This window comes from Zootoca vivipara, chromosome 10 (genome assembly GCF_965207765.1).
Source record: "Zootoca vivipara chromosome 10, rZooViv2.hap1.1, whole genome shotgun sequence".
NCBI classification, from domain to species: domain Eukaryota; kingdom Metazoa; phylum Chordata; class Lepidosauria; order Squamata; family Lacertidae; genus Zootoca; species Zootoca vivipara.
In genome coordinates, this window is record NC_142593.1 from 29,488,348 (window position 1) to 29,560,436 (window position 72,089).

Sequence of the window (72,089 nt, forward strand, 5' to 3'; positions counted from 1 at the left end):
CTCCCGGGGCACAGGCGGTGGCGTGGCAACCGCCTCCTGCTCCTCGGGTTGCTGGGAGCGCAGCCAGAGGCAGCGGTGGACCGGCCAGCCGGCTGGGGAACAAGCAGCGCACTGCAGGACCCAGAATTCACCGCTCACACTTGTTTCCTCCGGTGCGGATGGCGGCTGCTGGGCCACGTGGCCTCCGGGCTGGGGAGGTGGCGGGAGCCGGGGAGCTGCCCGCGCCCTGGCTGGGGCGGAGAGGGGTCGGCGGTGTGACCTGGCAGCGGGACACCGCACAGCAGGTGAGGGGCGGCGGGAAGCCTGGGCTGGTGGTGCTGGGGACCCTGAGCCAGGGCGAGAGAGAGCAGCTTGGGGAAAGGGAGTGGGCGCCAGAGGGACCTTTACGCCACGGTGCTGGATTTACTTAAGACAGCACTCCCTCAGACCTGGATCTTTGATTATGACCATGGTTAACTGCAGCAAGGTAAGAAGGTAAAGAAGAAATGGAGGCAGTGAGAGATTTTACTTTCTTGGGTTCCATAATCACTGCAGATGGTGACAGCAGTCACAAAATTAAAAGACGCCTGCTTCTTGGGAGAAAAGCAATGACAAACCTAGACAGCATCTTAAAAAGCAGAGACATCACCTTGCCGACAAAGGTCTGTATAGTTAAAGCTATGGTTTTCCCAGTAGTGATGTATGGAAGTGAGAGCTGGACCATAAAGAAGGCTGATCGCCGAAGAATTGATGCTTTTGAATTATGGTGCTGGAGGAGACTCTTGAGAGTCCCATGGACTGCAAGAAGATCAAACCTATCCATTCTGAAGGAAATCAGCCCTGAGTGCTCCCTGGAAGGACAGATCGTGAAGCTGAGGCTCCAATACTTTGGCCACCTCATGAGAAGAGAAGACTCCCTGGAAAAGACCCTGATGTTGGGAAAGATGGAGGGCACAAGGAGAAGGGGACGACAGAGGACGAGATGGTTGGACAGTGTTCTCGAAGCCACCAACATGAGTCTGACCAAACTGCAGGAGGCAGTGGAAGACAGGAGCGTCTGGCGTGCTCTGGTCCATGGGGTCACGAAGAGTCAGACATGACTAAACGACTAAACAACAAGAAGAAGAAGGTAAAGGACCCCTGGATGATTAAGTCCAATCAAAGGCAACTATGAGGTTGCAGCGCTCATCTCGCTTTCAGGCCGAAGGAGCCGGCGTTGTCCACAGACAGCTTTCCAGGTTATGTGGCCAGCACGAATAAATGCTTCTGGTGCAACAAACACCGTGACAGAGCACACGGACTTTGATTTAGGCCTAGAAAGCCAACACAACTGGTGCAAATAAGTGCTGCCACATCTTTAGGTCTTCTGGCTCACATTAGGATCCTGCCCCTCCTCACTGGTTACCATTGGAGTTGCCTTAGAAAACACGTTGCCTTAGTCCAGTTTTCTCCCCCTCCCCCCGCACCCATCCAAACTGGCTGGAGAACCACCAGTTTGGAGGAAAAAGAGGGGAGGATGCTCCATGAGCTCAAGCACTTCTGCTTGCCTGATGAAATAATCTCCTAAGTATGACATTGAATCCCTCCCATAGCACCCTTCAGCCACCAAATGCCTATGCAAACTGGAATATCATCCTAGGATGCAGAATAGGCCAAGTGGTGGCTGCGCGTGCATGAAGGTTTGGTGTGTGACTGGGCTCCCACTGAAACAAGAGCTGTTGGAGCATCCATGCTGTAACTCCTTCCACCTCATGCTAGTCAGGATGCACACCTGTGGATCCATATATCCTAAAGACACCAAAGTCTCTACTGATTTCCATTCCCAGGAAACCGAACCTGGGTAAGTGCTGGAGCCTCTCGGAGATTGGGGTGAACGCAACATTGGAGTGAACAGCTCATTATTTTCATTTCGATTGTAAGCCACCTTGTCTATTTTTTTTATAGAAAGGTGGAACATAATGCTTAATTATCTTTATGTGGTGCAAGCAATTCTACTGAGGGGTGAGGGGCTTCCACATTTCTCTCGCGTCAAAGCAGCTACAAATGACACACACACACTCCTTTAGACTGAATATGTATGTATGTATGTATGTATGTATGTATGTATGTATGTATGTATGTATGTATGTATGTATGTATATTCGCGACTCGGCAACCAGAGATGAGCTCGTGCAATAATTTTGGTGTCCGCGTTAAGGAGCTGGGAGGCTCGCGGTTCTGCACGGGTGGAAGCAAAGCGCGCAGATGAGGCTCCTCGGGCGGGAAACAGGCTCCTCCTCCTCAGCGGCCTTAGAATAACGGCAAACGTAGCAGGCGGCATGCGCGAGCTGCCCCCAACCGCCTTTCGTCTCAGTAGCTCGCGCGAGACTCCTGACGCACCTTCCTCCGCTCCCCCTCCTTCCACGGCACGAGACATGCCAGCCAAAACTTCCGGGTGTACGCACTTTCTTACCAGGCGGCGGTTGGTTATAATGATGCGTGCGCACACAGCCGCCCTTGGCGCTTTTCAGGGCGGCGCATGCGCTAATTGAATGCGCCACTCCGCTAGTCAGTCTTCCCTCCCTCTCCCCTCATTGACTGTGTCTCTTATCTTGCTCTCGTTATTTGCCGATCTCTTCACACCGTTTTAAAAAGCCTAGCCTTTGCCAACTATCCTTGTGCTTAGCTACCTATGAGTAGCCGTCTTGCGGGGGATTGGGGGGTTGGATGAACAGCGACCTGCAATACACACACAGATAAGAATCACAAGCGAGAGGCGTTCCCGCTTCACCTCAGACTATTTTTCTCGGACAGCAGAAAGGGCGACTATGGTGACCTCCCATGTCACGTGACAGGGCTCCTGCCCTTGCTGCCCGGCATCGGGATGCCCTCTCTTGCGCCTGATAAAACAAATAATTCAAGAACAGCATGTTATGGGAGAAATGCATTCCCTTTCCACCTAGAGTCTCGGTGTGAAGCAATTGCCTCTCCACCGCGACTGGAAGAATGCGACGAAGCGGTGCGCCGCGAAACGAGAGGATCTTCCTTTCTCAGGCGGATCTTCTGGGCAGCCCTCCTCGGGGTCCTTGTTCACCTGGGTCCCGGCGTGACCTCTGCAGGCTTTGGGAGGCGTGAGCCGGGCATTAGAAACCGGCGTTAGCTGGCGAGAGGGGTTCCGAGCGGCACCGGAGCCTCCCCGCGAGCATTCTGCGCTTCTCGGCTCGCGCGGGGAGGATTTATGAGCTGGGTGTGGGGAGAGCCCGCGAGGCGGCGGCGGCGGAGGCTACTGGGGCAGCATGGTGAGTTTCTGGAGGGTGAGACCTCGGAGGGGAGAAGAGAGGCAGGAAGAGTTTGAAGTTCTACCTAGAGACAGTTGGCCCTTTTAGGGCTTTCGGGACAAATCTCTGTTCCGAAACGAAGGCCGGGCCTTCAGATGCTGCGGACTCCCATAATCCCTACCCTATGGACATCAGCCCATCTTCTGCCCGACTGCCTACTTAGGGATGTGGGGTTTCCTGTTTTCAAATATCCGTGTGCAACCTCACAGGAGGGTAGTGATGGCCAGCAACTGGGATCAATTTAAAAGAGGACCGAGCAAATTCGTGGAGAAGGGAGTTATCGATAGCTACTGATGGCTATGCCCTTACCTCCACAGGGAGAGGCAGCGAATGCTTTTGGGTGCCAGTTGCCGGCAAACACAGAGGTGAAGGTCCTGCTTGTGGGCTTCCCACAGGCAGCTGCTTGGCCACTGTGAACAAGATGCTGGGCCCAATGGGGGGCAACTGTGCTAATCTAGTAGGCTCTTCTTAGGTTAACTTGGGGAAGTGTGGCCACATGTGTTCTCCTTTTTCCAGTGTGGGTGGACTTTCTAGGTGGGGTGGGTGAGGCCTAGTTTCATCTGACCAGCTACTGGCCCCAGGCCTGCTGATAAGCCATTGTTCCTGTTGTTCCTGCTCTTCATTTGTGATTCAGGGACAGTCAATTGATCAAGCTCAATGGAATGCATAGAGTGTGTGTGTGTGTGCACTGAAAACAAAAGAAATCACCAAGTCAATGGTTATATTCAATCTGAAACTACAAATTTATCCAGCTATTCTAATATATACCATATAAAAATATAGTTGGGTTTTATTTGCTTGTTGAGAACTGCTTTGGCTGAGTCTAATCCCTTTAATATTGCTGTTCTTAAATATAAGCACAAGTTGTTAGGCTGGATAAGAAGGGCATATAAACCTGCTGAAATAGCAATTTCATCTCACCTGCTTCTGTGATGAAAGGTAGTTGTCTCCTTGTACCATACAGTACTTGATCATTTCACTTGGAAATATACATAAGTATGAGAATGAGCACTGGTGGTATTGGTACAATTTGCGGGGGTGGGTGGGTGGGTGTCTGCAGATGGCACCTGTGATAGTAGTAAGCATTCCAGATTTCAGTCATCCAACCACTGCTGAATTAGTGGTCAGACTATGTTGTTTCAGTGACCTGCAAGTCCTTCTGTAAAACTTCAAAGGAAAAAAAATCAACTTCATAAATGGTATGTGTTTCAAATCATCCTGAATTCCACTTACACTGCATTACCTAGATTTGCCACCAAGCATACACTTAAGTCATGGTGTCCAGGGAAATCTCTGCTCTTTCCCAACTGTATTTGTGTGATGTGCCATATATGTGTTTTGCAAACGTATTTGCCACATTTGCACCATGTAAGCTTTACATGTACATCTAAAAATATTAGTGGAAAATGAACCCAAGTGTATATGGGATAGATTGCCCCATTAAATACTATTTGTCATATAGTTAAGTGGAATTGCCATACCACTGAAACTGGATGCCTCAACTCTTGGGAGAGGACAGCTATCAACAACTTAAGCACATTGCTTGTGACCTTCCAAAAGTACCCGTTTATCTGCTGTGGGAAAAAGAATGCAGTATTGCTTCCAATCTAGTGATGAAAGTCATTATTTATTTATTTGTTATTTTTACAGTATGCTTAAAATTGTTCTACACCACTAAAAACAATAAAATTAAATAAATTGGGGGGGGGGGAATCCAAAACAAAAAATCAACATAGCAGCAGGATGTAAAACAAATAAAAACATGCATTATGCTCTAGAGTTCTTCATTGCAATTTCAGGTGTATTGTCCTATTGTCAACTTGAAAGTGAGAACTGAGACCTTAGTTATCCACTGAAAAGTATTTCTTTGGTACTTTTTGAGTAAAACTCTGCAATAAACTGGATTATCCTAATACTGTACTAGGCCAGCACTGGTGAATGTTTCCTGAAACACGGTATAGTGACCAGCTGAGTGGATGTCCACTGATGTAGATCTGGAAGGGAAGGGGTTCTCTTCTTATGTTAACCTTATGGCTTGAAAATCAGTGCTGCACATCTCTTTTCTAGTTTGCTGTTTAGACCAGGTCCTGTATTTCAACATGGCTCATTCTATGCTAGTATTGCCCTGTTGGGGAACTGGGGTGATCCTGGAAAAGGATGGAAAGGAGCAATATTTTCAACTCCTTTCACATGGCCCAAGGCTTCTGAAACCACAAAAGAGATGGTAAGGAGGAGTCAGGCTACAGAGAATCCCATGCTGTTGAGACTGTTGAAAAAGCTTTAGAATTCATACTACATATTATCTTTAGGGGCAAAACTTCTTAATGTAGGCATGATAAATGTTGCATGAGCTATATCGTACTTTAAGAACCCCTTAGCCAGTGGTGTTTGAGAAACTAGGTCACTAAGCAGCAGTCTTCTGAACTACTTATTATCTTCCATTGATTTAGACTGTGGGAAGCAACCTTGTACAACTTGAACCTAGTGAATCCTGCCAGGACCTGTTTAGTTTCTGTTTTCAGCCTAGACTTGAGGATCTGTTGCATTTCAGCAGAGCAAGGATGCAGCTCCCAGATTTCCAGCTCTACAGAGTGGCATTAGTTGCTATCCATACTATGAGTTAAATCTGTATACAATTTATATAATAGATTTTCATTTTTTACCTTTTGGAGGCAGTGGGAATGGGGTAGACTTGTCACGCTTCATCATTAGGAAGAGAAGCACAACATTCCTAAAGTTTAACACTGAATACTCCTGTTCACGCACCTTGACACACAAATATTTCCTGCAAATGCATATATGAGACCTAACTAAGTCATAATCACAGTAGATTCATTGAAATCAATAGATTCATTTAATTTCATTGATTTCAGTGGGTATATTCTGAGTATGGCTAATGTTGACTCTCGTCCTCTGTATCTTTGTGTTATATTCACAATCCTTGCAAAAGAGATGGATGGATCACGTGAATGGAAAATGAGTATATAGAGAGCTGATCTTTCTTGACCTTGTATGCACAGTGGGAATGTATGCAAGCCTGAGAATTGTTCTTGTGCTCTGCTTCATGTAGAGCAGTGGTAGCCAACGTGGTGCCCTCCAGATGTTGCTGAACTACTACTCCCATCATCCCATGACCATTGTCCATGCTGGCTGGAGCTGATGGAAATTGTAGTCCAAGAACATCTAAGGGGCACCATGTTGGCTACCCTTGATGAGGAAAAGCTGTGTGAATCAACCCTGAAATCTTAAACTCAAGAGTACTTAATATGCCTAAAGGATTGGTGCTTATAGTGAAGCTGTTGTTTTTGTTGGAGAAACTACTAATGCTGCATTGAAAACAGTTTTGAAACTGAGTTTCAAAAGCAGCGTCCCAAATCAGCCCTGTAGTCATGATATTTCTAAAAAGTAATACAGTGGTACCTCGGTTTATGAACACAATTGGTTCCGGAAGTCTGTTCATAAACTGAAGTGTTCATAAACTGAAGCGAACTTTCCCATTGACGACTGGGCGTATAAGACGACCCCCAACTTTTCCAGTTAAAATATAGAGTTTGGGATATACTCGCCGTATTAATAAAACGACCCGGCGTATAAGACGACTCCCGACTTTTGAAAAGATTTTCCTGGGTTAAAAAGTCGTCTTATACGCAGGAATATACTGTACTTAAACTGAAGCCTTCATAAACTGAAGCGAACTTTCCCATGGAAAGTGGATTAATTCGTTCCAGACGGGTCCGCGGAGTACTCAACCTGAAGCGTACTTAACCCGAAGCATGGGTGTAATTGGTTCAGGAAGTCTGTTCATAAACTGAAGCGTTCATAAACTGAAGCAAACTTTCCCATTGAAAGTAATGGAAAGTGAATCCGTTCCAGAGGGGTCCGCGGCGTTCGTAAACCGAAAATTCGTAAACCAAGGTGTTCATAAACCGAGGTTTCACTGTATAAAATCTGAGAAATAGTGCTGTGGTGCTCTGCGTTTCAGTTTACTGTATACATTTTTCTCTCTGTTAACCTTGTTTCCCCCCTAGATCACGTCTTCCATATTTAACATGTTTTTTCCATTGCTCTATGCTTACCACTTATCACAATGCCTTATCAGAATGTGGTTCCAAACTGTCTGACCTCTAGATATTGTTACAATGCAGCTGCTAAATTCTATTCAAAACAAAGTGCTGCAGCAAAAGTAAATATTAGGCATAATTGTGTGCAAACAATTTTCTTGCCCTTGAATAAGTTATTTCCTGGAGGTCTTTTATAATCTGACTGTATTATGGTCACTATTTCTCCATGAAATCTCAGACTATGATTTATCATAGCACTGGGATGAAAAGTGTATATGATAGATTTATGCAATAGTAATATGTTTGGTAAGTAATAAAGTGATGTTTAGCAATTGGTGAGCCTTGCTTTTTACCAATATTTTTGGGAAACATGGATTGCCGACTTGGGTATATAAGATGCTAAAAGCATATTGGGCAGTTTTCTCTCACTGTGAAGTAAAATGTTAGTCTGCTGCCTCTCAGATGGTGCACTATGCATGCCCAGCAGTTTTTTTATTCCAATATGCAGAAACCTGAAAATGGGTTCCAAATGCCACATTAAATTAATAATTTTTGACTGGTGTAGGTTGCCAAATAGATGCTTTTTTTTTGTGCTGCTGCATCACACTGTTGACTCATGTTAAGCTTGTAGTCCACCAAGACCCCTAGTTCCTTTTCACATGTACTGCTAGTAAGCCAGGTGTCTTCCATCCTATATGTGTGCATCTGGTTTTTCCTGCCTAAGTGCAGGAAGTATTTGGTTTGCTGTCTTTAGAATTGAGATGCAACTTTTATGTGGATGGGGTGGGGTGTGCATTCTCTGTCTTGCATTGGTAAATGGAGAACTGGAATGTGAACCTGATGTGTGATATGGGATGGTGCTTGGGGAACATTTTGTGTGTGTGCGCTTTCCTTTGTAACTGGAGAGCCTTTCTGACTCCACCCACTGTGGCCCCTGGAAGATGGCCATCTTTGAATTCAGCCCTTGGACCGAAAGAGTTTCCCCACCATATATTTAGTCTCTGGTTTTTTCTTTGTTTTACTTCTTATTCCATATCTTTACTTCTTATTCACCCAACATAGATTTCTAAAGGCTTATAGGTATAAGACTTTGTGATGGAAATTACCACATGTATTCTAATTATGCAAATTCATCACTACAGTGTTGCACAGACCACGTTGGAAAGTATTATACTCACAACCTCTTTATTTTAGGCTGCAGACTGGATATGCAGGTGTACAGTATGGTAGCATGTAACATTTCTTAATTTTTTTTAAAAAAATAGCTTTTATATACAAAATTGTTTTATTTATGAAATTGTCATTTTTATAATTCAATTGCTTGGAAATATTTTAGAGAAAGTGATTCATAAATGGTAATAAATACAGTAAACATGTGGGGAACAGAGTTGTCATGTGCCCAGGAGCAATGGTCAGTCACTCTCTTAAGTTTCCTGTAGTAGGCACAGGTGTATCTGGGCTTCTGCATGTATTATGAATCAGCTCTAAATCACCAGTTTTTAAAGATAAAAGAGAGAATGGACCCAAGTCTGGAAGTTGTGACTTGTTTCTGACAAGTGACTATTTGCAAGCTAGGCCCAGGCAGGGTAAGAATTTGAACTGAGCATTCTCTGTCCCCCTTTAAAACACATTTTTAAAAGTAATGGTGGTGGTTAGGTAATTGATTTGATCTTCAGAAATATTGTGCTACAATGGAAAAACAGCTAGATGTGTGCTTTCTTTGCTAGAAAGCCATATTTCTGAATCCTTTATCGATGCCTTTATGGACGGATTAGGACGAAAAGTCGTAAGTTCACAGTTACAAAAACAACTCTGCAGTATATAAAGGTTCATTTTAGAACTGTAGGCTTTGAAATATAAAAAAATGTTCCTGCATGTTAACATACGTTGGCTTATTCCTCCACAGGGTGTGATAGGTGTGCAGCTGGTGGTTACCATGGTGATGGCTAGTATTATACAGAAGATCATACCTCACTACTCTCTGGCGCGGTGGCTTCTCTGTAGTGGCAGGTAAGATAAGGGCAACAAATTGAACGTCTGACAAAGTGGGTTCTAGCCCATGAAAGCTTATACCATAATACCACTGATAAGACTGTAAGGTGTTGTTGTAATTGCCCAATTCTGTAATGCATTTGCGTTTACCTAGAAACAAATCATAGTGATGTGCAGATCTTGAAAGTTTGGCTTTCAGTAGAATAGTCACTTTCAATCTTTTAAAGTCATTTGGAGATTTATCACTGTACTGTAACTTCAGATGAAATTGAGTAATACGTGGTATGCTTAGTTATACTACTGTGTATCTTAATGAACATAACTCTTGGCAGGGTTCTTGTTGCAGACTATTCTGTTCCTCTTAATCCTGTGGCAACATATTTCTTCCTTAAGTGCCTGTAATAAAATACAGTTCCTCCTCTAGTTGAAATACAAAGTTGAAAATGAAGGAAAGAAGCGGGATAGTTTATTCACAAGACAAGCTGCTGTTAGGGGCAAGTATGCTATTTGTGATGCATTTCTTAGTGATCTGGATCACAATAGTTCAAGATTAGTCATAAATTTCCATTTGGATGTGTTCTTTTCCTTGCGGGTTGTCTTGTCAACAGATAGTTCTGAAAAAAGGGTGAAGTATTAGCAACATAATCCCCTAGCTTGCAAACTATTCTGATATAAATGTTCTGAAATTCCAGATTGCAAGAATTAATCTTTTTTTAAAAAAACATTCCCATAGTAAGAAATCAGTTAAAGATGTTGATTAAATAATTCCACACCTAGTTTAAACAAAATCATTTAAAAATGTGTGAGGCAGCTTGGAGTGCAGCAACTGAGGAAGGAGCAGAAGGGCTGCTGCCTCTTGGATCTGCCTCTTGGATCTGGGTGACCCATCTTTTTGACCTAGGGCAGCAAATCTCATACGTTTGTTAGGGGGGACCTAGGCCTCTTCCTCTTTCCCCCTTGACCTCAAGGTTTTCAAGATGGAGGTGGAGGGAACAACCATTGTCACCTGCAATTCCTGTGCAATGTTTGTTTTCTTGCCAAAGGATGTGGGTAGCTACACCTGCAACAATTGCAAGTTGGTTGCCCTACTGGAAAACAAGGTTGCCCTTCTGGAAGAGAAGGTGCAGCAGCTTCAGGGGCGTGTATCTACGCTCCAGAGAATTAAAGAGCTGGAGCTTTTCTTGGATGCAGCAGAGCACACTGTCTGCACCAAGGAGGAGACAGGGGATCTCCCTGAGGAGGAGGTCAGTTCCCCAACACAGCAGCCAGATGTATGGAGGAACGTGACTCATAGAAGTAGAAGGCCCAGGGATCGCTCTGAGTGCTTAGAATTACACAACCGTTTTGAAGTGCTCATGGAAGACGAGGAACAGACTCCACCTGAGGATCTCTCCCTCATCACAGTTGATGAGGAATATGAAGACGAGCAACCAAGTCAGTCCTCTGGAAATATGCAGGTAACCTTGGAAGGGACAGCACATAGAAGAATCCCAACCAAGCCTATGAAGAGGCGTGTAGTGGTGATTGGGGATTCCCTACTGAGGGGTACAGAAGCAGTGATCTGTGGGCCTGACAAGATGTCTCGAGAGGTGTGCTGTCTACCTGGGGCCAAGATCAAAGATGTAACAGAACGGCTGCAAGGAATCATAAAACCCACCGACAAATACCCCTTCCTTTTGGTGCATGTGGGAACCAATGACACTGCAAGCCATAGCTTACAGAAGATCAAAAATGATTATGAGGCTCTGGGCAGGAAGTTGAAGCAATTAGATGCACAAATTGTCATCTCTTCTGTCCTCCCAGTTGAACGACATGGCCCAGGGAGAGAGGGAAAAATAGGGGAAGTGAACAACTGGCTTCGCAAATGGTGCAAACAGGAACGGTTTGGATTCCTAGATCACGGTCTGCAGTTTCTTGAAGATGGACTTCTGGCAAGTGATGGACTGCACCTCACAAAAGTTGGGAGGAATGTTTTTGCCACAAAACTCAAAAACCTCATCAGGAGGGCTTTAAACTGACTTATGTGGGGGAGGGAGACAGTGGTCCTGAAGGTAGGAGTCTATCAAATGCTGAAGATGATCATCCAAATGTCAAGGACCAAATGGAGCAAGCAGCATGCAGACCTAGTGGTGGGACGAAAATATCCTTAAATAAGAGACATGGGGGAATGATCAACGGTCTTCAATGTCTGTATACTAATGCACAGAGCATGGGAAATAAACAAGATGAACTTGAGCTCTTGGTACAGCAAACTAAATATGACATAATAGGCATCACTGAAACCTGGTGGGATGAGTCTCATGACTGGAATGTAGTAATAGAGGGATACAATCTATTTAAGAGAAATAGACCAAACAGGAAAGGAGGAGGAGTAGCTTTATATGTTAGGGATATGTATACCTGTGAAGAGATCCAGGATTTAAAACTTCAAAGCCAAATTGAGAGTATCTGGGTCAAAATTAAGGGAGAGAAAAACAACAGTGATCTCATTGTGGGAGTTTACTATAGATCCCCAAGCCAAACTGAGGACACAGATGATGCCTTCCTGGAACAGATGGCCAAGCATTCCAAAGGAAGTGAGATAGTAGTAATGGGGGATTTCAACTATCCTGATATTTGTTGGATGTCAAACTCAGCCAAGAGCATAAGGTCGAACAGATTCCTCACTGGCCTTGCAGACAACTTCATTGTCCAGAAAGTGGGAGAAGCAACAAGAGGATCAGCCATTTTAGATCTGGTCCTAACCAATAGTGATGACTTGGTTAGTGGGGTAGAAGTGGCAGGATCATTAGGTGGGAGTGACCATGCTCTTCTGGAGTTTATTATCCAGCGGAAAGGAGCAACCAAGCATACTAAGGTCCAAATTCTAGACTTTAAGAAAGCCGACTTCAGAAAACTTAGGGAAACGCTGGGTGGAATCCCATGGACAGTAATACTAAAAGGGAAGGGAGTTCATGATGGTTGGGAGTTTGTTAAAAGGGAGATATTAAAAGCACAACTTCAGGCAATACCAATGAGACGGAAACATGGAAGGTGCCTAAAGAAGCCAGGCTGGCTATCTAAAGAACTTTTGACTGAGTTAAGATTTAAAAGGGATATGTACAAAAAATGGAAAAGGGGGGAAATCTCCAGAGAGGAATTCAAACATATAGCCAGCACGTGTAGAGACAAAGTCAGAAAAGCTAAAGCACAGAATGAACTCAGGCTCGCCAGAGAGGTTAAAAGCAACAAAAAGGGCTTTTATGGGTATGTCCGTAGCAAAAGGAAAAACAAGGAAACAGTGGGGTCACTCAGAGGAGAAGATGGTGAAATGCAAACAGGGGACAGAGAAAGGGCAGAACTCCTCAATGCCTTCTTTGCCTCTGTCTTCTCCAAGAAAGAAAACAACGCCCGACCTGAAGAATATGGAGCAGATGATTCAGCAGGGGAAACACAGCCCAGAATAAGTAAGGAGGTAGTACAAGAATACTTGGCTAGTTTAGATGTATTCAAGTCTCCAGGGCCAGATGAACTACATCCAAGAGTATTAAAAGAACTGGCAGAGGTGATTTCAGAACCACTGGCAATAATCTTTGAAAATTCCTGGAGAACAGGCGAAGTTCCAGCAGACTGGAGGAGGGCAAATGTTGTCCCTATTTTCAAAAAGGGGAAAAGAGAGGACCCAAACAATTACCGCCCAGTCAGCCTGACATCAATACCAGGAAAGATTCTAGAGCAGATCATTAAGCAAACAGTCTGTGAGCACCTAGAAAGAAACTCTGTGATCACTAAAAGTCAGCATGGGTTCCTGAAAAATAAGTCATGTCAGACTAATCTGATCTCATTTTTTGACAGAATTACAAGCCTGGTAGATGAAGGGAACGCTGTGGATGTAGCCTATCTTGATTTCAGCAAGGCCTTTGACAAGGTGCCCCATGATATTCTTGTAAAGAAGCTGGTAAAATGTGGGCTAGACAATGCTACCATTCAGTGGATTTGTAGCTGGATTACTGACCGAACCCAAAGGGTGCTCATCAATGGCTCCTCCTCATCCTGGAGAGTAGTGACTAGTGGGGTGCCACAGGGTTCTGTCTTGGGCCCAGTCTTGTTCAACATCTTTATCAATGACTTGGATGATGGGCTTGAGGGAATCCTGAGCAAGTTTGCAGATGACACCAAGTTGGGAGGGGTGGCTAACACCCCAGAGGACAGGATCACACTTCAGAATGACCTTAACAGATTAGACAACTGGGCCAAAGCAAACAAGATGAATTTTAACAAGGAGAAATGTAAAGTACTACATTTGGGCAAAAAAAATGAAAGGCACAAATACAGGATGGGAGACACCTGGCTTGAGAGCAGTACATGTGAAAAGGATCTAGGAGTTTTGGTTGACCACAAACTTGACATGAGTCAGCAGTGTGATGCAGCAGCTAAAAAAGCCAATGCAATTCTGGGCTGCATCAATAGGAGTATAGCATCTAGATCAAGGGAAGTAATAGTACCACTGTATTCTGCTCTGGTCAGACCTCACCTGGAGTATTGTGTCCAGTTCTGGGCACCACAGTTCAAGAAGGATACTGATAAGCTGGAACGTGTCCAGAAGAGGGCAACCAAAATGGTCAAAGGCCTGGAAACGATGCCTTATGAGGAACGGCTTAGGGAGCTGGGTATGTTTAGCCTGGAGAAGAGAAGGTTAAGGGGTGATATGATAACCATGTTCAAATATATAAAAGGATGTCATATAAAGGAGGGAGAAAGGTTGTTTTCTGCTGCTCCAGAGAAGCGGACACGGAGCAACGGATTCAAACTACAAGAAAGAAGATTCCACCTAAACATTAGGAAGAACTTCCTGACAGTAAGAGCTGTTCGGCAGTGGAATTTGCTGCCAAGGAGTGTGGTGGAGTCTCCTTCTTTGGAGGTCTTTAAGCAGAAGCTTGACAGCCATCTGTCAGGAATGCTTTGATGGTGTTTCCTGCTTGGCAGGGGGTTGGACTGGATGGCCCTTGTGGTCTCTTCCAACTCTATGATTCTATGATTCTATGATTCTATTCTATGATTCTAGGCCGAGGTGTTCAGCTGATTGGTTTTACAAGTAATAACTAATTATTTTCCCATTCACCTTAAATTATTTCTGTTCCAACAAGTGGTGAATTGATTATTCAAGTAAGGATTGTATGAGCCAGGTAGCTGGATGGGAAATGCAAGGAAGGATTGTGGGAGCTGGTACTCATCGTCAGTAGCTGCTTGTTTTAGACAATTGCTCAAACATCTCACTAGAGAGGACAGGTAGAAGCACAAATTAGGCAGGAGGGGGTGATATAGTTGCATAGAACCTTGCTTGATGTTAAAACAACAGCATTTTGTTGGACTCCTATACAGTGGTACCTCGGGTTAAGAATTTATAATGGTACCTCGGGTTGCAGACCCAATCCTTTCCGGGGTGCCATTCGCACCCTGAAAAGTCCGCAACCTAAGCGGCGCTTTTGTGCATGCGCGGAGCGCGTAGACCGCTTTTGCGCATGCGCGCGCGGTGGAACCCGGAAGTAAGCACTTCTGGGTCCGCTGTGTTCGTAACACAAAAAAACGCAACCCACAGCGGATGCAACGGTATGACTGTAATTCGTTCTGGATGTCCGTTCTTAATCTGAAACCGTTCTTAACCTGAGGTACCACTTTAGCTAATGGGGCCTCCCGCTGCTGCCGCCACACGATTACTGTTCTCATCCTGAAGCAAAGTTCTTAACCCAAGGTACTATTTCTGGGTTAGCGGAGTCTGTAACCTGAAGCGTCTAACCTGAAGCGTCTGTAACCCTGGGTATTCATTGGGACTGTCATGGAATATTGGAAGTCCTGACATTAATTTAGCTGCAGTAGTGAAAATATTGCATGCTACCAGTGGTTATTTTTGCATAGCAACATAACCCTTTTCTGTTTTGTTCTTAACTCTTATTAACCAAGTTACTTAGAATGTGGGTTTTTTGCTTTCAGAAGCTGTCTGAAAGGATAAAAATGTTGAAAATGTAGGCAAATGGCAAAAAGGTGGGGTTTGGGCAGAAATGAAGAGTGAGTGCTCTGCCCCCCACCTCCAGTCACCAGAGGCTCAACCTCATTAGCTGAGTTACAGCACTTTTAAACTGATATCTTTGCAGCTCCTTATGTGCGTTTCTGTAACATAGTAAGCTACTCTTTTGAAACCTCAATGTACAAAAGTGATACCAGCTTGGAAGCTCATTCTGATAACTGGGGCTATCTACTACAGGGCAACATTTATGTAAGGAAGTATGTGACACATGATAACATCAGCTTGAAATCAGGAATTTTGTGAATGGACAAGAAAGCAAATTCTTTGATATTTAGTCTGACAAACACCTGTATTTCTGTTGGTACCTGCTTCTTCAAAAATCTGGTAGCTTGCGATGGTATCTGCATCCCACAGAAGAAGAATTACGTATTCTTGCTGGGAAGCAACAAAAAGGAAAAAGCAAGAAAGATAGGTAAGTAAGCAATTTGAGCCCATCACTATTTTTCAACCTCTGTCTCCTAGCTAGAAAATGGGGTTGACTATTTGCTATTCCAATTAGTCTTTGAAAATGAAGAAAAATACTGTTCTACATATGGAAAACTGGATGGATGGATGTGCACATCTGCCCCCAATACACATAGAATAGTATAGAATAGAATATATAAGGTATTTGCCTTCTCTCTCCACCATTATTCCCATATTGAGTATGGCTTATAAACTTTGTTGGTTTGCTGTAGGAGTGGCTTACTCTCTGTTTGTGGCCCTGATCCAAACCTTTTTTCTCCCTCCCTCCTACCCCACCAACTTTGGCTGCACCAGATAAATCACATACATGCCATCATCAGATTGATCATTTGGCGAGTGGAACATGGCAGTAGGTCCCACTCTTCAGCTCAACCAGAAGGAGTGGTGGTGGTCGTGTGTGTGTGTGTGCATGCACACACAGAAATTCTCTCTATCTCAGAGAGAGAGAGAAGGAGAGGGAGACCTGGTAACTTTGATGGCACTCAGCATATGGAACGGTTTTTATGATGTGTCTTTCTTTACAGGAAATATAATGGTCATATTGAAAACAAACCGCTAACCATTCCTAAAGACATTGATCTTCATCTGGAAACAAAGTCTATTACTGAAATAGATGCATTAAGTAAGTGTCTGAGACCATTATAAGTTGCATGGTGTCACAATTGTGTATTCTTTAATCCTAAATGTATGGTGTTGTCCAAAGAGAGCTACATAATTCTCAATTCCAGGTTTGTTCAGGTACTTTCTTGCAGAACAAGCATTTCCAATGGTGCAAATTAGCCTTTTTTGAATTTCAAATCTGGCCCCTGTTTTAAAAGCACTTGGGAGGTGAAGGGTAAGTTCCTTATAGCTGTCACTAACTTTGCATAGTAAATTGTGTAAGTTGAGAAATTAATTCCATGTAACACCCAATATTTGTTTTACAGTTTCTAATAGATCATGAAGGGAGGCAGCTATTTTAAGTTTTACATTGGAAAGATTTACTTCACTTTGAGCATCAGTGCATTTTGGAGGAGGACTTTCTGATGGCATACAGAAAGGGCTCCAATCAGCATCATTTTAGAGAGAGAAGACCCACTATACATTGTAGGCTAAGCTTAAAGCTTTTAAGCTGTCCCAAGATGATACTGATATCAAACTAGTCATGGTAGTTCTCATAGAGTTATGTATTTGATGGCAGGTAGAACACACACTTTGCAGGGATGCAATCCTGATCAATCCATGGCATCGTCAGATAAAACACCTGTGGTAGCAGAGCTGGGGAACATCCCTGTTTGTAATCCTGGCAAGCCATTGCTATTCAGAGTGGACTGTATGATACTGGATGGACCAGTAGTATAGCTAGGTATAATAAAGCAGTGAATCCATTTGAACTGGATTCAAGGAGCAATATCCTCCTTGCCAGAAAGCTTGTGCCTTCTATTTGGTGTACAGTATTTGGATATTCTAGCTATTTTCCGCATTTTGTGATTGGTCTTGTAGTAATCTAATTATAGTTGAAAGTTGTTGTTGGTTTTTAATTTTTTAATTTTTAAGAAAACAACAATGAAAGGTTGATAACTGCAGTTCATGTATGGACATCTTGGGTGTATTTGAAACTCTAGGAACCACAGATACTAAAATTGTTTTCTGCTTGTATTTTAGTTACTAAGTAGCCGTTTATATTTCAGCCTTGCATTATTTTCCTGAATATCAGTGGCTGGTGGACTTCACAGTTGCGGCTACAGTGGTATATTTGGTTACTGAAGCCTACTACTGCTGGGTGAAGCCCTCACAAGAAATGAATATCAGTATAGTCTGGTGTCTGCTTGTTCTGGCTTTTGCAATGTATCCTTTTATGGTGTCACAACTGTTCTGTATGACTTCTTAAAAGAAGATCTAATGTTCTGTGAAACACGCAGGATATAATTTGTTGCTTTTAATTGAATCATAGGAAGTCTTATGGTAGTGTTCATATAAAGCGTGCATAATTCATTATTACATAGTGCATTATTCTGTATGAAAGAATTTTTCTTTGTCCAGAAGCATAGCCAACATCTACAAGACATGCACAGTACGGTACAGTAATGCTTAGCTTCCGCTTGCTGGTCTTGGCAATGGTGACTGGATAGTACCAAAGAGGTGTTTAAAGAATGCTGAAACAGTTTTGCACAGTCTTCCTATATTTTCAGAGACAGAGTAAGTTGCAAATAAGTTGTTGAGCCTCATGCCAAGCCTCCCCCTTCCATCCTGTTCCGGATATTTTTGGCTTTAAAAATGACTTTGTATGTTTTAGGTGTACACAGCATTCTTTGTCAGGCTGGCTTCCATTCACAGTGATAAGATTTGTACCGGTAAGAAGATTGAGTAAATACCCTTGCTTTCTAATGTCCCCCCCCCCCCGTCTAGTGCTAGTGATTGACATTGCTGCTCAGGTATTGATAAATAGCCTTTTATGATTTGTTTGCTGACATAAGTAGAATAAATCATATTTCTAGTTTTAGGGATCAGATTTTCTGCAAGATGCTGGTTTTAATGTTTTTATTGTAAAATATGGTAGCTAAACAAAACTGTCCTATTTATGAACTCTTTCAAGGGCCTGGCTGTAAAATCTTAAACTAGATCATGTTTTGTAATTATTTGCATAGGGAGAGATACAAAATTGTAACATTTTGTTAGACTCTAAATACAAACTTGTACTAAATAATTGGACTGCAACAAAATTAGGGCTTCTGCCTACAGCTGCCTATATTGCACAGCATGCAGCAAAAGTCATAGTTATGAGTAACATATACAGTACTAAAAGGAGCACTTGTGTGCAGACTGCTATTGTAGAACAGTACCACCAGCAGCAATCTATATATAGCTCTTTTTCTCTCCTTTGTAAGAAGATCTCAGCATGTGCCAGCCTCTGCTTATCTGCAGGCTTGCTGTCAAAGAGGAGACCCTGCAAAAATACGGCAGCATTTAGGGTAGGGAATGAAAAAAAGTCAAATTGCTGATTGCTATCTCTTAGTTGCATAGATTGCCCTAAACTATTATTTTGCATTCTCTTGAAGCTTTAGATATGCTTTAACTTTGCTAACTTTGGAAGAGGATAGCACTGCATTATCTACTGGATAGCTCAGTCGGTGCTGATAATGCCAAGGTTGCAGGTTTGATCCCCATAAGGGAGATCTGCATATTCCTGCATTGCAGGAGGGTGGATTAGATAATCCTCAGAGTCCCTTCTAACTCTATGATTCTATGGCTGGCTACACCCGCCCACACTCACAACCTCTCATATTACAGTATATGGAATGAGATCTCCATTGAAGAGTTTTGCTCACTAGCTTGCATCTCTTTTTGCTGAAATCTGTCTTCTCAACCATAACTTACCCACCCCCCCAAAACCCCAGATGGATATATGGGCAAAAAATATGAAGAATCAGACAGCGCTCAAAAGGTGGTGGCACCAGTAGTATGTGGCATCCTTCTTTGTACTCCAATCTGGTCAACTCCTACCACTTCTGTACATTGTCACATAATTAAGAAAACAGACAATTGCTGCTTCTGTAACAAGTGCTGGTCAAACAGCTTTCTGAAGAGAAGCTTCATAATGAGTCTAAACTGGTTGAAGCAGAGGAGGCAGAGTTCAGTACAAGATGTTGGTGTCTCTTGAGCTGATAAAGTCAAATGAAACAAAATATTAGCAGTGTTCCTGGTACGTGGATAGCGGTTTAATCAGTGTAGTTCATGGCTAAAATAATATTTACCTCTCTACGCTATGAATCAAATAAATGCCCAATTGGAGGTGACATTCTTAAGTATGCATACTAAAATCTGTTTTGGGCATTGTTGACTAATGAATCCCCAGGCCATAGGGTGTAGGTACATCCAAATTCTGATGTGAATTATAGTAAGAATCAGTATGGATTGATACAGTTAATAAGTGCTTGTGCTCTTAAAAGTGTTGCTTCAATAGCAGTATGTTTGCATTACAGGTGAAATTCGGAAAATTAGAATATCGTCGAAAAGTGCATTTATTTCAGTAATGCAACTTTTTATTTTTAATTTTTATTTTAATTTTTACAAATGCCTTCTTTTGGAAATTCCACAGTAATAAAACAAATAGTTACAATAATACAAAAATAAACAAAAATAAACATCGCTATTACATTTCATTAATTACATTCCATTTATATTTGACCCACCTAACAACAAATAATTACAATTACAACAAATAAAGGCTTGACATGTCATGCATCTATCTCATATATTGGTTTCACCTTTTAAGTTGTGTTATTGAAATAAATGCACTTTTTGACGATATTCTAATTTTCCGAGTTTCAGCTGTAGTTGACTAACAGTATTGTGTTCTTGTTTTTTTAATGAAAACTCATGTTATTTAAACTATTTTAAAGACTTTTGGAAACTGATGATAGTGTGATTAATAGAGGAAAAATGATTGTGTGATCATGTTATCAAGTCACGTTAATAATAATAATAATAATAATAATTTATTATTTATACCCCGCCCATCTGGCCGGGTTCCCCCAGCCACTCTGGGCGGCTTCAAAAAAAAACCAGAAATTCTAAAATACAGAAATCCATCAAACATTAAAAGCTTCCCTCAACAGGGCTGCCTTGAGATGCCTTCTAAAGGTCTGGTAATTGTTCTCTTTGACCTCTAGTGGGAGGGCATTCCACAGGGTGGGTGCCACTACCGAGAAGGCCCTCTGCCTGGTTCCCTGTAACTTGGCTTCTCGTAATGAGGGAACCGCCAGAAGGCCCTCGGAGCTGGACCTCAGTGTCCGGGCAGAACGATGGGGGTGGAGACGCTCCTTCAGGTATACCGGACCGAGGCCGTTTAGGGCTTTAAAGGTCAACACCAACACTTTGAATTGTGCTCGGAAACGTACTGGGAGCCAATGTAGGTCTTTTAGGACCGGTGTTATGTGATCTCGGCGGCCGCTCCCAGTCACCAGTCTAGCTGCCGCATTCTGGATTAGTTGTAGTTTCCGGGTCACCTTCAAAGGTAGCCCCACGTAGAGCGCATTGCAGTAGTCCAAGCGAGAGATAACTAGAGCATGCACCACTCTGGAGAGACAGTCACTGGGCAGGTAGGGACTCAGCCTGCGTACCAGATGGAGCTGATAAACAGCTGCCCTGGACACGGAGTTGACCTGTGCCTCCATGGACAGCTGTGAGTCTAAAATGACTCCCAGGCTGCGCACCTGGTCTTTCAGGGGCACAGTTACCCCATTCAGGACCAGGGAGTCCTCCACACCCGCTCGCCTCCTGTCCCCCACAAACAGTACTTCTGTCTTGTCAGGATTCAATCTCAATCTGTTAGCCGCCATCCATCCTCCAACCGCCTCCAAGCACTCACACAGGACCTTCACCGCCTTCACTGGTTCTGATTTAAAAGAGAGGTAGAGCTGGGTATCATCAGCATACTGATGGACACCCAGCCCAAACCCCCTGATGATCTCTCCCAGTGGCTGCATATAGATGTTAAAAAGCATGGGGGAGAGGACAGAACCCTGAGGCACCCCACAAGTGAGCGCCCAGGGGTCTGAACACTCATCCCCCACCACCACTTTCTGAACACGGCCCAGGAGGAAGGAGCGGAACCACTGCATGACAGTGCCCCCAGCTCCCAAGCCCTCTAGACGGTCCAGAAGGATGTTATGGTCGATGGTGTCAAAAGCCGCTGAGAGATCCAGCAGAACAAGGAAACAGCTCTTACCTTTGTCCCTAGCCCGCCGGAGATCATCGACCAGTGCGACCAAGGCAGTTTCAGTCCCATGATGAGGCCTGAATCCTGACTGGAAGGGATCCAAATGGTCCGCTTCTTCCAGGCGTGCCTGGAGTTGTTCCGCAACCACTCGCTCAATCACCTTGCCCAAGAATGGAAGATTTGAGACTGGGCGATAGTTGGCCATATTGGCCGGATCTAAAGATGGTTTTTTAAGAAGCGGTTTAATAACCGCCTCTTTCAGCGGGTCTGGGAAGGCTCCCTCATGGAGAGAAGCATTTACCAACCCGCGAAGCCCATCGCCCAGCCCTTCCTGGCTAGCTTTTATAAGCCAGGATGGGCAAGGATCAAGGAGACAGGTGGTTGGTTTCATTCGTCTAAGCAGCCTGTCCACATCCTCGGAGGTAACAGATTGAAATTGATCCCACAAAACTTGACTAGACAGGACTCTAGCACTCCCCCGCCCCGGCCCTGCTCCCACGGTGGAGTCTACCTCTTCCCGAATCTGAGCGACTTTATCTGCAAAAAACTTTGCAAAATCATTGCAGGAGATCATGTGGCCCGTACTGGGCCCGGATGGAGCAGGTGGTTCCGCTAAATTGCGAACCACCTGGAAGAGTCTCCTGCTGCTGTTTTCTGCAGATGCGATGGAGACGGTGAAGAAGGTCCTCTTCGCCGTCGCCATTGCCACTTGGTAGGCTCGAAGTTGAGCTCTAGCCCGTGTCCGGTCTGATTCAAAATGAGTTTTCCGCCACCGGCGCTCTAGCCGTCTCAACGACTGTTTCATTGCCCTCAGCGCCGGGGAAAACCACGGGGCTGTCCGGGCTCCATGCAATCTGAGAGGGCGCTTCGGAGCCAGACAGTCAATAGCGCTGGTTAACTCCGCATTCCAGCGGGCCACCAGGGAATCAGCTGAAAGGCCATCGACATGGGATAAAACATCCCCTACCACTCTTTGGAAGCCAATTGGATCCATTAAGTAGCGGGGGCGGACCATCCGAATCGGTCCCACCTCCCTGCAGAGGGAAAGGGTTGCGGAGAAGTCCAGTTGCACCAGAAAGTGATCTGACCATGGCACTTCTTTTGTTTCGCTTTTACTTAATGTCAGATCACCAACATCCATAGAGGTAAACACCAAGTCCAAGGCATGTCCGCGGCTATGAGTTGGGCCAGACTTATTCAGGGACAGCCCCATGGTGGCCATGCTTTCCACGAAGTCCCGAGCGGCTCCTTGTAAGGTCGTGTCGGCATGGATGTTAAAATCCCCTAAGACAACCAAGCTAGGTGTCTCCAGGAGCACATCCGACACGACCTGAAGCAGCTCGGGCAGGGAATCCTTGGTGCAGCGGGGAGGTCGGTACACCAAAAGGAATCCTGTACTGCCTCTATTGCCCAACTTCCAGAACATGCACTCAGAGAACTGGGTCTTTCCAATAGGACGCCTGGTGCAAACTAATGACTTCCTAAAAATCACTGCAACCCCCCCTCCCCGCCCAGATGGCCTGGGTTGCTGTGCATAAGAGAAACCTGGTGGGCAAGCAGCGCCAAGAACGGGCCCATCGGCTTCCTCCAACCAGGTCTCTGTCACACATGCCAGGTCAAATCCTCCATCCACAATCAGGTCGTGAATGGCGGTGGTCTTATTCATCATCGACCTGGCATTGCACAGCAGCACCTTCAGGTCATGTGGGTATCCCTTGCTGATTCCAATATCCGTCCGGTCAGGACCAGACCTGGAGGCAGGGATAGTCCTCAGACAACGACTAAGTCTGCCTCCTCGGTAATGACATGGTCTGGTCTTAGCGTAACTCCTCCTCCTACCCGTGACCACTGAGATCGGTTGTTCCAGTGCACACCCCCCTGTGGAATCTGCCCCAGCCATTTTGCTTGCTGGGACCCCCTCCCGGGCAGCCCTGACCCCTCCCCTTAAAAACAAAATAAAACCTCTGTAAAAAACAGCAAAGAACTCAACAAAAGAAGAACACAAAAAAGACAATAAAACAATAAAACCAAAAACAATAAAAATTACAAATACACTAAAATTTAACAGATTCCCACCCCCAACTAAAAATCCCTCCCACCTACCACCCCAAACACAATAAAACAATAAAACCAAAAACAATAAAAATTACAAATACACTAAAATTTAACAGATTCCCACACCCAACTAAAAATCCCTCCCACCTACCACCCCAAAGAAGATAAAAACATTAAAAATTCTTTAAAAAGCATTTTAAAAAGGACTCTGTGCTGTTTCAAGTTCCCCTGGGCAGCACCAGCAGCAGAGCGGCGGCAGCAGTCCTTTATGAGGCCTTCCAGGCCCCGCCCTAGACCAGGTGGAAGGAGGCAGGGACAGGGCCTGTGGGCACTCACAGCAGGAGAGAGTCCTGGGCAGCACCAGCAGCAGAGCAGCGGCAGCAGTCCTTTATGAGGCCTTCCAGGCCCCGCCCTAGACCAGGTGGAAGGAGGCAGGGACAGGGCCTGTGGGCACTCACAGCAGGAGAGAGTCCTGGGCAGCACCAGCAGCAGAGCAGCGGCAGCAGTCCTTTATGAGGCCTTCCAGGCCCCGCCCTAGACCAGGTGGAAAGAGGCAGCTTCTGCATAAAATTTGTTAAATTCTGGAGTTTCTGATCAGAAAGACTGTAAGCTTTAATATCCTAATATCTCAAATTAATTTCAGCTTCCTTTAAAATAAGTGAAATTAATATTCAACTGTACAAAAAGCTTGTTTGGTTTCTACAGAATTGTTGGTTTTGGATGTAACTTGGGAGAAATCAAACTTTGTTAAGATCAACTCCTTTTATACTTCATTTCTGAATAAATCATTGGTGCTAGCTCTCTTTAAATAAATCTCTTTAATAGATAAACTGGAAGTTGTATCTAATTGTGTCTCTCTGGTGATGGGAGTCTTGTTGTTTCGAAAGTGGCTTCCATTAGTGGTAAGGGGGGAAGTTGGTTTTAATTTATGCCCTCTGCACCACCCAATCTACTCTGGGGAGTTTGGAGACCCTTAGGAAAACTGGGAGTCACGCAAGGGATTCCCCTCCCCACACAAAGCTTTCCGCCATGGAAACGTCTGCTGAATTAAGCAGCCTTCCATCAGCAGAGAGAAATATACAATTAGATACAAACCAGGATCTGAGCAGCTAGATGCACTATATACGTAGTAAGTTTAGTATGCATTGGCAGCACTGTGTTTAAACAAATCCATTCAGCTATACTTTCTCCATATAATTTTCATCCTAAAATAATTTTTGGCTAATCTACGGATTGTGCAAAACTATTTTTTCCTTAACTATTCTTATGTAGCAAAATATTGTTTTCATTAACTACACACTACTTCAAAGTAGAAGAGGGAGGTGAGCGATCCGTCTGCGTAACCTTTGGCTTCTTTTTCTTTGTCAAAGCCATGACCATTCTGATAGTAACAGACAATTATCTAGAATTTGGACTCGAATCAGGTAAGACCTTAAAACGTTGTGTTTGGGCAACATTAATATCCAGAGTTGGATCTAGAGAAATGTTTATACAATATTTATCTATTTTCAAAATTTATAGACTGCTGTTCATCACAGGTCACAAAACAATTTACAGAGCAGTCCATAAAACAAATCACCGATCAAATAATTTGGTGTTTAAAACAATAATAAACACAGGGAAAGTGGGCATAATACAACTTCTTTTAAATGCATGCTGGAATTGAAAGGTCTTTGTCAAGGAGACCAGTAGAAGACAACTTTTTGATCTGGCAATCCCCAAGCCCCCAACCCACCCCTGGGCCCTGCCAAATGGGGTAGGATGTGGAACAGGAGGAAGGGGGGATAAAATCAGGTGGAAATACTTGTGCTGCTCTGGTTCTCCAGAAGCGGCTCTGCAGGTAAAGGCTGGCTCCCTCGGCCTATAGAGTGAGATGAATGCTGTAACCCCTGAGTTGTCTGCGACTGGACCTAATGGTCAGGGGTACCTTTACCTTCTGTGTACAAAATCTCTCATAGAAAGTGTTTCCACAAAATTTTCAGCACTAACTTTTTTTCTGCTCTGCACCTTCACATCACAGCACACCATATACTGATCTTTGAGGAGCCAAAAGCTCTGAGAAAGTTCAGCCCAGTGTGTGTTTTACAAACAGATTCTTTCTCAAAATATTTACGACTGTTTTGCCTACTTCTAACCTTAGCTTGTTTTCATTTCTTCAGCTCTTACTGCAGTTGCCTGAAGTACCTCTTCTAGAAATTGGTTATGCTCTTAGGTTGTAATTTAGGCCCATTAAGATCAACACTGTTGACTTCAGGTGGATATGGATTGCACTCTTAAAAAGAAGACAGTCTGTTCACCCTTAAGAGAACATACAAATAGCTCTGAGATATTTTCCAAGGCCTTGCCTGTTCATAATTGAATTAGAGCATTCTGACTGGTGAATGAAGAAAAAACTGGCTAACATTTGAAAATTACCTCTAAAATGTTTTGTGTTGCTAGTGTTTTGAGATTCTGCGTTTCACCTTGTGCAAAATTTTCCACATGCAGGCTTCTCAAATTTTTCAGAAAGTGCTGTGCAGTTTTTTGAAAAGCAAGGCTTGGAATCCCAGTAAGTATAATGAACAACTATGTAGAGATGTGTATTGTTATTACTGGGTTCTATTCAACTAAATTTTACTTAGAAAGGACCCCCTGAAATTAATGGCTATGATTAATTTAGCACATTCATTTCAATGGGTCTACTCTGGGTAAAGGCTAATTGAATGCAACCCATTGAAATGTTATCCATGCTCTCCTTTTAGTTGAATTTTGTTTGTATTAAGGTTCTTTAATTCACAGGAGCACACAGGACAAGGGTTTCAAACCCAACAAGGCCTTTCACATTCTGTTCATGACAGTAATTCTTTGTATACCTCAAACTGCTTCTGAAACTGTTGGGTACAGCTTCTAATACAGCACATGGGAGCTACTCTTGACAGAAAGTAAAGGTTCCAGTGGACTTTCATGATATGGGTCCTGTTGCGGTAGGACCTCATATTCCTGAATTCCACATTCCCGATGTACCGGACCACACTTTCTGTTTTTCAGTTACTCCTTTTGAATTTGTAGAAACTGCAAAATCTTATGAAACAAATGTTTTTGAAATGGGAGGTCATAATTTGCAACTCCACACTTTTAGAGGAAAGGTGATGAAATGCAAGTGAGAACAGGGCTCCTGTCCTCTTTTTAATTATTGAGTTTAGTTGCATAACCAGCTGCAATCACTTAAATTTCTTATTGTATTGGAACTCTGTCTTTTTCTTGAGTCTTGTCGGCTGGCCATTGAGCTAATAATAATAATAATAATATTTATACCCCGCCCATCTGGCTGGGTTTCCCCAGTCACTCTGGGCGGCTTCCAACAAAATATTAAAATACAATAGTCTGTCAAACATTAAAAGCTTCCCTAAACAAAGTAATATCTAACTAATTTTGACCTCTGCAATGATCAGAAATTAAATTCTGATAATCATCAGGTGAAACCTCCAATTTGTTCATCCACAGATGTAACAGATTCTTTAAAAGTCGCTAGCAGTAAAGTGTGACAGTTGGCAAAAGGTTATTGTTCTCCATCCTGTGGTAGGCTGCAGGATCAGTATCATGATTTGAAGGGTGTGTGAGAGATTATACACATAAAATAATCATAGAAATGATGAGTTGGAAAGGACCACAAGTCCAGTTAGTCCAACCCCCTGCTATGCAGTCAACTTTTGCCCACAACCCTGAGATTAAGAGTCCTATGCTCTACCAACTGAGCTCTCTCTCTCTTATGTATGAAACACACAAGTGGGACCTTCAACAAAAATATTGCATTGTAGAGAGTTCCTATTCGGAATGCAAGCCTTGCCCTCTTATAGGATACATTATTCCGTTCCACCCCCTCTTCCATTCCACTCAGTTCCCATTGACGATGCTCAGTCCTCACCAATCATGTTTTTGATGTTCTTCCCCTGCCCAGGTGCACACAGATTTTTTGGGTACTTTGTAAACCTGGGGTTTTCCCCAAACTTGCTCCTGTTACCTCTCTCTTCTGGTTGTGATTCATCATGTTGCCTATATAAGTATCCACAGATGGAGAAATAGTTTTCAATTAATATATAGCAAGAGTAGGCAACTGGATCTGGTGGACAGGCTAGCGCCTTATGTTCCCCACCCCAAATACCCATCAATCATTGAATGTCAGTCGACCTATTTTATCTACAATGGGGCTTGCAAAACACTATATACAGCACTCTGCAAGCCCTGACAACTGGTTGATTGTTGAGGCAAACCTACTTTTAGCACAGTTGCATCTTTACCTGTATCTCATATGAGGATGTGTTATGAGGTTGTGTGTAGGTATGGTTTGGTCAAAATGGTCTGGCAGAACAAATAGGAAGATATGGCAGACCTAATTTGACCCATGGGCTAGAGGTTCCCTACTACTGATACATTGATGTTGACCCACAGAGGTGCACACATGCACCTGCTATTCCTCTCCTGTAAAAAACCAATGAACAACCCATTATTGGGCAGCAAGTACTAAAGGAACTTTTGCATAAATGACTTGATAGCTCAGATATCTATTATGCATCCTGCAAGAGTAGATTGGTTTAATATTTCTGATTTTCAGTAATAAGTTGGAAGGGAAATATGGCTTTTGTTTGCTTTTTTGTTTTCCTTTGTCATCATGAGGTATGTAAGAGCAAAATATATACCATGTCCTTAGAATGTTGGATAAGTTGACTATTGTTTCCCTTTTCCCCTTTTTTCTTAGGGGTCCTGTTTCTAAAATAACCTTCAAATTCGTCTTGGCTATCCTTTGTTCGTTTATTGGTGCTTTTTTGACATTCCCTGGATTGAGATTGGCTCAGATGCATCTGGATGCTTTGAGTTTATCAACTGAAAAAATCACCCAGTAAGCCACGTCATGTAGAATTTTGCTTAAATCTGCCAGTAGTAATATTTGGGCATCACTTTTTCTTTTTCCTCAGCTAAAATGCCAATTCATAACCAGTTTTCAGGGTACAATAAAAGTCAAGGAAGGTTGTAGCAATGGTTCTGCATGTAGAAGGTTTCTGATTCAGTCTCATGCATCTCCATGCAGAGCTTGAAAAGATTTCTTTTTGAAACTCTGAAGAGCCGCTATTAGTTGGTGTAGAAAGTACGGATCTAATGGACCAATAATCTGACTCTGTATAAGGCAACTTCCTATTTCCATAATGAAAATATGGCTAAACCATCTATTAAACATGTTAAAAGAAGAAAAGGCAGAGGTGAGGAGAGGAGGAAAATGAGACTTCTGTTCAGAAGTCTTAAAGGTGAATACCCGGCACAATTGAATATCTGAATAGAGCACATTTATTCAGTGTGGAACCTGGCATAGTGCAGGTGAAGTGGCCCATGCTGTCTTAAGGCACAGCGGTGGCAGCTCCAAATTGTGTGTGATATCTGAGACCCCAGGAATGTTCAAGAATGCTGGACAGGAATAATAACATCATGGTTGCCTGTGCCTGTAAGCAACCTTGCTGCTGCATTCTGAACAAGCTGCGAATGATGGAGAAGCACTGTTGGAAACCCCTATAAGAGGATTAACAGACATTTAGTCCTGTGGCTAACCCAGAGATAGGTTGCATGGCGGGTCAGCCTGGGAAGTAGTTTAGGGACATTATGCCACTGTGAAGGATCCTCAGACAACTTGATCATTGGATATGCTCATAGAAAGATGATGCCCATAAATTATACTTGATCTGCTGCCTTCTGTTGGGCCCTGTTCACATGCAGAAACCCATTAGTTTCATACCAGCTACCTCTTTCTACCTGCATTGCCTCAGTGCTTTTAAATTGCAGAGATGTTGATTGCTAACTAAACAGTTTATCTGTTTCAAAGTTTCCTTCTCTACTGTCTAATCAACAAATATGCTACTTTAGAATAACAGTAACTGTATTATATTTCGGTTCATTAATAAATTTGTGAATCAGGTTTGGTGTATGGATTAGGGGTGAAGCTGTGCATTCATTGGCATTCCCTACATTTAGCTTGACTGTCAATGTAATAGTCTGAAATATCTGTTCGGGAACCCCAAAGCCCAATGAGCCTGCCAGAGAGTGTGGGGCATTCCTGGGCACATAGCTAACTCATGTTCAGACACTTTGAGCTTTACTGTTGCACTGTGTGCAACTGTATAGTGAATTTTACAATATAATCTAAATTGAAAATTTGGTAGTGGCAAACAAGCTAGAGCCATTATGTGTCTTCTTCCTGAAGAAATGATGATGCTTTATTAAATTTATATACTGCCCTCCATCTGTAAATCTCAGGGCGGTTCACAACATAAAAATACAAGATCCCCCCCCCAAAAAACACACACATAATAAATACAAAAACAAAAACAAACCAATAACCTCACCCAGGATTAAATACAGGAGATCCAGCATTTTCAGTGACTTTTTGAAAACCACCGTCCTAGCAGATAAAACAAATGTATCAGAAGGATTATGAGCTAGATTATATGTATTTTACTTTATTTTCAACATAGCAGTTTGAAAACGCAGTTATTACGGTTCATTAATTTTGTTTCTCTATTTAACTTTCAGAACTCTGCTGCATATAAACTTCCTGGCACCCCTCCTGATGGTCTTATTGTGGGTAAAACCCATTACTAAGGACTATATAATGAATCCCCCATTGGGAAAAGAGAATGTGCCTTTGTAAGTTGCTTTTGAAAATCTACCTTGTAAAATCTTACCGTGCATGTACCACTTTGTAGAGGGACGTGGGTGATGCTGTGGTCTAAACCACTGACCCTCTTGGGCTTGCTGATCGTAAGGTCGGCAGTTCAAATATCTGCGACGAGGTGAGCTCCCATTGCTTTGTTACAGCTCCTGCCAACCTAGCAGTTTGAAAGCATACCAGCACGAGTAGGTAAATAGGTGCCACTGCGGCATGAAGGTAAACAGCATTTCCATGTGCTCTGGCACTTGTCACGGTGTCCAGAAGCCGTTTAGTAATACTGGCCACATGACCTGGAAAAGCTGTCTGCAGACAAATGCCGGCTGCCTTGGCCTGAAAGCAGAGATAAGTGCCACACTCCATAGTCAAATTCGACTGGACTTAACTGTCCAGGGGTCCTTTACTTTTATCTTTTTTACTTTCTAAACCATTATTGCTATATTGAGTGGAAAGAGGACAACTTAACAATTGCCCCCGCTTTAATCCTCGGAATTTTGTTCTTTTATTTAGTACCAAGGAATATAACATATATTATGGTAGCCTGTTATTCATTCTCTTCTAATGGTTTAACTTTGATGGTAGTAACATAGAGAAAGGTGCCCACTGGAATCGAGAAAAGGCACTGGTTAATGTTATCAACAGAACCTATTCTTTGGTCTACAGAGATCTCAACTATTAATACCACTATATTCCCTATTTGGCTATAACTGCAAAGGAGGCAGCTGGTTATGTAAATCACCGAGAAACTGTAATGCAAAGGATCTATTGATCTTTAGGCATTGGGGAGAAGCTTCTGAAAGTTAGCTATAACCACTGCATGCACAAAAATTGTTATATTTTAATATGCAATGCTCTTACACATCTGCTATGAATTCTTTGGTAAATACAGATGGCAAGGTTCTATATTTGGTGCCTGTCCTCCTGGCTCCTTCAAGCAAATCTTGCTTTGCCACTTCATAAAAATGTTTATATTTAATTTCATAACTGTCACTGGGAGGTGGGGAGGAAGTGTTTAATAATAACTTCAGAACTTGCTTGTAAGCATAAATGGCGCCATCTTCTAGCTTGTCTAACTCTCTGTAACAAGGAAATGAGTTCTGGGCTATGATAGGATTTTTTTTAGCATGAACAGAATACAGAACAATTTGGAAGATTTCTTGTAATTGCTTGACATTTAATAGAACTGTCGCGTAAGACAGAATGAGAATGAGACTGCAATACAAAGCCCAAAGCAGTAAAAAGACCAAATACCCTGTCCAGTAAACTGCATAAATTAAAAAGTCAGTATTAATTCTCTTCTGTTGCTTCCCATTGCCTGTAAAAATACACTGAACATATTTTTGCCCTTCTCTTTGACAAGGGAAAAGAAAGACAAATGGGTCAAGACTCATTTATTTACTTGAGAACATATTGCACCCAGTATCTAAAAAGCTCTGAGATAGGAATGCTAACTGAAGTAGTAGTAATAAGAGATTTTTCTGCACTCCCGTTCCTAAAGGCTTGTGACTATCAGCATCTCTGAATATGCCATTGATATTTGAATGGTTTCACTCTGTAGTGGAATTTTTTCTTTCAGCACTCCAACAATCTTGTACAAAATGTGCTTAGTACAGTGTAGGACGTCCTTTGGAAAATCACTGCATTACTTTTTCTCTATTCTACAGAATGTCAGAAGCAACTTTTGATACTCTCAGGTTGTGGATTATAATTCTCCTGTGTGCTTTGAGGTTAGCCATGATGCGTAGTCATCTCCAAGCCTATCTTAATTTAGCACAGAAATGTGTGGATCAAATGAAAAAGGAAGTTGGCAGAATAAGTACAGTTGAACTACAGAAAATGGTAAGCCTGCCTGAAAGAATAATAGTGTGTATAAAACAAATGAAGTAACTAATGATATATTTAGACTCATTATATATTAGATATATTTAAATTCATGAGTACAGTACTGTCCCATCTTGTATTTATAGTCAACCTGAAATGTTCTCTAGAATCATGGTACTGTGACTTTAGGGACATTTAAACCTAATATTTTCTGGAAATAATCACTTACTTTTCATTAGTTCTGAAGGATATTACGTACTGCAATTCTAATGGTTAGGGGATAGAGCAATTCATGACATTGTAGGAGGGAAACAGTGGTTATCAATGAAAACGTCTGTTTTGATTGAAGGCAAAAGGACAATGAAAGTTGCAATCAATAGATCTATGTTTTTTGCCTTGGAGAAATAGTTTAGTGCTATGGTAGTGGGAGTCCCTTTGATTTTCAAGGGGTAATACTACTTTAACCAGACAAGTACATAATGTAAACTATATACTTGCTTTTAGGGAGTGTTTAGGACAGAAATAGCAAACAGATTTCAAAGGGATCACTATTAAAATTGCATGGGTTTTCAGATTGTTCTGTTCAGTGTTGTGATTTTCACTCTATTCTGATACTATGTATGCTTTAGAGTTCAGCTTCTGATTTTATTCCTGCATTCTTTCTTGTAAACTGTTCAGAAGGCTTTTCTGTTAAGTGATAGATAAATTGTACAAAATAAACTGCTTCTAAACTATTTGCTAGGGACGCGGGTGGCGCTGTGGTCTAAACCACAGAGCCTAGGGCTTGCCTATCAGAAGGTCGGCAGTTCGAATCCCTGCAATGGGGTGAGCTTCTGTTGCTCAGTCCCAGCTCTTGCCCACCTAGCAGTTCGAAAGCACGTCAAGTGCAAGTAGATAAATAGGTACCGCTCCGGCAGGAAGGTAAATGGCGTTTCCGTGTGCTGCTCTGGTTCGCCAGAAGCGGCTTAGTCATGCTGGCCACATTACCTGGAAAACCTGTCTGCAGACAAACGCCGGCTCCCGCAGCCTATAGAGCGAGATGAGCACCCCAACCCCAGAGTCATCCGCGCCCTGACCTAATGGTCAGGGGTACCTTTACCTTTAAACTATTTGATAATACCAACAACTGTGCTTTATTGCTTGCTATGTGATAGTCATACTGCATTAGCTTGTGCACTGAGTTATTCAATATTTTTGTTAACTTAGGTGGCCAGAGTGTTTTATTACCTTTGTATAATTGCACTTCAGTATGTGGCGCCTCTGGTTATGCTGCTTCACATGACTCTGCTGCTGAAAACTTTAGGTAAGATGTATCCAATAAAGAAAAGAACCTGCCAAGTAATGCTGTTTTCTAAAATGGTATTATTTTGTTAAGTATTCTGGGAAGAAATGGCAAGCCAAGATATTGAGGCACAACTGCATGACAAGCATGCTTCTTATCTCTGTTGCAAATCCAGGAATGACTGGCAAGATGTGCATATATAAGACAGCTGGCAATTAGGGCAGTTCTTGCTCAAAAACAGCTGAAGAACTGAATGTATCAGTGGTTTTGCATAAAACTGTAGAATAGTTATATTTTTGTGAAGGGCACACATGTATTTGTGCTTTCTGTCCATGAAATTCAAAATACGCTTGTTGGGCATAACATATTACACTCCCACTGCCTCCCACCAATAAGTGCTGTTCTTGCTAGAATGTATAAATCAGTTCTTAGAGACACAAAGTTCATTCAATACAAAATAATGTTCATTGGGAACTAGAGTTGGGAATAAGGTGAGCAGATGTTTTGGTCATTACTTGTAAAATTGTAGGACAGAGAAGCACTGAAGTAGCATTTCTTTATTAGTCTTCTCTCTGTTATTTATAAAAAAAATACATTTACGTCACTATTCATAAAAGATATCAGAGTGGTTTATAATAATAGTATATAAATCCATACAGTAAAAACTGTACTAAAAAGTTAAAATCAGAAATCAGTTAACTATTGTGGAATTCTTAATTTCCTGAATAGAAAGGTTTTCAGCAGGCACTTAAAAGTTGAAACAGAAGGTGCCTCTATTGGCAGAGTGTTGCACAATAATGAGTTGATGACACTAAAGGCTTGGTTTCTTCTTGTTGTCAAATGAGCCTTTTCAGCTCAAGGAACAACCAACGACATTCCTGCAGAGGATCTCAGTGATTGAGCTGGGATATAAGGGTTTAGGCAGTTCCCTTGAGGTACCTTGGACCTAAGTTGTTCAGAGTTTTATGAATTAATTCAAGGACCTTGAACGTGGCTTCATATTAGATGGGCAGCTGGTGCAGAAGTTTTCCCCTTCATGTATTCTTAATTTCTGAATCGGTGCATGCTGTCCTAAGCTTAATTTTATATCTCCAAGCTCATGCTTTGCACAGTAAAAACAAGAAGCAAGTATAGCTTGTGATTTTGGAGCTTGCACATTTGGCTGCAGGGGAGAAGTGCAAATTCCTGCTTCATCTGTTGCTGAGAGCACGAAAAAGAAATGCTGAGTTTGTACTGAGCAAAGTTGCATTGTGCATCTTGGGATTCAGGCGGCTTCCATTTTATTACCTCCTAGAAAGTGGTTCAGCTCTTTGCAGCGTGAGCACTAGTCATATGGACATAATAATTAAAAATGATCCGAGAGACTATAACCCTTAACATCTGTCTTATTTTCCTCCTGTAGGTAACTATTCCTGGGGTATTTATCCAGAAGCTACTTCAGATTTACCAGTGGAGAGCAATTCAGTAAACTCTGAATCTTCATCTGATGATGGAAAGGTGAAGGTAACTGTAATACAGCTAACAATGGCACTGGCTAGCCTGAAGAACATTTTCACTCCACTCCTATTCAGAGGACTTCTGTCCTTTCTCACTTGGTGGATTGCTGCTTGTCTCTTTTCCACAAGCCTTTTTGGGCTGTTCTATCATCAATACCTAACAGTGGCATGACCTAACAAGTTCAAAGCTAGGAAACCCATGTGCCCAAAGGAGACTGAAGAAAAAATGGAAGAAATAACACGGCAAAGTCTTTTTCATAAATGCTTTCTCCATGTTCCAGGCAATTGTTGGGTAATGTTGGAAATTGCAAATGAGTTTGTAACTTTGTTACCTAAAGTTGTAGGTAACTGCTGAATTGTTTTTGGACTGCTTTGAAATATGTCAGAAGTACCTTCTGTTTTGGTGAACTTCGTGCTGCCCTGAAAACACTGTGTTATTCAGTCATTGATTGGCTGATCTTAGTGGTGTTAAGGTACTAGGGTTAATAGTCACTGCATAGAAGATGGAACGTTCAACTGAGCCATATAAGGGGGTTGGAGAAGTTATCCTGTTGGCAAAAAACATGGGTGGTTTTTCTACTGAAGAGCAAAGTAATCCAACAGGACAAAGAAATACTGTATATTACAGTAAAGGAAGCTGTTTCAAAAGAGTTTATTGTAAATAAAATGCATGGACTCAGCAAGCATTTGTGCTAAAGGACTTGTTTACATATTACAGTAAGGGTATTGTATTGCAATATTGTGTCACTTGGTTACTTAATGTATGAATGTTCAGGAGTGTGCAGTTGTCAGACTTTAAAAGCATTTCACTCTTTGAGCACTCACATACTTGAAACGCATCTTTTAGTGGTTATAATGGAAGAGCAGTAAGTCGTAAGACTGCGAGACTATGTGTACCTCACTCCTGCACATTCATGTATTAGAACTATGCAAAGTGGTATAATATGCTGAGGCTTCCACAGCATATGTGAGGCACTGTATCCTATAATGTAATGTGTCAGGAAGTCCTAAAGAATTTTCATATTGTAAAAGTAAATATATTGTTTCAGTCTTAATAGTCTTTTAAAAAATAATAAATGGCCATATGACTCCTTGGACGTATTGGTGCTAATATTTATCCACTTAGATCCATTTGGGTTTTACTGTTCTGAAATTAAGACAGATTTCATTGGATTCACAAGAAAGGTTGACACTAATCAAAGTCTCCTAAACTTATTTCACTATGTGTATATAGTTAATAGATCACAAAAGGTGAAAATATTGAAATTTCCCTATGAATGTGTACTGCAGGACAGGCAAGCTTGGGAGAATTAGTAAGGGTTATGCTGTGAAAAGATTCGTCAATGCCTTTAATTATAAGTAATCATAGCTGCAACGTCAATGAAAGTACTGTAGTTCAGGAGTAGCCAGTGAGATGCTCTCCAGATATTATTAGACTCCATCTCCTGTCAGCCCTAACAGCATGGCCAGAGATCAGGGACTATGGGAGTTAGGAGTCCAACAGCATATTGAGGGTACCGAACTGTAGCAGATTTTCTAATTTTCAGTGAGTCACCTGCCCTGCCTCGCTGTTGTTATAATGGATACAGATTCTAGATGGTGCCAGCATACGTTGTTCTGTTGTGGCCACCTTTTTGCTATGGCACATATAATACTGTATAGAAGTAGCTGCCGTCATCAGACTATTACCACCCAAAATATGGTACAAGTGCAATATGCAGAGTTGGCTCATGACAGCACCATGGATCACTGTATCACACTTGTGCAGTAATTGCTATGGCCCGTCGTTTAAGTATTCAGCTGCCACAGTAGCTGTTGGGACTATGTTAAGAAACTTTGCTAACCCAGGGGAAAAAACTCCAGCTAAAGCTTTTCATTTACTTGTCTGTATATTCTATGTTGGTTGACAATGTTCAATTGGAAAGGTAGAAACAGTGGTTATTCATAAAACTGACTTTTCTAGCATTTTGCTTATTTTTGTTTCAGGAGCTGAACTGGGCATTCATATAGATAAGGTGGAAGGATTTCTTACTGTAGCATGAGAAACAGCAATTCACAATAATCTTAACAGTTCCCTCTAGTAGTGTAAACTTGAAAACGGGAACTTCTAGACAATTTGCCTTAGATACTTCTGCCTAACCAAAAAGGCAGTATTCCCCAAATGCCAGGCTCACCTTCTAAGCTGGCTGTCTCTTCATTGTACTGCCTTTGTTGGACCTTAAGCTTAATTCATTATACTAGCCTTGGTTCTCTTTGTGTGTGCTCACATAGACATAGCACATAGAAACAGGAGAATTGCCTTGTGGCATAAAACTTATCATCCACATGCCCCCAAGAGGTTCACAAGGCATGATGGAGACACCTGTCCCTTGTTGGACAGCTCTAGCCTGTTGTGACTTGGCCTGGAATGGTCAGGGACTCGTAACATTGCACCATTTGAGAAGAGTTGTACCTCAAAGGTGATTATGCTGGTGTAGAGTAGTTAAAAGAATGAGTCCAACTGGTGGCTCATTGACCATAACAGAGTCACATCCTGACCTAAAGGGAGCCATATCAGTAGTGCCACCACTTGTACTTAAAAGAGAGAGAGAGAGAGAGAGAAGAGAAAGATGAATGTCTACCATCAAAAATTGGAATTCAGTCCCATTAGCAGGGTGCATTTAAAGGACTGCAGGTATGAAAACACCAAAGCATTGTGATTAAGAACTACAAAAGGAACTTTACAGAAAAATGCTGAATGGTAGTAAAACTGATTTAAACATCTCTTGTACATCTCATTCTGCTAGTAATTATAAACCTGACCAGCTTTTTATAGGTAGGCAAGGTATTTGTGTAAAGTACTCAAGTGTTTCATTCATAGACCTGGCTGGCATGTAATGCTTTGACAAACAATTACTTAGTGCAGGCACCCCAAACTTTGGCCCTCCAGATGTTTTGGACTACAATTCCCATCGTCCCTGACCACTGGTCCTGTTAGCTAGGGATCATGGGAGTTGTAGGCCAAAACGTCTGGAGGGCCGCAGTTTGGGGATGCCTGACTTAGTGGAAATGTGCGGGTTCTTGGAGACCAGATTCTTACTGCTTTTCTCCTCCAGTCCTGGTGCTTCCATTTTGTTGTGAACTAAAACATAGTTTGGCTTAGCATGGCATCCAAATCCAGGCTTGTGGTTTAACACAAGACGTAGCCAAGTTTTATTCTCTGGCATACCATTCATGATTTGTCTGGAGGAGATAAACCACTAGCCCAGGTTCATATGTAATGCTAAGCCCTAACTATGGCTTAGCTCACAGCCGCAGGACTGGAAGAGGAGCAAAATGGGTGCATCCTTCTCTCCAGGATCCCACATTTGCTTGTTCTCACTAAGACTTGATACCTTTTTATGAAGTGCCCTGGCAGGCCAACACTTTGTCAGTGATGCTGTGTAGACTCTGTGTTACTAGAATACCACGATACTAGAATACTTCACTTTGACTCTTTGTATGAAAAGTGCATGTGTACTTAAGCTGCTTGTCAGCTTTGCACAACTCAGATCTGAACATTGCAAAGGCTAGTGATGTACAAATGGCATTCATTTGTTTAAGGAGAAGAAAAAAAATCAGAATCCAAACAGTTCTGAAGTGTGGTTTCCAGTCAGGGCTTAAAACCAAAAAAATAACGCAGTTTAGTTTAAATGTAGTAGGGCTTTATGACATTCTGAAGGAAGCATTTTTTAAAATAATGGCTTGGATCCTAACACAAGCAAGTGGAAATCTATAATTGCACAATGGAGCTTTCTCATCTCTCCCCTCCACTGCAACCACTTGTGCCTGAAAAGCCACCTTTGAGGGCCAAGATCCTCAAATATCTTGGTACAGGAGACTGTGGCAATAGAAATGGGGGGATGTCACTTTGGCTTGCACAGCTGCACTTTTGGATCCAAATCATTATATCAAACTTGACCTGAAAAATATCGGTGTCCTGTGATGGCTTCTACAGCATTGACCATCCTTCTGAAGAACAGTCGTGACTAAATAAATAAAATATCTAGGTTACAGTGGTGCTGATATTATTCACCCAGAGAATGTTGTTTTTCTGCACATGAATGTTCTCATCAAGTGATTTCACCGTGCAACTTGCCTGCATATCAGAGCTTTCGCACTCAAGTTTCATGGGGGGGGGGGTAGCTCTGTGTATGTGAAGGAATGTGCACCAGTGCCTCAATCAAAGTGAATTGCATAGGATTTCCACATGCTGATTGGAGCATACTGAGAGATCTCGTGCCCGTTTGTGCTATTGCACTTCGGATATGTATATGTGAGCTGGAGAACATGAAGCATGGAAAAAAGATTGTGAAGGAAGGAAACAGTATGGAGAAGAGCACTGTAAGAATTGTGGTTATCAACAGTGGCTGAAACCCAGGTCTGTCTTGATAAAAATACATAAAAATTGGATTAATTTTTTTAAAAAAAATGCAAGTTCAAAAATAATTCATGTTTAAAGGTATAGATCTTGCATTTGCTTGAATCTGATGTGACACACTATATAAATAACCCTTTCCATGCAGTTTGATTCCTTTAGGTTGTTTTTAAATGCTTGTTAAGCTATGATATTTCACAACAATTTCAAGTAGAATTAGGACTGGCAACTTTTCTGACTTTTAACAGGTGCAGCTATTTCTTCATCACTGCATCACCATGTTAGCAGAAACTATACCAGCTGAATTTCTCCTTGTCATATAATTGGTTATGAAATACAGATTAACTTCATTTTCTAAGAATGTTGGGGGTAGCATAAAATTATACACCTGAGATCATTAGAAACCAGTGTCTTTTTTAAAAAAACTTACTTTTTTGTAAAATGCAGAACCTATAGAAAAGATGCTTTAAATTTTTCAGTACCATAGAGCAAGAACTATCTAGTCCTTACAAGAAACCCATTACTTAAGCATCCCTGACCATCCAGCTTGTTTAAAATGCTCTAAGAAAGAAGAATCTATTGCCTTATGAGGCAATGAGTTCTGCTTTTGAACACTTAAGTTTCTCGTAATGTTTCACCTAAACCCTTTTTCGTGCAGCTTGAACCCATTCGTTTGAGTTCTACGCTCTCAAGTGATAGAAAACAGCTTTGATCCATCTGTGTGTCGGATAATGTCATCTTTGACATCCTTGCTGTGTGATCTCTTTAGAAGTGGGTAGTAAACTGGAACATTGGAGCAATGAGAGTTTAAGATAGACATTTAAGGCAGGAGTCACCTAACTTTGTCAGTGGAAGCTCTGAACAAGGAGTTCTGTTTGCAGAACAGAGTTTCCCCCCTCCTTCCTCACACCCCCAGAACAGCGCACAAGGGGAAGAGAAGGATGGTCCTTTCATTTGGCAAGCTGCAATGCTTGTGCAGATGAAACGTTCATCATAGTGTGATATCAACTTAATATTGTATGGTTTCAACTTAACATTGATCAAATGCAGACACACCTGAATGGCAGAAAACTTTCTTAGAAGTTGTGCCTTTCTGGGCTGTTGTGTGATATAACCAATTGCTCCCTGATTAAGAGCCAACAGCACAATTGCATTCTGGAGGAGCGACTTGATGAGAAATATTTTTAGGCTAAACAAAGGAAAGCTGGTCTCATGCCTCAATACATGCCTGGAAACAATTTTTTGTTGGCATTTGGGAGATTTATCAATTGTAAGTGGTTCAATCATTTGAATTACAATGAAGTCTGCAAGCACAACTTTTAATTGACTGGTATCATTGTATGTGGGGCAAAATAGATCTCTCTGGTTCTCCAGTAAATAACCTACATTAATTTCCCCTATGCTTCAAATGGAATGCTGTGTTAGTACAATTGTTATGAAAATGTGCATTTGTTTAGAGAGTGATGTCAGCAGAGCTTTTGATGATTCTTTTTGGATCAGTTCAATTTTAATTTTGCTTGCTCTGCTATAGTCTTTGCCCCACTTATGGTGTATATTATAAAATGTCTTGCCTCACTTGCAAATCAAACCCATATACTGGTACAACAAATGCCCTTGGCAGTGGGCTGTGGCATGGTGCAAACTGATGTCAACCTACATGGAAACATCATGTGAATTAGCCTCTAGACAATTTGGATACAAAATGACAAAATGGCTGGTTTTTTTTTTTTTGTCTTGTTTTTTGGACAGGGAAAAATAGACTCCGAATTGAGAAATTGCCATGCGTGCGCATATATACATATATATAATGCTGTTTGTTAGTCACCTTGAGCTTTTAAATGGAAATGTGTGATATAAATGTAACATGCTATCCATAGTCTGGTATACTGTCCTTGACGCATTTATCAGCAGTGCTACTACATCTATGTGGTGATCATGCCATTAGTATAATCTCATCTCAAAAAGTAATATGAGAATTATCTTTTTGTTCACAGGTAAGAGAAAACAAGTTACACACATTAACCAATAAACGGGATAGTCACTAATTTTAAGTGCAGCTTTAAGTCCTACATACAGTAACTGGAAGAAAGTCTCTCAGTGTTACTTGAAAGTAATCATGTTTAAGTCTTCAGCTTCTTATAACCAACAGACACCTCTATCTTCTTGGCTAACTGTTATTTTCTCAAAAACCACACACAGCTGGAGAATTCAGATGAGAAATGACCCTCCCTATTTATTTATTTATTTACTTATTTATTCATTCATTCATATATAAAACCTTCTTTTTAGTGGATCAGTTTACAAATCAAAGTGCAGTGCTTGTAACTGGAACTCCATAAAATTAAGATTGTACTGAATGAAGCCACCCCTCCCCCTTTAAGAAAAAGAAAAAGTCTCTTCTGTACTTTGTCCATTTCTCAGTTCATTGCCCAGTGCAGCTTGTGTAATATTCCAGTGTCCATAGGGTAGGCTATACTTCAAAACCAGTAGTAAGTAAGAAGGTATATGCAAAAGGTGGGGGCCAGGAGACCTCTTTTATAACCTACAAATTTTTACACCATGTGTAAAGCAAACGTATTGCTTATTGCTATATTTTATGCCTGCAAATAAAAGCAATATATTAATCTACTTTATATTTTTGCATGTCAGGCAGCACTTTACTAATAATGGTGGGAAAGGATAAGAGGTAGTTGTAATAAGGCTTGTAAACTGCTCTGTGCTCTGCAAGTGCTATAGAAATTATATCCCATTCAGTGTGTTTTGATACCAACATAGTAAACACTGTGACTCAAGATTTGCTTTTTGTATAATTCGTCAAAATATTCTAGGAGGAGCCGGATTCTACAGTCTTTACTGAAATGGGTTGCTGGCTAAGCACCAGCCATACTGGATTCATATGAATGTTAATGCCTACTGTGGATAGCAGTAATTGCATCAATAAGTTTGCCTCTGCAAACTATCACTTCAGCTGGTGGGAAGCAATATCAATTACGCTGCATTTACTAGGCAATAGAATGTTCTTAGTACTGTAATGTTAATCTTCACTGTAACTTGACCATTTAACCTGTTTATTTGTTCATACCATACATGTGGACTGTTACTGTATCTGTTCTTATTGAATTGCTCAGATCAGAAAAAGGAAATTTATTCAAACCAAAGATCAATAAATATGTGGTGGTGGTGACTTCCTTTTGTACATGTAGAATGGATCTCTTAAGACAGTACCACTATTTGATTTGCCCTGTTTCAAAGCCCTTCTAAATATATTATATGCACAGTGAATATTTACGGACCAAATCCTTAACTAAAGGCATTTCTGTTTCGCTGAAGTTTTCTTAACATAATCCTGTGCTTGGCATCCTGAGATCAATAGTTGTTGTGCTTTTTATTTCTTTGGAGACTAGCAAAACTGCTTAAAGAGGGAGTTGGGAAAAGGACTCAAAAGTGAAACTGGAGTCCACAGAGGAGGTATAGGAAACCTTGTTGGGAGTTTTGTGTTATCAGTATGTTCCCATGCTTTCCCCACTTCCTTATTTTTCCAACTTCATGGTATTACACTTTGCGGAATTTGAAAGCAACCACATTCCTTTGAGGGTCGTGTGTGTGTGTGTGTGTGTGTGTGTGTGTGTGTGTTGTTGGTAAAGTACCGGTAGTCTGCCTATACCGTTGAGATATTCGGTTGTTTTTTGTTTTTGTTTTTTTAAAGACAGTATCAAGCTATTCCAGTGTGTGAGAGTAGCGTTGCCATTTTTGTGGACTCTGGCGGGGCAGCATTTGTCTCATGGACAAGGTGTGTGTGTGTGTGTGTGTGTGTGTGTGTGTGTGTGTGTGTGTGTAAAATCTAATGTAAAAATGTAAAAGCCAAATATAAAAATCAAATTTAAGTTGAAAATATAAGTTCTATAAAGGTTACAGCTGGGCAAATGCATGAGTTTTATGAGGTGCTGATCACTGAAGCACTACAGCCCACCCCAATGCTCACAGCCTTATCTCCCGCTTGGACCACTGCAATGCGCTCTGCTTGGGGCTACCTTTGAAGGTCACCCGGAAACTGCAATTAATCCAGAATGCGGCAGCCAGACTGGTGACTGGGAGTGGCTGCCGAGACCACATAACACCGGTCCTAAGAGACCTACATTGGCTCCCAGTACATTTCTGAGCACAATTCAAAGTGTTGGTGCTGACCTTTAAAGCCCTATACGGCCTCGGTCCAGTATACCTGAAGAAACGTCTCCACCCCCATTGTTTAGCCCGGACACTGAGGTCCAGTGCCAAGGGCCTTCTGGTGGTTCCCTCACTGTGAGAAGCAAAGCTACAGGGAACCAGGCAGAGGGCCTTTTTGGTAGTGGCGCCCGCCCTGTGGAACGCCCTCCCATCGGAGGTCAAGGAGATAAACAACTACCTGACATTTAGAAAACACCTAAAGGCAGCCCTGTTTAGGGAAGTTTTTAATCTGTGATATTTTAATGTATTTTGGTATTTGCTGGAAGCCGCCCAGAGTAGTGAGGGAAACCCAGCCAGATGGGCGGGGTATTAATAATAATAATAACAACAACAACAACAGCCTCCATAACTGCAACCCCCCCCCCAAATCGAAGAATCTATGCTCTGATCTACCTCAGCTGAAATTTATGTTAAAGTAGAGAAAGTGTACTCAGGGTCTGGTTCACCCAAACACTTTTGTTCTCCAATATTGTCCTTATGGGAGAAACCTGCACCTTACTGTGCCACAGGGCTAGCAGGTGTGAGAACTGAGAAGATCAACTGCCTGAGGTAAAAAAAAAAAATGGTACCACAAACTCTTTTATGTCTTATCCAGCCCAATCTCTCTAGTACAGTGGTACCTTGGTTCTCGAACTTAATTCGTTCCGGGAGTCCATTCGACTCCCGAAACTGTTCAAAAACCAAGGTGCGGCTTCCAATTGGCTGCAGGAGCTTCCTGCAATCAATTGGAAGCCACGTCGGACGTTTGGCTTCCGAAAAACATTCACAAACCGGAACACTCGCTTCCGGGTTTGCGGCATTCAGGAGCTGATTTGTTCGAGTACTAATGTACCACTGTACTATAATTATCTCCAGAGCCCAGTTTGGGGGCAGGAAAGCCAGGGAAATAGTTGAGTGCCTGCCCCATAAGTGACAGCTCCCCATGAGCATCTATTGAGCAGCTGAAATCAACAACGATGCAATCACAGCTATAGCATCCATGACAGATGGCCATCCAACCTCTGCTTAAAAACCGCCAAGGAAGGAGAGTCCACAACCTCCCAAGGGAAACCATTCCACTGTCAAACAGCTCTTACTGTCAGAAAAGTCTTTCTTGATGTTTAGTTGGAATTTCCTTTCTTGTCACTTGAAGCCACTGGTTCGAGTCCTACCCTCCAGAGGGTAAAGGATAAACAACAACAGCAACTCCTGGAAGTTAAGCAGAAGAAAAGCAAGCATTGAAAACTATTTCTGTCCCAGGCTAAAAGCCTGGGGAAAATAAGACAGCAATAAAGTTGTCAGGTGGGCCTCTGACAAGAGCTCTCAAAAAATGGGGCACCACCACTGAGAAGGCCCGTCTCTCCACTCACTACCCACCTCACAGCAGGCAGTGGAGGCACTTTTCTCACCCACTGTGAAGTTTGACTCACCCTAGCAGGCAGGCTGGGAATATGGGCCATGGTGGCAGTGGGGGGTGAGAGAAATGATCTTCCTACATAATCCTCCTCTGCCCTCAAACTGTTAAGGGCCATCCAGAAAGCACTGCTGAGCTTATTGCATCTTCCACTGATGCCTAGGGCTGCCTCTGCAATTCAGCAACGAACCTTCTGTATATTTTATGCCAGCTATTCAGCTATGAAGGATTTCCTTTCCTGACAAGCCCATGGGATCCCCACAGGCTTCTTTAAACTGGCAAGCACAATGCAAGTTTGGGTGCCAAGGTGGAACTATTTGGGTGGGTGGGGGGGAAAGTTGAGGGAGGAAGGGAGGAATCTTTTTGATTAGCTTTAATAATCAGGAAAGGGAAATTTTAATTGAAGTGCTTGCAATTCAACTGACAGGTTGAGTGTGCCTTTTGATGCTAAAAACGGTTACAAAATTAGTGCGAAATACTTTGCCTCAACTCAGTTACAAAAAAAACGGGGTGGGGGGTGGGAGAGGAAGTAAGCACATTTAAAAATTGATTAGTGCTGCACGAAGGTGTTCTCCAGAGATTTGAACTCTTGTGCATATGCCCTCCGAGCTATCTGGCTCATTGCTGCCTTTGCCCATTTAGTCTGCAGCTGCCTCACCTTGTTGGTTTGTGCTGACCTAGTTTATCTGATTACTAGCATTGGCTATGGCAGAGAGCATTGTGGGAGGAGGGAGACCTTGTCCCTAGGACTCCTCTGGCCTCCAGCTCAGCACTTTCCTCGGTATTATGATGGACCATCTTAGGGGCAGAAGCTGATCTGTGGGGTGAACTGCTGAGTTTTCCAACACAAAATTCGAATGAAAGAGGCTCTTAAAACCCTTCAACAGATGAGATGTGTTTTGGTTTTAATATAAGCAAGCATGAAGGACTCATGCACAACATAGACATAGTATGACATGCAGGTTCTACTTGCCTGTTCGCATAGCATGTTGGGAGATTCTGGTATTATTGCTGGCTGTACAACTTGGTATTGGGCTGTAAGACAGCATTGTGCATTATTTCTGCACACTGCTGAACTAAAGAAGCAGAAGAAGGGGTGGTGGTGGTGGTGAGTAGGGCTGAGCAATATATCAATATACAGTAACGTCCAAAACCAGTTTGATGTCCATATACTGATAATGGTTTTATAATTTTTGACCTGACAATATATTGTGAATCATGGTGTGTGTGTACTGTGCACAAATCAGAATGTGGGAGAAAGTGTGAACCAAGCCAATGCTTCTGTTGATTCCTGCAGCCCCTCTTAACTCTGCTGGCTCAGCTCTCCCCTGCCTCACGCAAGGAGCAGTGAAGTACAAGAGGAGGCACTGAGAAAAATCACAACGCAGGAAAAACAGTGAAGCCAGCCAATGCCTCTACATAGCTTCATCTTTATTTCTGGCATCGTGATGTATTTGTAAATTGTGATGTTTAGCTGGTGATATATCATGATGTTGAAAAACCAGGTATTGCCCAACCCTAGATGTGAGCATGACCTGGGGGTAATGGTAAAGGTAAAGGGACCCCTGACCATTAGGTCCAGTCGTGACCGACTTTGGGGTTGTGGTGCTCATCTTGCTTTATTGGCCGAGGGAGCCGGCGTACAGCTTCCAGGTCATGTGGCCAGCATGAGAAAGCCGCTTCTGGAGAACCAGAGCACCACACGGAAACGCCGTTTACCTTCCTGCCGGAGCGGTACCTATTTATCTACTTGCACTTTGACGTGCTTTCAAACTGCTAGGCTGACAGGAGCTGGGACCAAGCAATGGGAGCTCACCCCATTGCAGGGATTCAAACCGCCGACCTTCTGATTGGCGAGCCCTAGGCTCTGTGGTTTAACCCACAGCACCACCCGCGTCCCCTGACCTGGGGGGTAGATGTCAGTTATAACCACATAACCTTGAACAGCATCTATGACTTCACATTCAGGAGAAGTTTGGAACACCAGAAGCTGCTTTATACTGAGTCAGACCCACTGGTCCATCAAGCCCAGTGTTGTCTACACTCAGTGGCAACAGGTTTCAGACATGGTGTCTCTCCCACCCCTACCTAGAGATGCTGGATATTGAACTTGGGACATTTTGCATGGAAAAGTGATGTTCTGCCACTGAACTATGGCCCCTTGTATTACAGGAATTTGTTAAGATAAAGGTAAAGGTAAAGGGACCCCTGACCATTAGGTCCAGTCGTGACCGACTCTGGGGTTGCGCGCTCATCTCGCATTATTGGCCGAGGGAGCCGGCGTATAGCTTCCAGGTCATGTGGCCAGCATGACAAAGCCGCTTCTGGCAAACCAGAGCAGCACATGGAAACGCCGTTTACCTTCCCGCTGTAGCGGTTCCTATTTATCTACTTGCATTTTGATGTGCTTTCGAACTGCTAGGTTGGCAGGAGCTGGGACCAAGCAACGGGAGCTCACCCCGTCACAGGGATTCGAACCGCCGACCTTCTGATCAGCAAGCTCTAGGCTCAGTGATTTAACCACAGCGCCACCTGGGTCCCTAAGATACCCCCTTCCATATTGTTTTGTAGTGTGTTGCATTGTAATAGGCCCATGAAAACACCTCATGGACCTGACTTAAACATCATATAGTATTTTGCCTATTGGATGGATGCTTATTAGCCGGCCACAGAAAATAAGGACAAGAAATTTGGTGTTCAAGAGCTTGGTTCCTAACTAGGCTTCTTCTGGCAGGGGCATCCCAAGCACTACTCCACTCATGGGATGCTCCCACCACTGGAATGCTTGTGATGGTACTGGGGAGAGGGGACTCAGCAACTCCCCTTTCCCTTTCCGACCCCTTGCACTCTATGAAACTCTACTCTGAGGGGTTGTGGGACCTGAGCTGCATGAGAAGTGACTTGGGAGGATGAGAGGAAAGCATGAGAAGAGCCCGGCAGAACCAGGCCAATGGCCCTTCAAGTCAAGAATTCAGAGGCCTATGGGAAAGCCCAAAAGCAGGAGCTGAGGGCCACAGTGCTCTCTCTATTGGTGATTCACAGCAACTGGCATTCAGGGACATACTGGCATTGCCTTCTCCTGCTCCCCCACCCCAATCTGCTGGTAGATCTTGATGCTGTCTGTGAATGGTTTGAGGCTTTCCATTTGCAGGCACCAAGTTGGAATCCAAGCCATTATCCCTTGAAAACTTGCTGCATTCTGATGACTTCGGGATATAAACATGGAGATGGTGTGTGGGATGCACATACGCAACTATCGTATTTTGGCCAATTTTTTGTGTGCTCGGTGAACAACAACAAGGTGTACATTTGTGCACCTGAGGCAATACAGAACAATTTCATTCCTGAAATGGAGGAAGCTGATTACTGTCATTTTGATACTGTGCCTTTTTATATACATTAGTGGTGGTATAGAAAGACACTGGCTTGGAGCACGGCATACTTTAGAGTGCTTTGAAATTGTTGAAGAACTACACATTTTACAAAGTGCTCCTTTTTGCTACTGACTCAAGTAGCATGGAAACCAGTGAACCGGCTGTTGTGTGCACAGAAAAACTCGCTGCCAGATGAAGAACTCCAACTCCCAGCTCAAGTTTCTGCCAAAGGCTTTAATGCATGAATCAGATAGGTGCATAGGCAAGGTACAGGTTTCAAGGTGTAGTAGGGACACAACAGGTATATAGATATAGATGGCTAAGCAAAGCTAAGCTGTTGATCCTGCACCTGCGCCTTCCTTTTGAAGAGCTGAGCAGGCACATCTCTTAGCACAGCAAGCAAACAGTGTCCTGGGACTCTGGGCAACCAAACAGGCACTCCTTCAAGTAGGTTGGATTTGCAAGGCTCGTTCACGCTGGCATCTTTGTGTCCATGGAGATAGACATGGTGTTGGTGCCAGCGCAGCATCAGATTTACTCTCAGTTGCTACCCTTGAAGAAGGAGGCTCCTCACTGGCAGAAGGAGTCACTGGGTGCAGCTCCACAGCAGGAGAAACCTGACTAGGGGTTTCTGATGTCACCAAGCCACTTGGTCCCTCCTCTAGATTCAGCCCTCCATTCCCCGGGCTACTAGATTCTCCCCTGTCTCAGACACTTCTTGGGGTCCTGATATGCTCTCCCCTCTCCTGCTAGAAGCTTCCCCAGAATCAACCAGATCCAAGTCTCTGATCTCCTCCCATTCCTCCTCAGGATTTGACCATCACCTCCATGACACCTCCCACAGGGCTTGTGCCAAGAAGAGTTGCTCTGTCAGATGAGGAAATAATGACAGCTATTTGTTAGGGAACTAGGTGCCATGTGCATTTTGAGTTGGTGCTGTTCCTAAGGGGTAGAATAAAATATGAGGGGGATCTTTACAGTCGTACCTTGGAAGCCGAATGCCTTGACTCCCAAACAAATTGGCTCCCGAACGATCAAAACCCGGAAGTGAGAGTTCCAGTTTTCGAACAATTTTCAAAGTCGCTTTGAGTTGCCTTGGGCAATATAAAGTGCCTAACACATTTAATAAAAAATAACCATCACAGATGACCCAGTGAGCCAATGCTGAGCAGGGCTTTTGAATCTGAACTCAATACTTCCATCTTAATAGCCAGGGCTTTTCTTCAGCTGGAACTCAGTTTCGGCACTTCTTAAATGGGCACCATTGCCATTATAAGAGAACAAGGGTTCACGATGAGTTCCGGCACCTCCTTTTCTAGAAAAATAGCACTGTTAATAGTGTAGCTACAGCAGGCATGGTTAGCCCCCAGGTAACTTTTTCTGTCCTCTCTGTGGGAATGTTGTAGATACTAGGAGAGGATATATTGATTTAATAGTATCCTTCCTAACTCACACTAGTAAGTAATACAGCAGAGTGCGTTCCCCGATATATAGCAGGAAGCTAGTTGGTAGATTTATTTGAATCTCTTTATTTAAGCAATCCAATCTGGCTTTGTTCAGATTGGAGTATATTCCTGATAAGACCCCTTTGTTTCCCTCCTATAAGAATAAAGACACAAGAGTCTTTCTTATAAGTAATAAGAAGTTTACTCACATTCAGTTCACAGTATGATCTCTGAAGGCATGCTTTAGCTTAGAGATACAGTAAAGAGTTCGAGTTCATCCCATATGGGAACTCATCCCACATGCTGCTGGCTGAGAGCCAGCAGTGCAATCCAAGAGAAATAAATGGAATCAAAAGAGGAAGGTGGCTGTGTGACTGGACCTTTTGTGGGGTCTGCCCACCTACCTGGTCACATGCAGGGGGAGGGTGCTCCAGACCAGGTGTAACAGGAAGTTCAACTAGCTGGATCAACACACACACACCCCGCCGCCTGTGTCCACTCTAGGCAAACAGGAAGTGTTGTACTTGACTGCTTATGTTACATCCCACACTCTCCCCACAAACCCGCCAATTTTGGTGGGGGTGGCAAAAATATCGTTTTGAATGTAGACACAGTGTTGGAGTAGGTGGAGAGGTTTAAGTCTCTCTCCCCATCCCAGCACCTCAATAGGGAAGCAAATCACCCCTCCCCAGTCTTCAGATGAATAATTCGGCAAGGGGTGATAACTGTACCCCTTTCATGACTGATCTGCACAAATCAGCTGGCTGCTGGTGGTTGAGTGCCTCTGTGTATGTGTGTCTCCTAGTGAGTGCATGCAAGAGCCACCGTTCTTTTGGCATCACACCCCCTGGCATGCAGCTGCTGGAGAATTGGTAAATGCAACCAAAAAGGTTAGCCATTACTGAGCTATAGACTGACTTTCGCTCTCATGACCAGAAGTTTGCAGGGCATATCCTCCACCAGGCTGATCTCACTATCCACTAGTTATGTTTGCTGGTTGCCATTATACAGACTAATCTTTTGTGCTTGTTGAATGGGCCACATTTTAAAGCTTTTGGGATCTGAATGTTGAAAATTGCTGCAGTTTTAAGGAAGACAGAGATACTTGGTCATTTGCTATGTAGGAGGAAGAGATTTTGAAATTTTGAATTCAAAGTGCATTGCTTTAACTTTAAATCTTTCCAAAGAGATTTTTTTGGAGATGACTACTGACACAGCTTATGCTTTTAAAGTAAACGGGGGCATTTGAATGTGTGTGGTTTTTCTCCAGTTATCAGTCTTTGTCTTTGCAGCCTGCTGTACAGCAAGTATATAATAACACTTGCCACCTCATCTTGTATTCAAGATCTTTACAAGTGTAAAGAGACTGCCTATTTTCTGTGTTCTTTAGAAAATGTGGTCTTCTCTTTCTGTCACTCAGATGCCAAGTAATTATTTTAAAAACCCAACCCACACTGCACCTTAATTTAGTACATAGCTCACCTCCTAATTTTTCAACTACATACTTTTATAGATAAACACAAGTATTGTTTTTACATCTTCCAAGGAGGAGGAGCCCCAGAGGCAAAATGGCCCTCTACTGCTCCCACAATGGTAGTGCAAACTCCATAAGGAGTCTCCTTACAGTGGGGCTGAGCACTGGCTCCTTCCTTCAGGAGAAGCCAGTGCAAATCCCTGTCACACTGCCGGATGGGAGAGAGAATTCCTTTCCTTGGCAGAGCTTTGCCACTAGTCCCTCTCTGCCCCTAGAGCCCAGTGAGACCAGCTGCAAAGCTGGGTGGTGAAATGGGGCTGGCACACTCCTTGGGGAGGTGCTGCTACCTGAGGTGGCTGCGTTGCCAGCCTCATAGGCAGGCCAGCTCTGCTTTCCAGAAAACACCTTCCAGTTCAAGGCATGGAAGGCAAGACAATGGCAAGGGAAGTGCTTGGAAGTTCTGTTGAATACCGTAATGTTTGAAAAGTTCTGTTTCTAAGCTTCCACACTCCAAGTGGTCCTTGGCAAAGTAACCAAGGAGTTAGAAAGTAAAAGCATTGCTACAGAAGTCGGGCACCACTCCCATGACCTGCTGAGCGGTAGCAAGATTCCAGGGGGGTTCCAAGCACTCTCCCAGGATCTGTGTTCCTTTGAGAATCAAGATGTGGCAGACACTGCCGTAGTTTTAAGAAAGATGATTTATTCACATATCTATACCTTCAGTCTGCACGGAGGACGTCCACATCTTACGCCATGGTCATCTCAAAAAGGGCTTGTTCCCTACAGCACTGCAGCCATGGAGTCCAAGGCATCTCTCCCAGTATGCCTCCAGCCAGCCTGCCTAAGATGGACCTCTCTCTTTGTTCTTCCATCTTCTTCCCCGCACACCTTGCTCAAGACACTCTTTCCCTGTCACCTCACACCCGGTTACACTGGCATCCTCCCAAATCTCCAGTCTCCATTCGCACCTCAGGGCATGGAAGCCAATTCTCAGGGGCCCTGCTCCCAACTGGTGATGAATTGGCAAAGCATGAGGAATAATAGGAGCACTTAAGAAGGGACAATGACTTTTTGTAGTGAGTTACCCTCTCCCAGAATATTAACACATTGTGATTAAAGTGTTCTAACGTTTATGCATTTGTGTCATTGTTCTCTCTACTACTTGTCCTTCCAACTATCTGCATGATATCAGTCCAGGCTTCTAGTGCACATGGTTAAGGGCATTAAAAACAACAACCTTCCATGTTCTAATTTGCATTTCGTGTCAAAGTCTGCCCTATCAGTGGTTAAGACACACTGGTTCCTCTGCTCCTCTTCTTACCCTGCAAGCTCTTTTGTCCAACAAGATAAACAAATCGCCAGGATGGCACTGTGAGCAGCATGGCTGAATATCTATCAGCCAATCAATATTTATTGCTAGCTTCACCTATTCAATTCTCTCCACGTTAATTTATACAGTATATAATAGGAATGCTTTTTAAAAATGCAAAGGAGAAGTGTCTGCTATCCTCCACCACCCCTCCAAGAAAAACAGAATTTAAGCAAAAGGTAAGGGTGTAACATACTGTTACACTCATCCTGCTTCTCTAAGCACTGAAATATTCAAAGGGTGTAGCACTTACTGAGGTTTGGTTCACTTTGAGAGGAGATCATTGGAGCCTTATGGGTGCTTTCCAGTTTTTGCATTTCGTTACTACTATAGAGGCTATGTATAGATAGATGCCCAGCTTAAATCCTCCCCCTCTATCCACTTTTTGCATGCCATGCCTTATTTTATAAATTTCTCTTCTGTTGCTTCTACCTGCCTTTTCTCTAAGCTAAAAAGTCCCAAAGGCTGCAATCTTTCCTCATAGGGAATCTTGCTCCATCCCCTTAAACCTTTGGCTTGCCCTTTTCTGAAGCTACACTATCCTTTTTGAGCTGAGGCAACCAGAACTGAACACACCAAAACAGTTGCACCAAAACAGTTTGCAAGTTTTGCCCTTCCTCCCACATGATTTCCTCATTTCAAATGTTACTATAGCAGCAACAGGGAAATGGCAGGAATGTTGCCCAGATACGATATGAGCTGGGTCTAATACCTGTGGCAAAATGTGGTGACCAAACTCATTCTCTGTGCCTTGGGAAGTGTGGCCTTCAATGACAGGTCAAGGTGCTGAAAAGTTTCCCTTATATGCTTGTACACAGAAACTTGTAGGCATGCATGGAAGCCCTTGCATCTGTAGGAACAGTATTCATCAGCATAGCCAAGGGAGAAGGTAGCACTAAGTAACCAGGTTATATTTAGTGCACTTTCCTAGCAGTGCTTTTACCACTCTGCTAGCGATGGAAAGCTTTTTACAATAAAATCTGCCATTTATGCAGCCTAGTGCTTTCCAAGTCCAAAAGCACATTATTTACAGTTTTTTTCCATATTTTTTATGAAGCCGAAGAATAAAAAACCATCCATTAGAAAGCTTCAGCTGAACTAAAGCTGAGTAACTCACTCAGTCTTTCAGGCTGTTTGATAATTCTCATGAGTTAGTTTCGGTGTATATTCTGGTCCAAGTGCCATCCTAAATCCAGATTCATAACACTTGCTTGCCTATGAAGATCGACTGCCCAAGGTAACCAAGCAAAGTCTAAAATGGACAGTGGAGAGCAGGTACGCTGCCTTGAGCTCCTAAAGGTAGGATATAAATGTAATACTTATTCCTTGTTCAACCAAACATTTGCAGTACTGACCATTAGCTTGGATTGTGATCAATGACTTGGTGTGTGTGTGTGTGTGTGTGTGTGTGTGTGTGTGTGTGTGTGTGTGTGTGTGTATGTAAATAGTTTGCTTGCAAGTGTTATGGCTTGTTTTCCTTTATTTTTATGACGTTGCTAAATTATTCTGGAAACTGTTTAGTCATCCTAAGTGAAAAGCCACTTGTAAATCATTCTAACTAATAACAATAGAATTGTTATAAAATTCAATATCAGCATTTTATTTTAATAACAAGGTAATGTTATTTGTGTAATATACATTTTAGAATATTTCATTCATAATGAATTATTGATGTATACTTTATTTATAAAATTAGATCAATAGATAAAAAAGTAAAGGGACCCCTGACCATTAGGTCCAGTTGTGACTGACTCTGGGGTTGCGGCGCTCATCTCGCGTTATTGGCCGAGGGAGCTGACGTACAGCTTCCAGGTCATGTGGCCAAAGCCACTTCTGGCGAACCAGAGCAGCACATGGAAACGCTGCTTATCTTCCCGCTGTAGCGGTACCTATTTATCTACTTGCACTTTGGCGTGCTTTCAAACTGCTAGGTTGGCAGGAGCTGGGACCAAGCAACGGGAGCTCACCCTGTCACGGGGATTCAGATCGCTGACTTTCTGATTGGCAAGCCCTAGGCTCTGTGGTTTAACCCACAGCGCCACCCGCGTCCCCATAGATCAATAGATAGATGACATAAAATAATGATGATAGCACAAAAAAGGTATTGGGTACATTCACTTGTACCCTATTCTTAGTTTCTGATTCAGTTATGTGTATTGTATCCTGCATGTTGTATCCTCATCCACTTTGTGGATGAAGGGCAGTTTACACAGCTGATAGATAGATAGATAGATAGATAGATAGATAGATAGATAGATAGATAGATAGATAGATAGATCAGGGCAGCATACTTGGCTTCCCCCCTTGTCTGTATTTATTCTCACAACAACCCTGGAAGGCATATTATTTTTTATACATGTTGGAAGCCACCCAGAGTGGCAGGGGCAACCCAGTCAGATGGGTGGGGTACTATTATTATTATTATTATTATTATTATTAAACAACTATGCTAGCCCAAGACCACCCAGTGAGCTTCATGGCAGAGCTTCATCCTAGTCTACACCATGCAAGCTCTCATCGAGTGTCCTGACCCTGCGAGGGGCCGCAGGAGAGTGCTGTTAAGTGATCATCTCCCATATTGTAATAGACATGGTCATATTTTGTCTGATAAATTGTGCTCATAGACTACGTTTATTTGCATGTGATAAAATAAATACATGATAAGATTAATATTAGGGCGATCTCCAATTAAGTATTACTCAGAGCAGACCCACTGAAATTAACGAACATGACTGAGTTAGGTCTACTAATTTCAATGGCTCTTCTCGGAGTAAAACTTAACTGAATGCCACTTAACTGAGGTTCATCTCCAGTCTGCAAATGGCCACTGAAAGAGATGTAGAGTCCCCAGAAAGCTATTCTGAACTGTGTCTCTCACCAAGAGTTTCTCACAGTTACCTCAGACTTGGGCTCCATATACCAGAGCAACGTATTCTTTGACTGAACTCTTCCCAGCCCTTTCCAAAAGCACAGGATTCTCGCACCGAAGACCTTTCCCATGAACTTCCACAAGCCTTTGCATTTACCCAAACAAAAAGTTTCCCAATAGCCTGAAGAAGGCGGCACCTCTCTCCTTCGGTTCACACAGCGCCTGTAGACCTACAAAGCAGTCTCCTCTGACCTGCTTCATCTCTGCAAGCTAGTGTTGCCATACCTGTTAGAATGGGCAGCTGTGAAAAGCTTGTCTCCCATAATAGCCTGCTAAATCTTTTCCTTAAGAAACTAAGCTGAATGACTGCCAACACAGGGAAGCGAAATAGTTTTCATTAGTGTCCTGTGGGTGAAAGTACACATCCACTGGGATCCTAATTCATCCAATATCAAAAAAATGAGATATAGTATTTATTAAAAGCAAAGAAATTGAAAAGACTCATACATGATCTGTGTCTCTTGCCGTAGCTAAGTGGCTGGACCTTTTTTTTAAATGACCGGCCGAATTTCAAACCCATACCTTCTGACATTGTGCCATGAAAATTGTGCTTTGAAAATGGCTTTGTGCTGTGAAAGTGGCTCTAGGGGTATTCAAAAGTGAATGGATTTGAACCAGTTCCCACTTCTATGCCCATTTGCTTGCAATTGTCCTGTTCATTTCAGCGGTGCCTGCTCTCGTGTGTGTTCACTCAATGTGCAGTCTATAACCCATCAATGGCAGTTGTGCCATTGACTTCAGTAGAATAAACCTACATTTCCATCAGACATCACCTCTGATGGTGAATCCAGAAAGAAGAATAACAGCAACCCTTCATATCTGCATCAGATAAAAAAGAAAAAGAAACCCAGAAATCTGGGGTGACAAAGTAAGGGGGCATGAAATATTAAGGGCAGGCACAGCAATGAGGTCCTGTTTCCTATTGAATCTGTGATTGCTCTACATTCATGTAGCACATGGGTAGAACTACAGCAACTGACCCAAATCCATCCAACAAGTTTCATGGTTTAACATCACCCTTGAAAGTGAACCATGCTGTCTCAGATCTGTGCATCTTTCAAGCAGTTGGGATAATATATCAGTAGTTTCTGCTTCCTATTTGAGATAAAACAAGATGTTTACCATACCAGTTTCTGAACAAGGCAAGCATATTGTACTGAGAAACTCCTATGCATTAAACTACCACAGCAAATGGAATTATTTCATAACATTAATTGAGGTGGGAGCTTTAACACAGAGGGTTTAGGCAGCTATTGTTCATGAAACTATACATTGCTATATATTCAGGTGCTATGGTGAATTTTTTTTTAGGGTGTCATCCATAAAGAGATAATTATAATTCAATTTTAGTACTCTGTGTGATGTGTGCAATAAGGAGAGTATCAAAGATGGGATGGAAATAACCAAATGTCAAGTCGAGTTTTGAAATGTTAAAATGACTGCAAAACTATTTAAATGTATATAACTGAAAATCACAAATAAATTTTTTTAAAGGATATAACCAAATGTCTACATGAAGTTTATCAGAAAGCATGCCAATATTATTAGTAATTTAATTCCAACTATAAAAAATGGGGACAAAGTTCAAAATATGTATGCAATTCATACACCCACACAGTCAATTTCTTCCCTGAACCTTGTACAGTGGTACCTCGGTTTAAGTACCTAATTGGTTTTGGGGAGCCATTTGCTCCCCAAAAATTACTTAAACCAAGCGCTGATAGTGTGTGTGTGCAAAGCACTGATAGAGCGCTTCTGCGCATGTGCGCGCTGCGGAAGTACTCAAACCGAGTACTCAAACCGAGTACATGTGCTCTCTCGGAGTACTCAAACCGAGAGTACTCAAACCGCAGCGGATGCAAACCGAGGTATGACCGTACAAGCTTTCATTTTATAATGAGCACTTTGACAACCCAGAAACAAATATTAGATTAATAATTGGTGAAATTTTATTTCATTAATTGCTAACATTATTACCAGAGCAGTCAAGTACAACATTTTCCTGTTGCCTAGAATGGACACATTGGAATGCAGCTAAAGACAGGGAGGACTCTAGAGAAACTGGAATTAATACCTTAGTTATGTGGGATGTGAAACACAGAGCAGTCAAATACAACATTCCTAGAGTGGACATAAAAGGGAATGTCTGGACCAGCCAGTCAGATCTTCCTGTTTCCTCCCGGGCTGGGACAGACTTCCTCTGCATATAGCCAGAGGTGGTGGGCGTGACCTCACCTATGCAGGTAACAAAATACCTCAGGGGAGGCAGCCATCTCTCTCTCTGACTCCATTTCTTGAAGAAGCAACATCTTCTTAGCCTGAGATACTCTCTTGGTAGCCAAGAGAGGACAAAGGAACTGTCTCCTTATGGGATAGATTCCAGGTGTATATATTTTGTAACCCAAGTCTGCCTTCTGGGATCCATCTGTGAACAGAATGTGTGTGAGTAAACTCTTTTATATTTTTATACAAGACTGTGTTGTGTCTAATTTTTTTAAGAGGGAATAAGGGAAATTACCAGGAAATTTATTTTAGAGGCTTAAAGAAGCCTGGCAAAGATGTTATCTGCTGCACAAGTTTAAAAAGGGGAATGTTGCTCTGCTAAATTATATAACTTGTTAACACAAGTTGGGAAGGATATAATTAAACAATATATCCTCTCCTGCCTCCCTGAACATTCCCACAAGTTACAGCCAGACTAGATTACTATAACGTGTTGTATATGGAGCTGCCTTTGAAGATAGCCCAGAAGGATTACTAGGTTCAAAATGCAAATACTAGGGTTTAAACTGGGGTCCACATATTAGACCATATAATTCTAATAACTCTAAGTGATCTCCATTGGTTACCAAATTGTTCCCATACTCAGAGTGTTGGTTTGCCCTTTAAAGCCCTAGCTAATCTGGGACCAGGAGAACTAAAGAACCTGCTCCTCCCATAAGAGTTTGCTCAAGCGTTAAGATTAGCACCAGAGGACTTACTCTGCATTCTTCCATTGCTTTTAGATATTCGGTGATCTTGTTTGAAAAATGTCCTTGTCCATAGTGTCTCCTAGGGATGGGGGAGAAATGTGGTTTTAATGAAAACCTACCTAATTCATACTGTATATAATAATATGTGAACCTAGTTGTATTCAACCTCTGAGAATGCCAATTAAAATTAATGGACATGACTAACAAAGGTATATTGATTTCGTTGGTTCTACTCTGATTCAAACACAGTTGACTGCAACCCAGAAACATAGCTTACCTTTGAAATTCACAGTTCTCCAAATTTTGTGACACACAAAAATACAGGTATGTGGAGGAAAGTGTTCCTAAAGCATATACTAGTGAAAAAATGTAATATATTTAGACCACCTTCCAAGTCCTCAAGGCTATACATTATATTAGGGAAAATATTAGGGGAAATCTGCATTGAAAAGCTGGTGCTGAGATAAACTAAAATCAACAAGTTCATCCATCCTTAGTGCCACCTTGATTATGAACCACCCTCCACCTTTGTAGGCTATATCTTTCCGAAAGACAGGTAAGGCTTAATTATTTCAGCAGGCTTTTGGTGTCTATGGATGCTTTAATTGCTGTTGCTATGTTGATCCTCCCATTTGTTTTGTATGCCATATTAATATAGTGAGCAGAATTTTAAAAATAATAATAATAAATGCTCTACTACACTATTAGATCAGAGTTCATTATCCACTTTGAATAACTTATCTAGAAAAGTGGGATAAAGATATATTGAAATAAATATTTGTTTAAATGAGTGTGCTGTGCCACTAACAAAGAACCACTCTAATCTGAGTGTTGGTTACAACAGTTACATTAATTATAGTTTAAATTGCATATTATTCCTCCCTCCAGGGATTGGATATTTTCATTTATGGGATGTAAAGCAGATAAAAATTCTGAAGTGCAGATGCTTTTCATGACAGCCTTTTTCCATAGGCACAACCCTTAGAAAACTATACAACATAAAAGGATTGTTTAGACATTATGGTTTCAATACCTTTCACCCTTTTTGCCCTGCTCTGCTTATCATTCCACCTGTTGAAGAGTTCTGTGGGACTCAAAAGCTTGCTCACTATTTTGGGACATTTTGGTTGGTTCGAATAAACAGACCCCCCCAAATGCAAAACAGAAGTGGCAATTTAGCCTTTAGTCATGCCTGGTAATATAACCTACTTCTGCCTCTGTTTAGCTTATTTAGTGACTCTCCTTCTGCGGGAGGGGGAAATGTCTGGCATGGAGAAGATTGGCAAAAAACACCCTAGGAGATGACATCACAGTCCCTGTTATGAAATAGGTGTTGGGGCTTCCTTCTTCTGAGGCAATGTAACCCTTTTGCCCCAACCCTATCCAAGTCTAATATCCTTAAAGTTCACCGTTAAACACATGCCTAGACTGCAAGTCTAGGCACAGTGCAGACTCTTGTCAGCACAGCACAGCAGCGCTCACTTTTGAGCGCGCGCGCGCGCAGGACAGCTGTGTTAGATTTTGGATATGAATGTACGTGAAGAGGGAACACTTCTAAAAAAAATATTGTGCTTTAAATCAAATTCTGCTTGAGCTCACCCCTTCCTCCAACCTGCTGCGTTTTCACCTTTCGGACTTTGTTTCCTTCGCACGGTGCAACTTTGCGCACGAAACAGATACTTTCTCCGAGGGTGATGCAGGCAGATAGCTCCCCAAGAGCAAATCAGTGAACATACAAAGAAGTAGAAAAACTAGTCTACTGTGTTAAATAAATGCAGGATGGAGAGGAGGAAACAGCGAGGCGGAAGGAGCGTGGGGGGCAGAAAAAAGAAGGAGCCAAAGTTTACAAAACTAAAAACTCTCAACAGCTCTCGCTGCTTTTGCTTATTGGAAAATATATTTTGTGCAGCCTTGTTAGGAAGCAAAGGATATCAATGCGCGCTTACTTGTTCCATTCGTGTCAATTTCACACTCTTAGCAAGAAATAAAAGTGACAGGGAGAAGAAGCTAGGTAGAAGTGCCCTAACTCTTTGTGTGCACAGTGTGGTCAGTGAATTTTCTCGTCCCCACTCAGCAGGGATTGGAATCAAAAGGGCTTGCTCAGGAAGAGAAGTACGTAGGCTAGAGACATTTTGTAGGCTTGCCCTGTTAATTTGACAGAGGTTTCCCCACTTCGTTCCTTAACAGGGTTTTGCTGTGAAGTCCTCATTTCTGTGAGGCTTACTTTCAAGTCAGAGGCTTGACGTTTCGCGGGTCCATCTTCTGATGTCAGCTAAGAAATTTTCCCTTCCAAGGGAATTCGAGAACGAGAGCAACACGATCCCAAGGCGGGGCACTTTCTTCAGCTTGGAAATTAGCTGAACTGCAGCGTGATCCTACACGGGTCTGCTCAGAAGTAAGAAAGACCCTCGGAGTTCCTAGATAAGGGTGTATAGGAGTGCAGCCTTAGGGGATATCACATTTCGAAGGAGCAGGACACCAGTTCAAAATCAGATTAGGGTTTTCCTTTATTTTCAACTTCCGGTTTCATTTAAGCGTCATTATTTGGAGCAAAGAAGCAGCAAACTATATTTCCACTGTTCATAGTTTGGGATGACGGGTGTTAAATAAATAAATAAGGCACAATCTATCCAACTTCAGCGACTCCAAGTCTCACTGATGTCAATGGGGGACAGCAGGAGCCTCCTTAACCCTCGACAGCTGGGTTGGTGTTTGACTTTGGCTGGATCGTGCCCACTGTTTTCACCCATTGGACATATTAGCTCTGTCTGCAGCCCACTTAAGCCGAAGTATTGTCTTTTAAGCAAGTTTAAATCTGGTTTGTTCCTGCGGGACTGGCGTGCCATGGAAAGCAATGGGACTTCCTTCAGAGCCCTGAATTGTTGAAAAGCAAAGACATACCTTCATGACTGAATCCCTTTGCGATTACAGATCCCCGTGTCGCGATTTTAAGCAAACATTGTTATTCTCAAGTCCCTGGGGAGTTGTTTGGGTGAATCCTACAGCTTCCCTTCCGGAATCCGCAAACGTTTGAAAGGAATAACTCACTTATTTGGTAAGAGTGATTAAGGCAGAAATATGCCTTAATCACGTGCATAGGATTGCACGGTAGCTTTCCAACCCAGAAGCCTGGATTTGGAAAACAATGGTGCTGATTTATGGAGAACATAGCTAGAAGGGAATTTGCTCAGAAACCACAGGGAAACCTCTCTCCCTAACCCTAGTGATACACCCTACTTCATCTCCAAATCCTTCAAAGTAAAGATGCATTTATTCCAGTGGAATCGGCTGTCAACGCGGAGTGCACTTATCTGGCTCTGATGGCTTTCACTGACAGCACTGGCACGTAACGTCCCAGGAAAAGGGTACACGTGTCTACTCAGAAGTAAGCCCCACCGAGATCGATGAGGCTTACTGCCAAGGAGGTGTGCACAGGACTGCCGCCTTAAGAAGTTTTACTGTGATTTCGAGCTGACTAGTTGCAGAAGTCCCATTAATTCATAGCCCACAAGTAAATGTATTCAGAAGTTATCCTTATATTACAAGCTATCCTTATATTATTTTATTTGGCACGATCCACACTCGATATATCCCATCTATATATGCATGCCTTGAATCAGGAGGACCCATATTTACTTCTGACCCCCCCTCCCTCCCCCCAGGCAAGGACCGATCCTCAAGCAGTTAAGTCGAAAACCTTGGCATTTAAACTTTGAAGACACTGAGATTCCATCATTTTGGATCTGGGCACCTCCAGCTGCTTAACTAGACTGCGGATTCCAATAACGGCGATGATTCCTGAAATCACTTATACAGTACAGTAATTGTCTACAACACGCTTGAGAGTCAGCCAGAAAACAAAAACAAAAAACCACAGCTTTGCTGAACCAGTCTCTTCCTGCTCCATTCACCTAGGCATCCCTCGGAAGAGAGTTTAGTGAGATTTACTCCCAAGTCAGTGTTTACTCGGAAAATTGCACGGAAGCGAATTCAACGGGATTCACTTCCAATTAAAATATGTGATTGCAACAGCCAGCCCGGATCTCTCTGAGTCTGAGCTGCAGCAGGAAAGTGTACCAACAGAACTCAGAATAGAACTGCAAACCCAGGCATATTTCTTGACCTCGGGGATCGAAAGTAGCGGAAGTTCCTTCCAAGATCACACGCCTGGGTTTGGGCTGCGGGTCAAGGAAGGATCCCATTCGCCCCACAAGGGGGATTTGGACCCCTCCTCGTTCGAGTTAAGCCTCATTCCTGTGGCTTCTCTTATCGGCACCGGGCCGGCTGGTTGAGTGCATCAGAGGAAGCCTTCAAGGGCTATTTAAACGCGGAGACCACTTGGCTCCATGCTCTGTTTGGCTCATCAGTGGGACCTGAAAGAGAAAAGCGAGCTGCTTTGGCAATTCTACTAAGGATATACAAGTACCGCAGAGCTAGCTTTGTGCAGTGGTCAGAGGGTAGGACTCGAACCTGAGAGACATGGGCTCAAATCCCTTGACCAGCCGTGGCACTCTCTGGGCGACCTCCCAGGCATTGTCCCTTAGCCTTAACATACCTCACATCATGAACGTGTGTGGGGGTGGGGTGGGGGTGGGGTAACCCCACTGGGGTTGGCCGTGACCATCCTTCCTAAATCAATTCAAATCAATAAAAATACTTAACTAATTGAGGTTCTGCCCCCCCCCAACAAATGTCTGCTCCCCCCAAAACATGGCTATGTCTCACATGGCTGTTGTGAGAATATAAAACAATAGGCAAAGAGAGTACCCTCATGGTTGACAACATTTTTCATTCTTAAAATGGGAATTTATTCAAAGAGTTGGGGGTGGCCGGAAGAGATCCTCCACACACAACGCAGACCCTTGAGGCGCCAAGTCCCTCCCCCACCCCTTCTCATTTGCGAGGGGTCCAAATTCGGTTGATGCCAGGGAGCCGCAGAACACAGAAGCGGGCACAGTCTTTCTCCTCAGCCTGCCCCCAACTCCCCAAATCCCAGCCCAGAAAGATTAGTTTAGCAACAACAAAACGGGCAGGATGCTCATTCAAAAGATGAAATCTCAAGGCGAGAAAAGAGAAGCAGGTTCTCTAACTCATGTTTGCTCAGCCTCTTGATGTCTTTTGCGGGCGACAAAAAGAAGGAACTTCACGTCTAACTTCAGCACCTCCGAAGGGTGACAGCAACCTGGCTGCCAAGTCTCAGCAAGCGCGATACTGCGGGAAGCTCAAAATAGCGGGTGATTTCACGGGCAAATTTTGCAGGTCTAGAGCTGGTTTTACACATCCAGAGATGGGTGGACCGTGGCTGGCTCCGATTTTGTCTCTAACAGGGTAGGTTGGGCGACAGAAAACTTTGGAAAGAAAAGCCCTAAGGAACTTTGTTGCTGAGTTAAATGGAAACCAAGTGGAAATCTGTAATCAAGAGATCGAGAAGTAGCGCTATGAGATATAATATCTCAATTCAGTTATCTGCAATTATCTACAGCCCTCCGACATTTTTTTAAAACAACAACAACATTGGAGCCCTTTAGCATCGTGACAGAAAAACAGATCACCGCAAAAGTTATAATGCAAACTGATATGGTGCCTTGATCCTAGTTAAATGTCCTATCATTAATGCATTTACTCTGAAGTAAGTCACACCTAGATCAATAGGACTTATCCCCTGATAAATGAGTTTAGGATTGCAGTAACAAAATGCTAGTGTGTGCTCAGAGCGCAGTCTTACTCAGATTTACTTTGGGAATAAGCATCACTGAATAAAGTTGGATCTAATTCTGATTAACAATTACTGTGGATAAATCAACGTATAAATAACGAATTTGCCAATGGTGTGGAGAAAGTATGTTAAGAACCACTTTATTGGGGGACAAAATAAGTGGTCTCATTCCCACTATTAATATAAAAATTTGCTAAATTTTTTTTATAATGATAAATCAAATGTACACGAAATAGACAAGTTTAGGGGTCAAGCTGTTTTATCAAGCTTTCCAACAGATCAAAATACACTTGCTTTTTCCTGTGCGTCAGTAACAATTTCTCACCTCTTTACTCGGGATTAATGTTGCAATCCTGTAAATTTCTATTCTAACCTAAATCTCAATGGTTCAATCCTAGTTTACTCCCAGGTAAATAGGTATAATAATACAGTCTAAATCCCACGGAATCCAGTAGAGCGTAGCCCAAATAAGAGCACAAATATACACATATTTATTCAAAAGAAACCGTGATTAAATTAAATGAGGCTTACTCCCAGGTAAGGCAGGTATAGGAGCCAATCATCCCGACGACCCCATTCCAGAAGTAAACGGCAGAAGACATCATTGGATCATGCATAAGAACATAGGAGGTTGCTTCTGCACCATCCATTGGTCTATCTAGCTCAGTACACTAACTGGCAGCGGTTCTCCAGGATTTGGGGTAGGGAGTAGCCAGAATTTGAACCTGGGACCTTCTGAGTGCAAAGCAGATCCACTGCTACTGAGCTACGGCCCTTCTCCTTATTTAGACGGAAAGCGCTTTGCAAAGAGGCACTTTGCTGTGCTCCTAAGCGCACCCAGCTTTGAAGCAAATGACCCTTGTCTCAGCCCCGGGATATTTTCCAAACAAAGTTTTCCTGTAGTCTGAAGGACCACCTGCTTGGAGGAGGCTCCATTGAGGGGACTGGCTCACTCCCGAAACAGCAGTTTAGGATCCCCCAGCTCGCCTGTGATCCTTCCAAACTAGGATGACGTCGCTTGTTGGATCCTCGGCGCGTGTCACCTCCCCACACACCACATGCTCACCTGACAAGAACCTCCCTTGGATTTGCTCCTCTTGAACTATGCCCCTTAAAGGATGCTTGTCACTTTGAAAGCTGATGGGGAACCCACCCTTCCCATTTCCTATGCAAAAACGGTTCCCTAATGGTCACTTAAAATAAAATGAAAAAACCTGTTCATTTTAAAGAGAAAAATCTAATACAATTAGATAAAAGACGATAAAAGCAAAGCGCCATTCATTTCAATGGAAGGATGCCAAGCACGTGCTTCACTCCTCCATTGAAATCAATGGGACTTCAAAGCGATTGACTTTGGCTGGATCGTTTCTAGCTGTGAAGTAGCATTCATCACTAATAATTAATAAATCGCCTCATCCTAGGAGGGATTTAAATGGAACTTCATTTTGAGCAAGGGCGGTAATTCGAATGACCTTTGGAACCGAAAGCCACTGTCACCCCAGACTCAAAGCCACGCTGATTTAAATGAACCTTTCTTCCACGTGAAATGTGTTTAGGATCCCTGTTTGACCTGAAACTCGCCTGCGTTAGGCGGAATATGACCTCCCCTTTGAAGTGCCACACTTCTCAGAGGGTGACAGGTTGAGAATATAAAGGTGTTATGAGGAATGAGGGCGAAGTGGGAGGGAATGTAGAAGTGGGATGATAATGGGACGAATATATAGCATCACCTGGAAAAGTATGCGTTGCTTCCGCCTCCACGCCAATCCTATATACATAGCAACACAGGGAGACATATGAACCCCAAACCCTGATCTTGCAGGCGTCTTGTTTGCTGCGCTCAAGCAAAACGAGCCCCGCAGGAGGGTGAAAAGGCATATAAATAAACGCGCCCAATATCTGGGTCTCCCAGCTACTCCCACAGTTTATCTTGCCTCTTCCATTCTCTCGCTCGGAAACCGTTTTAGCGGGAGAGGGAAAGTTCAATATTTGAACAGAACTGTTAATAAAAAGGCAATTCTGGTCACGGGAGTCTGTTTAATAATTCCAAAAGCATTCCCCCTCCCTCTATATAGGAAACGCACCCAGCTCGATCCACAAGCCACTTCTCTTGGGCTGAGGCTGCTTGACAGGTTTGTGGCCCGATCCCTGTGCATGTTTTGGTCCCCCCCCCCATGTGCATGGGATTGTAGTGTTAGACTGATAGGATTTAAAATTCATTTACGTACTCCCTCCCTCTTTTTCGAGAAAACCACCCCCTACTTTTCTACGGTCTGTTCCAACATGCTAAAATCAATGTGTAAATATGTCCTCCGGCGATGCCCTCAAGCCTACGTAGCTGTTTCCTTCTTGCCTGCGCTTCTGCAAAAGCAAGCGGTGACTTCTGATTTGTTACATTTTTATTCCACCATTCCTCCAAGAAGTATAACTGTCAAGTTTTCCCTTTTCTCGCGAGGAAGCCTATTCAGCATAAGGGAATTTCCCTTTAAAAAAGGGAGAACTTGACAGCTATGCCAAGAAGTCCAAGGAATCGCATATTATTCCCCCCCCCACATTTTACTCACATAACGACCTTCGAAGAAAGAGTTCAATTGGCCCAAGGTCACAAGTGAGCTTCATGCTTTTGTTGGGATTTGAACCCATGTCTCCCTCTAATCTTAGTCCGGAACTCTAACCACTACACTGCACTGGGGCTCCACTTTTGAAATCAGTGGGCTTAAAAAATGGTTAAAGATCGGCTGCATTGTGCCCAGTGCTGGAGAAACGGGTGCAATTCTATACAGCTATGTGAGTCCTATTGAGTTCAATGGAGTTTACCCCTCAAGGCAATCGTGTATAGGCTTGTAATCTAAAACTGCACTCCTAATCACATTTGCTTGGGAGTAAGACCAAACTGAACCCAGTGGCACTCATTTCCGAGTAATCATGCATAGAATCAAGCTGTACGACCTCTAATATTAATAGGGAGCTGGAGCTCTATTTTTAATTGACCTTACTTCCTAATGGAACATCATCCCTTGAAATCCATAGTGTGTCAGCGTTCATTCACTTTTTGCATACAATATTTGGCTCCTTCCTTCCTATTTTTTAAAAAATTGTTTTGACCCCCCAAGCATTGCATTGTTGCAAAATAACATGCATACAGGAATCCATGCTTGTGGTCTGTTGGTGCAGTTACACCCTTGGATGGGGGCGGGGACGGGGAGCCTTTAGTGGCCATGTACTGAGTACAAAATGACAGGCATTGTGGGAATTCTGATTTCTAAGAAATTTAGCAATACCTGCAACTTTGCGGCGGACCTCAAACGAGGAGCTTTGATTGCATTCTTATGCCTGCATCTGCGCGCATGCCCACTGTGTCCATAGCTGGCGCTGTTTTAAGTGTGCTTGTGACTGTCATGATAGATTTCCCTTGCTTCTCATTCGGCATCACCTTATTTGCCGGCTCCGTCGACAGGGGAATTATTTACATAAGCTTATGAGCACCCTCACATACTTTGAAAAGGGGGTGGGTGGTTTCAGACGTGGAAGCCGTTCACTGGCTTGCTGTTCCCCTATTAACGCTTTCCTCGCAAACGGGATCTTTGGCATGGGAGACGCGTGCGAAGGGACAGCAACATTGGGGTACCGCTCCCCCTAGTGGCTGCGGCGAGCATCGCCCACTTTCCTTTTCGTTTCGGAGCGAGCAACGCCCTTTGAAACAAATAAGAGGGCGGTGGAGAGGGTGGGGAAAGAGCCCCTTCTTGACACGCCCTCTTTTCCAGCAACCAATCACTAGGGAAGATGCAAATCGACTCATGAGCTCTCGCGTACACCCGTTGGCTTGCCCCTCCCCTTGCTGCTAAAGCTGCCTTCGGATTAGGTCAATGCACGGGAGTCTCTTTCATGAAAACGTTCGATAAAGCCCCTTCCTCTCATTGCAACTCGCTTAGGTACGCGCCGTCTCACCGCCCGGATTGGAACGCGCATTCTCTTGAATGAGGGGAGGGGAGTGCGGGGGGTGGCGTTGCTAGGCTCGACGACGTGATCTGGAAGGTCAAGTTTCTGTCGTGTGTGAAGGAAAGGATGGAGGCTGTAGCTTGCTGGCATTGCCTCTGCGCGCAGCCTTTCCAAATGCCTTGAGTTGGAAGGGGACGCCTCCTGTCGGCCCCCTTCCTTCCAATATGTAACCGTTTTGGAGTTAGCATGTCCTGTACGTATTCGAATAGCGAGATTATGACCTGGGAAGCAAATATAGACTGCTAGGAGCCAGCTTTTCTTAAAAGGCAGTGTGGTGCAGTGGTTAAAAATGTCAGACTTGGACCTTGGCAGGTAAAGGTATCCCTGATAAAGGGATCCCTGACCATTAGGTCCAGTCATGACCGACTCCGGGGTTGCTCATCTCGCTTTACTGGCTGAGGGAGCTGGCGTTTTTCCACAGACAGCTTCCAGGTCATGTGGCCAGCATGACAAAGCCGCTTCTGGTGAACCAGAGCAGCACACAGAAATGCCGTTTACCTTCCCGCTGTAGCGGTACCTATTTATCTACTTACACTTTGATGTGCTCAGGGCCGGCCCTAAGCCAAGGCTGGGTGGCGCAATGTGCGAGGGCGCCAGGCCACCAGGGGGCAGGCGGCAGCCGCACTGCGCCCACCAGACAGCTGCACTGGGAAATGGGGGGGGGGGCGGGGCGCCGGAGGGATCTTCGCGCCACGGCGCCAGATATGCTTAAGACGGCCCTGGACGTGCTTTCGAACTGCTAGGTTGGCAGGAGCTGGGACTGAGCAATGGGAGCTCACCCTGTTGCAGGGATTTGAACCGCTGACCTTCTGATCGGCAAGCCCTAGGCTCAATGGTTTAACCCACAGCGCCACCCGCATCCCGGGACCTTGGCAGACCAGGGTTCACATTTCCATTCAGTCATCAAGCTCACTGGGTTGACCTTGGAACAGTCACTGCTTCTCAGCCTTCTTGTCTGGATTACGTTCCCTGGAGAACTCTGTACATCACTTTGAGCTCCTTGGAGAAAAAGATGAGATATAAAAGCAATAACAAATAAATAAAAAGGTTTCTAGTCATCATGGTTGGGATAACTGCGTACACACCTCTCCATCATGAGTGTAGCCTGGATTTATTTTAGCGGGGCAGGCTTTATGTTAAGGGGGCAGAACTGAGTTATTTGTGACACAATTAGTCAGTTAGTTAAGTATTTATTTATCTACTTGATTTGGGGGGGGAGCTGTCCCCCCAGCTATGCCCCCCCAGCTATGTCCATGTTCTCTGCCCCTGTCCTGCCCGTCATTTCTCCTTTGAAACTTTTTAAAAGTAAAGACCAGTTAAATATTTCCAAATGATTCAAAAAAATCTTATTTAGGGAAATACAATAAATTATGCAAGAACTTTTAATTTGTGTAATTTATTCTGATAGCAGAATTTGGGTTTCCAGCTGGGGATGTTGAGCTTTTCTTGTGCATGCACCAGATCAGCAGGCTTTCCTGCTATGCTGCAAGTGAAATAATCACATCTTGAGGCATGTGTGCTGCATTAGCAAATAAGGGGAGTTCTAGAACTAGGTTGACTCAGCAGCTTCTCACCAGACTGCTATATGTGGTGATAATGGGATATTGCTGCCCTTAGGTATTAAACAGAGAGGCTCCTTCCTGTAGCTTGTGTATAGTTCCTAGTGCCATTTGGAAATGGTGCTTGCTAAGAATAAAGAGAGTTGGCTGATTTTTTAATTCTAGTGTTTTGCTCATCTGTTTAAGGACAGTTCTCGTTTGCTTTGCAGAATGTCAACAGATCTCCCCAGTGAATAATATTTCTTTCACAAGTCGGGATTTCTTGTATTGACTCTTAATATCAACTCTCAGGATGTGAACAACGCTGCCTATGGCTTGGTCCCTTAAGAAGATGCGTTCTTCTGCAATCATGATTAAAACATCCCATTTCTTTGTGAGATGTAACAGCTTTTTAAACTTATGCTGCCAATCTCCCTCCCACTCCCACGCAGGATTAAAGAATCCTCCTGCTTTTGTTCGAACTGGTTTCCAGCTCTGTCAGAGATGTACCCTCTGGTTGGTTAAACACTTAGACTGCAGTTAAACAAAGAGTGAGGTTTGCTTAAAATAATCGATTGAAATGGGCCTGAGCATGCTTACGCCAGTGCTGGACTAGTGACATCTTAGCCACATATCAAAACATACAAAGTCCTGAATACATTTTCATATTGTTCCTAAATGTTTATTAGCATATGTATTATAGTTTGGTGTTGGGTGCCCCGTCCACGCAATGACAAGGCTATTAATTCAATAAATCCTAAGAGCATGATGCATTTGGCTATGTGGTGTTCTGCATACAGTTTACTGATGTTCAACCCCTTTCCTTTTGTTAATCTTCCCCCAAACAGACAGCTGTCCTTATGGGAGGACTGCACCATATTTGCAAGGACTGCAGGGATGAGAAACCCGTGGCTCTTCAGATGTCATTGGACTCCAGCTCCCATCAGCCCCAGCCAGCATGACCAATGGTCAGGAATGATGAGACCTGACTCCTAACCTCACCAGGAGGGTCACAGGCCCCAATTCCACCTTAGTTGTTTTTTAATTATCAGCACTAGTTTGCATATAAATGTTCTGTCTCACCATGCAATCCTATATGTGTCCCTATGAATCCCATTCAGTTCAATAGGACTCACTGCCATAGTGTTAGGGTACAGCCTAATTTACTGATGGATATTAATTTAAGTGGGGGTACGTTAAAATAGGATAGAAAGGCAAATTTGCCTGGAGAGGATTGTGTGTTTTCTGCCTTTGAAAGAAGAAAGCCTCCTTTGAAATGATGATGGATGGGTCAAACCCAAATCCTCTGAGCCCAAGCTGTTTTGAATGCTCTGGGGAGTCAAAATGACACCACTTGGAATCGGACACAGGTAGGCATGCCTACATAGCCCAATCCTATGAATGATTACACAGAAGCAAAAGCATTGGTACTCACTCCCCACAAAAGTGCCAATAGGTTTGCACACTTAGGCTCACTGAAATGCACTCTGGATTGTGGCTGTTACCTACAAGTTGCTGCAACTTCATATAATCACCATCACCATATTTATTATTTGTACCCTGCCCACCTGACTAGGTTGCCCCAGCCACTCTGAATAGAGAACCAAAGGCTGCTCTTATGAGACAGCTCCACCCCCACATGCTGAGTTTCCCTGAAGATCCATTATTAAACCTACCAAAATAGTTATTCATGCCCAAGCGACATCAATCAACTTACAATGCCTGACTGTAAATTATAACATTATCTATGAGCAGAATGATGATAATAAGAATAATGAAGCTCAAGTCACAATGCCAGGAGGCCAAGATCCTCCTCTTGATCTGTCAGATTTGTTTTGCGGCATGAAAGGCCTGGTTTCTTCCATCCCAAGCTCAGACATCATTAGAACTGTCACGGGCTTCCAGCAGGACCAGTTGATATCACTCAGAACGGCAGTTGTTTCTGCTGTTTGGAGAGCCCGGCTGGAGAAGCAGTTGCCAGGGTACAAGCGCTGCAAGCATTCTCCTTCAGCCTGGCATCCCGGTGAGCTGTCCTGCAATTGCCCTCTGTAAGTCACAACACGAAGTAAACTGCTGTCAGGCAGATGAAAGACCCCTTTCCTCTCATCTCTCCACTGCAAAATTACTTCAGTGCCACACTGTATTTTATGTCAACACACACACACACACACACACACACACACACACACACTCCTTATGGTTCCCCCCCATCTCAAAATTGAAAAGGCAAAAGAAAAGAAAAGATATAAGTACATTGTTCCCTGAATTCCTGACGTTCAGTGTAACCTAGCAACTTCGTGCCACAGCAATACAGCAGAGTGGGAGCATGGATGCAG

General features: G+C 43.1%; 1 protein-coding gene and 1 long non-coding RNA gene across 2 annotated transcripts; both read left to right on the plus strand.

The window, feature by feature from the left end:
• The first annotated feature begins 3,084 nt into the window (after positions 1 to 3,084).
• TMEM161B (transmembrane protein 161B) lies at positions 3,085 to 36,021 on the plus strand. Its single transcript, XM_035099832.3, has 12 exons — positions 3,085 to 3,257; positions 9,264 to 9,367; positions 15,742 to 15,825; positions 16,403 to 16,500; positions 17,549 to 17,705; positions 24,907 to 25,058; positions 26,122 to 26,182; positions 28,370 to 28,510; positions 30,190 to 30,303; positions 31,990 to 32,164; positions 33,353 to 33,449; positions 34,831 to 36,021. The coding sequence occupies exons 1-12, from the start codon at positions 3,255 to 3,257 to the stop codon at positions 35,094 to 35,096; spliced, it is 1,452 nt and encodes a 483-aa protein (XP_034955723.1). The 5' UTR covers positions 3,085 to 3,254; the 3' UTR covers positions 35,097 to 36,021.
• Positions 36,022 to 67,427: 31,406 nt separating this feature from the next.
• LOC148684415 (uncharacterized) lies at positions 67,428 to 70,847 on the plus strand. Its single transcript, XR_015946216.1, has 2 exons — positions 67,428 to 68,148; positions 70,602 to 70,847. It is a non-coding gene; the product is annotated as an uncharacterized LOC148684415 (long non-coding RNA).
• Positions 70,848 to 72,089: the final 1,242 nt, after the last annotated feature.

What these genes read in the sequence shown, in the direction of transcription:
- TMEM161B (XM_035099832.3), top strand. An exon ending in TACTGAAATAGATGCATTAA is followed by an intron (nt 16,501 to 17,548) that starts GTAAGTGTCTGA and finishes TTTATATTTCAG; the next exon opens with CCTTGCATTATTTTCCTGAA. An exon ending in CTTGTTCTGGCTTTTGCAAT is followed by an intron (nt 17,706 to 24,906) that starts GTATCCTTTTAT and finishes ATTCTTATGTAG; the next exon opens with CAAAATATTGTTTTCATTAA.